The following is a 72089-nucleotide window of genomic DNA, read 5'->3' on the forward strand; positions in this document are numbered from 1 at the left end:
TCAACCTTATGATTGTACTATTGACCTGGAACCAGGAGCTGTATTGCCGTAGAATTTATGCACTAAGCGAAGCTGAAAATAACTATCTAAAAGAGTACTTAGATCACTATTCAGCAAATGGGTTCATCAGACCATTGTAGTCCCCGTCTCTTCCCCGTTATTTTTCATACCAAAGAAAGAAGGTTCCTTAAGAATGTGTCTTGATTACCGTGCCATCAATAAGGAGACAATAAAGAACCGTTATCTGTTGCCTTTGATTTCCGTACTCTTAGATCAGATTAAAGATGCTCAAATCTTCACTAAATTAGACCTTCGTGGGGCCTATCATCTTGTTCGAATGAAGGAAAGCTATGAATTGAAGATTGCTTTTAGGACAAAATATGGGCTGTTTGAATGTCAGGTTATGCCCTTCAGTTTGTGCAATGCCCCGGTGGCCTTTAAGCATTTTATCAATGACATCATGGGAGATTTGTTGGATAAGATTGCAGTGATCTACTTGGATGACATTTTGATCTTTTCGAAGAATCCACAAGAACATTCGGAGCATGTCAAGTCAGTTCTTGAAAGACTTTGCCAACATCAGCTTTACATAAAGCTGGAGAAATGTGCTTTCAGTGTACATACAGTAGAGTTTTTGGGTTTCGTCTTGTCCCCAGATGGAATCACGATGGATGCAAAGAAGGTGCAATCTGTGGTTGACTGGCCATCTCCCAATGACGTTAAAGAAGTTCAGAGATTCCTTGGCTTTGCCAATTTCTATCGGCGGTTTATCTTGGGATTCTCGCAAAAGATTGTTCCCATTACAAGATTCCTAAAGAAGGAAGTAAAATTCCATTGGACAGAAGAGGCAGAACAAGCCTTCAATTATCTAAAGAAAAGTTTCACCTCAGCTCCGATCCTCCTGCACGCTGATCCAGTAGAACCCTTCTTCGTGGAAGCTTACGCTTCGGACCAAGCGATCGGAGGAGTCCCATTGCAATGACACAAATCCACTGGACAATTACATCCTGTGGCTTACCGTTCAAGAAAATTGAATCTGGCTGAGGTAAATTATACAATAGCTGAGAAGGAATTGTTGGCAGTGAAAGATGCCTTCGAAGAATGGAGACACTACCTGCTTGGAGCTAGGTATACGGTAACAGTGTTTACTGATCACAAGAACCTTCAATTCCTAACATCTGCAAGGATGCTGACTTCTCATCAACTACGCTGGTCTCTCTATTTTGCAGTCTTCGATTTTTTGATCACCTATCGTCCAGGGAGCAAGAATGGCAAAGCTAACACCTTGTCTAGGATTCAGAGGGAAACTACAGAACAGTCAGTAGATCCACAACCAATCATTCCAGAATCTAAGATAGTCTGAGCTCTTACTTTATCCAAATACCAAGAAGAAGTTGGGAAACATATTTCTGCATCAGAAATGATGGAATGGGTGAATCACGAAGAAGGAAGGGAAATGCTGAACTCGCTGCCCTATAATCATGGTGCTTTGTATCTACCCACCAAAGAGTTTCAAGAGCGAGCGTTAAGAGATTGTCATGATGAATCTTTAGCTGGACATAAGGGAACACTGAAGACTGCTGATTTAGTTCAATGTTATTTTTGGTGGCCTGGCATGAATTCCCAAACTAAGCAATATGTAGAATCGTGTGAACTCTGCTCGTGGGAAATCTAGCAGACAAGCTCCTCAGGGACTTCTACAGCCTTTGCCCACCTCCATCCTTGGCATACTGTTACCTTGGATTTAATAGTTGATCTTCCACTGAGTCGAGGTTATAACACAGTCTTGGTAGTAGTTGACAACTTCACGAAAATGAGTCATTTTGTCCCAGTGAAAGGGATTCCTTCAGCCCAAGAATTAGCCAGACTCTTTAGCAAACATATAGTGAAAATCCATGGGGTCCCCAAGATTCTGATCTCTGACAGAGACCCCAGTTTGTGTCTCATTTTTGGAAGGCTTTTCTGGGGGTGGAGGTCAGACATTCTACCAGTTACCATCCCGAGACAGATGGTCAGACCGAGAGGATTGGGAGGGTGAATGGTCTGATCTACTTTGGATGGCAGAATTTACACACAACAACGCCAAGAACGTTTCAACTGGGTATTCCCCGTTCTTTCCGAACTTTGGACGACACCCAAACCCATTTAGTTATCAAGGAGATTTTGGGGTGCCTGCAGTCAGAGACCTCTTAAAAGATGTGTCCACTGTCCATAAGTCAGCTGAATCTAATCTATTAAAAGCTAAAGAGAATTACAAGAAGCAGGCAGACAGACACCGGAAGTTAGCGCCCAAGTATCAAGTAGGAGATTTGGTATGGTTGTCTTCCTGTCACCTTCGTTTAAAGGGTAATCGGAAGTTTCAACCTCCTTTTGTGAGCTCATACTCCATTGAACAAGTGTTAGGACCAGTTACAGTTAAACTCAAACTCCCTTCCAATTTGAGCATTCACCCTGTTTTCCATGTGTCCCTTCTCAAGAAAACTGCACCCAATCTTCGTTTAGGCAACCCACCACCTCCTTTAATGATTGATGGACATTCTGAATATGAGGTGAAAGGAATTCTTGACTTCAAAAGAATCAGAGGAAGACTGTTTTATTTAGTGGATTGGAAAGGTTATGGTCCAGAGGACAGATCTTGGGAACCAGCAAAAAATGTCCATGCCCCTCTGCTTATCAGAGGTTTTTACTTGCAGTATTCCCTCAAACCAAGACCGATAAATCAGTTATTGGGAGGGGGTACTGTCAGGAACCAAGTTAATGCTGTAATCAGTAGAGACAGAGAACGCAGGAGGCGCAGGGTCTTAGTAAAACCCTCTTGCCCTTAATGTGTGGGTGGATTTCTAGGTGACCCAGCATGACCCCGCTCTGGTGCTAGCTACGGAGGGGATTCGGAGGATAGTAGATGGAGGGGGCAGAGCGATCCTGATCCTATTGGATCTCTCGGCGGCTTTTGATACCGTGAACCATACAATGCTGGTACAGCGGCTGAGAGACGTAGGGATGGAGGATACTGCTCTGGCCCTCCTTTCCTCCTTCCTAGATAATAGGGAACAAAGCATTTACTGGGAGAACCTCCAGTCTGATACCTTTCAACACCCATGTGGTGATCCGCAAGGATCTGCCTTGTCGCCAACTCTTTTCAACATATACGTGTCCTCATTGGCCACACTAATCAGAAAGCATGGTTTTTCCTCAATTATGTATGCTGACGACTCGCAACTTACAATCTCGGTTTCTCAACCAGCAGAAGTAGTGGCCAACAGCTTCCATGTATGTCTGAAGGACATTTTGAGTTGGATGGGCTCAAACTTCCTAAAAATAAACACAGACAAAACTGAGGTAGTTGAATTTGGTAAGGGACCTCCATTATGGAACAATAACTGGTGGCCTACGGAGGCGGGAACCTGTCCTAGTCCAGGTACCAAGGTAAAGAACTTGGGGGGGATTCTAGATGAGCAGTTAAATCTGTCAGCCCAAGTTAATCAACTAACTTCCTCCTGTTTCTTTCTCCTAAAATCACTGAGAAAAATCTTCCCCTTTATCACACATAAACTCCAGAGAACCGTAGTAGTAGCAGTTTTTCTATCTAAAATTGACTACTGCAACGCGCTCTTTGTGGGAATTGATAAAGCACAGGAAAGGAAGCTGCAATCTCTTCAAAATGCTACTGCCAGACTACTCATGAACATCCCCAAGGAACGCCCAACATCAGAGGCTATTAGAGCCTTACATTGGCTGCCCGTCCAGCAAAGAGCTAATTTTAAGGCTCTTTGTGTAGTACATAAGGTCCTCTATGGAGGAATATATGGGGAGATGCGGAAGCTTTTCACAAGGTACTCCCCTGCTAGATCTCTCAGATCCTCAACAAAGGGCTTTGTATGTAACCCAAAAATACGTAAGGCAAGATGGGGTGGCCGCATGTTGTCATTCTGTGCGGCCAAACTCTGGAATCAGATGCCATCTACACTGCGACTCCAACCTAACCGGAAGATGGTTAGGAAGGAGTTGAAAACCTGGTTGTTCTCTCAAACCTAAGGCATCAGAATTTCACGCTAGTAACTCACGTATCACAGTCAGCGCCAAGACGCCACGGCATTTGTGCGCTTAACAAGTAATATTTCAAATCAAATGTTTCAAGATGGCCACCACATTTCCTGTAACTTGTAGATAGTTTGTGTTGAAAGACGAAATCTTGCGTGATTTGAGATTTCACGTTGCATAAAGGCGCTTACAACGACGCACTTCAATTTGTAGTTTGAGAAGTGAAGACCTGTTTTTGAAACGCGTTTCAAATTTAGACAAATTCCAGCCCGTTTATTCCCTCTGGAGTTGTGCAGAATTGGTTCCGGAGTTTCTTGTACTCAGGAAACTCTCTGTGCCCAACAGTTTGCCGAAATAATTCTCAGCGAGTGAGAATATAGCGGTGAGCTTAGACGAGGCTTTTGAGGGTCCTTACTCCTGGGTCTAGCCCTCATTGAGCCTTTATTTCTTGCCTAGTTCAAGACTACCGAAGTTCTGGCTTCCGGAATCCCACTCAGGGTAAATTGGCGAGTTCACACGTCTTTCAGGAAAAAAGAGAGAAGCTCCAGAGCCAGGTAGAAACTCTTCAAGTCACAAGTAAGCGAGTATCTACCATTTCCAGCAGCGCCTGATTGAGCTAGTTTGACTGTTGCAGCTAAGCTCTGCTCATTTGCGATTTGTTAGACGGACCGGGAGGGTCGGCCGAGGACAAGGGGAGAGGTCTCCGGGGAGAGCCGTCTCCAGCGATCGTACAGACGAGTAACTTCCCCCCCACAGATGTACACCACACAAAGATAAGGTTTTGACGTTCTTTATAAGCAATCTTTAGGTACGATAGAATGGTACAAGGAGGTCAGGACTCAGGGGTCCCCTCGATTCTAGTCTCTTGGTTGGGAAAGGGGGTAGCGGGACAGTCTTGTTACCAATCTGGTAGCTGAGATGGTATGATGGATAGCTCACAATCCTCGAGCTCGGCGTTCTAGATGGACGGGCCGCGGCGGCGCCAGCAGGTCCCGGTGAAGGTGGTAGTTACAACGGTCCGCGGCAGCGCCAGCAGGTCCCAGTGAAGGTGGTAGTTACAACGGTCCGCGGCAGCGCCAGCAGGTCCCAGTGAAGGTGGTAGTTACAACGGTCCGCGGCAGCGCCAGCAGGTCCCAGTGAAGGTGGTAGTTACAACGGTCCACGGCAGCGCCAGCAGGTCCCAGTGAAGGTGGTCGTTACAACGGCCCGCGGCAGCGCCAGCAGGTCCCGACGAGGATGGAGGATGCAGAAGGCCGCGGCAGCGCCAGCAGGAAGGACGATAGTTCGCAAGGCAGGGCTACGGCAGCGCCAGTAGTCCGTCAGGGATGAGTTCTTCACGGTGTCTCTCGACTCCAGGATACAACTCCTTCCTGCTCTGGAGCTGCCCCAGTTATAGGTCTGGCGCCCTTTGATGGCCGGACCCTCGCACTTGGAGGTCGGGAGGTCCGGGATGAGGGAGTCCAGACACCCAGCAGGGGGGTGGAGCCAGCGCCCGGGGGAGCTGGGGGGCGATCGGCACCTGGCGGGGGAGAGCCATCGACACTTCTTTCTCCCATCGACCTGCCAAGTGGTCCGTTCACCTCCTAGGTGGATGGTGGTGCCGGGATGTCGGGGCCTGGCCAGGCCCAGGGTTAGGGTCGAGCTGAGGCCACGCGGCCTCGTGGTGCAGTGTCCAAGATGGCGGCCGGGTCGGGCGAGGGAGCCGGTAGTGGTTCGGCCCCATGATACAGAGAGGTCCGGGGGCAGGAGTCCCGTCTGGGGACGGGGTGCGGGTTGTTTCTGTGGGTAACACCTGGAGGGCCGGGGCTCGGGCCCTGTCATGCGGGGAGGGAGCAAGCCCTTCACGTGGCCTGTCCAACATGCGTCCCCCCCAGCTGAAGGCGGGGAGAGTCACCCATCCTCTTGGGGACTCTCCTCGTCGAGGCGGAAAAAGCGTGACAGGCCATCTGCGTTGGCGTGGTCTTGGCCCGGTCGATGTTCCACAGTGAAGTCCATCCCCTGCAGGGAGATGGACCAACGCAATAGTTTGGGGTTTTCCCCCCCCATCTGCATTAGCCACTGCAGGGGTCGATGATCTGTTTGCACCCGGAAGTGGGTACCGAAGAGATAGGGCCGGAGCTTTTTGAGGGCCCACACCACTGCGAAGGCCTCCCTCTCGATGGTGCTCCAGCGCTGTTCTCGGGCCAGGAGGCGTCTGCTGATGAAGGCCACCGGTTGGTCAAGTCCCTCGGAGTTCAGCTGGGAGAGGACCGCCCCGATGCCATGGTCGGAGGCATCTGTTTGTACGATGAATTCCCGACTGTAGTCGGGGGCCTGGAGCACAGGGGCAGTGCACATGGCGGCTTTCAGCTTCTCGAAGGCCGCTTGACAGTCTGGGGTCCAGTTGACCTTCTTCGGGTGGTTTTTGGATGTGAGTCCCCTGAGGGGTCCCTCAATGCTGCCATAGTCCCTCACGAACCGCCGGTAGTAGCCGGTGAGCCCCAAGAAGGCTCGGACCTCGGTCTGCGTGACTGGAGGCTGCCAGGACTGGATGGCAGCGATTTTGAGTTGCAGAGGGGCCACCAGACCGCTTCCCACCTGGTGTCCGAGATAGGTCACGGACCCCTGACCAATTTGGCACTTGCTGGCCTTGATTGTGAGGCCGGGCCGTTGGAGGGCCTGCAGGACCTCTCGGAGGTGGTGGAGGTGGTCGGACCAGTGGCGGCTGTACACAGCGATATCGTCCAGGTAGGCGGCGCTGAACTCCTCGAGCCCCGCCAAGACCTGGTTCACCAGTCGATGAAAGGTAGCTGGGGCATTCTTCATGCCGAAGGGCATGACCTTGAAGTGGTAGTGGCCATCGGGGGTAGAAAAGGCGGATCGTTCTTGGGCCCGGGGTGTGAGACCGATCTGCCAGTAGCCCGCTGTCAGGTCGAAGATGCTGAGGTAGCGGGCAGCCCCCATGCGGTCGATCAGTTCATCCGCTCGGGGGATGGGATGAGCGTCGGTTCTGGTGACAGCATTCAAGCCCCGATAGTCGACGCAGAATCGGAGCTCAGGAGTGGTGCCGGGGGCAGCAGCTTTGGGGACCAGCACGACCGGGCTGGCCCAGGGGCTGTCCGAGGGCTCGATGACCCCGAGCGTGAGCATCTTTGATACCTCCTCTTGGATGCAGGCCCGTACCCGATCTGGTACGCGGTACGCCCGGTGTCTGATAGGGGGACTGTCCCCAGTGTCCACGTCGTGCAAGCACCAGGGGGTGACCCCTGGGGTGAGGGAAAACAAGGTAGCAAACTGCAGCAGGAGGTCCCGGCAGCCTTGGCGCTGTTCCGGGGTGAGGGCATCGGAGAGCCGGACCCCGTCCACGGAACCATCTTTCTCCCGAGTCTTCAGGAGATCAGGGAGAGGCTCGGAGTCTTCTTCCGCTCCACTGTCTGTAGCCATCAGGAGGCTGAGCTCCGAGCGCACAAAGTGGGGTTTGAGTCTGTTGGTGTGGAGGACCCGGAGGGGGTTCCGTGGAGATTACACATCGATGAGATAGGTGACGGGGCTCTTGCGTTCGACCACTTTGAAGGGCCCCGTCCACTTGTCCTGCAAGGCACATGGTTCGGTGGGGGACATCACCCACACTTGTTGGCCAGGTTCGAATTCGATGGAGGAGGCATTTTGATCGTACCATTTTTTCATGTCCTCCTGACTGGCCTCAAGGTTCGCTTTCGCCATTTCTCTGAATCGCCTGGTCTGATTGCGTAGGGTCAGGAGGTACTTGAAGACGTCTGGAGGGGTCTTTAGGGGGGCCATCTCCCAACCTTCTTTGACTAGGCTGAGGGGCCCTCGCACAGGGTGCCCGTACAAGAGTTCGAAAGGGCTAAAGCCGAGGGACTTCTGGGGAACTTCTCGATAGGCGAAGAGGAGGCACGGAAGTAGTACATCCCACTGGCGACGGAGGGGCTCTTCCAATCCCCCAATCATTCCCTTGAGCGTGCGGTTGAACCGCTCGACTAGTCCGTTTCCTTGAGGGTGATAGGGGGTCGTGAATTGGTAGGTGACCCCGCACTGTTGCCAGAGGGACTTCATATACTTCGAAATAAAGTTTGTGCCTCTGTCGCTGACGACTTCTCGGGGGAAGCCCACCCGGGAGAAGATCCCCATTAAGGCCCGACCGACCACCGGGGCTGTTACAGTTCGCAGGGGCACAGCCTCGGGGTAGCGGGTGGCGTGGTCCACCAGTACCAGGATGAACCGATGTCCTTGTGCTGTACGGGGGTCCAGGGGCCCCACAATGTCTATTCCCACCCTCTCGAACGGGGTGGTGACAACTGGGAAGGGTTGCAGAGGTGCTTTGAGTTTGCGGCCGCTCTTCCCGCTGGCCTGGCACGTGGGGCAGGACCGGCAGTGGTTGAGGACGTCGTTTCTCATCTTTGGCCAGAAAAAGTGGGTCACCAGGCGACTGTAGGTTTTGTCCTGGCCCAGGTGTCCAGCCAGAGGGACATCGTGGGCCAAATTTAACAGGAAGTCTCTAAAACGGAGGGGCACCACCAGCACTCGACTGGCCCCTAACTCCGCGATTCTCTGTTCACTGTACAATAGGTCGTTGTCCCAATAGATCCAATGGGCTCCGGTGGTGTCCCCTGCGCTCTGGGCGAGAGCTTGCTGGCGGAGTCCCTCGAGGGAGGGACAGGTCTTCTGTTCTTGACGGAACTGTTCCTGGGTGGGCCCCCCTTCTTGACGCCACTGAGCCAGGTTGGGAAGGTCCTGGGGCTGAGCGAGCCCTTCGGGGGTTTGCTCTGGGGGGTCGGTATGGTCGGTGTCCTCTACTGGAGCGATCGGGGGAGGAGGTGCTGGCCATTCTGGTTCTTCTGGTCGGGGGATGGCACGGGCGGCCATGGACCGGGTGGTTACGCACGCCCAGTCCGGGAGGCCCAACATCCCCAGGTGCTCTCTTCTTTCAACGGCGGCCCACGGGGAACTCTCAAGATCATTCCCCAGGAGACAGTCCACGGGGGCATCATCTCGGACCGTCACCTTCAACATGCCGGAGACTCCTCCCCATTCGAAGGGGACGCAGGCCATCCGACATAGACTCTCCGAATTGTCGGCTGAACGGACGGGGCAGAGAATGTTCGGCAGGATCTGCTCTGGTTTTACCAGGTGACAGCGGACGGCCGTCACACTGGCCCCCGTGTCACGTAGTGCTTCGGCCCGGCGTCCATTAATGTTCACCCACTGACTATATTTTCTGGTGTTGGCGGGTAGGGGAGCCCGCGGGACCATGTCTCTTCCCCCTAGGCACGCTAGAACCATGGCGGCCGGTTCCCACTCTTGTTGTTCCTGCTCGTATTCTTCCTGTTCTTCGGAGATTTGTTCTCCCCCCAGGGCGGCGGCAGCTACCTGGCGGGGTCTCGGAGTTTGGTTCTGTGGACAGTTCGGGTCATTGGCGTAGTGGCCGACTCGCTGGCATCGGTGACACGTGACATTGGCTCGGAACCCCGGGCGCATCGGGGGTTGCCCCGGCTGGCCGGGGGCGGGGTGCTGGCAGCGGGAGCGGCCGGGACGGTGTCTCTTTCTCGTCCCTGGCCTCCTCCTCCTCCTCGGGGACGGTGCTGACCTTGGTTGTTCCGGTTCTGTTCGTGCGGCCCTCTCCGGCCCACTCGGGTGCTTTCCCACCGGTCAGCTTCGGCGGCGAGTTGCCGTGGGTCAGTCAATTTACTGTCGAGGAGGTGCTGCCTGAGCTCGACGAAGCAGTTGTTAGAGAGGTGCTCCCACACCATGAGATTAAAAAGTTGCTCGTAGGTCGTTACGTGGCTTCCCTTGATCCAACCCTCGAAGGCTCGGCTGAAATAGTTGACATATTCCACCCAAGTTGTACCCGGGATCCGGGTGCAGTCTCGGAACCTCTGGCGGTACATTTCGGGTGTGAGCCCATATCGGGTGAGGAGGGCAGCCTTCATGTGGTCATAGGATGACATCAGATGGTCTGGGAGCTGTAACAGGGCATCGCGGCCTTCATTGACGAACCTCCCCCATAGACCGGCTCCCCAGTCACTTCGATTGATCCGGTGGGAGGTCATGGCGATCTCGTAGGCCTTGAACCACTGTTGTATGTCGTCCTCTCGGACATACTCTCGAACGACATCCTTGGGGATGTGGACTTTCTTTTCTGTCGCTCCCGGGGTGCGCGGTCGCTCGGGCACCTCCAGTTCTTTGTTCTGCTTCCGTAGGTCTATTTCTGCCAGTTTGCGCTCGTGTTCGTACGCTAATCTCTTTTCTTCGAGCTCTCTCTGCCTCTGTTTTTCTTCCCGTTCTTCTCGGAGCCGCAGATGTTCTAGGTTCAGTTTTTGTTCGGCTAATTTTAGTTCACCGTCCATTTTGAGCCGTGCCATTTCTAGCTCATGTAGTCTGCTTTTTTCTCTCTCTTGGATCTCTTCCTGCGAGAGACCCGTTCTTCGCTCCTCGGGAGCCGTGGTGTTCCTCTCTGATGCTGCAATGTTTTGGTCCGGGGATCTGGCGGCCCCGGTTTCTGCCCACGACTCAATGGCGTGCTTGAAATCGTCTTTGGTACTCAGGCCGGTGGTAGCAATGCCTAGTTCAATGCAGAATTGTTTCAATTCACGATGGCTGTACTCTTCCAATTTCTCCATCTGGAATTTCTCGGTGGATCCGCTCTCTTTGGTTGACATTGTGGTTTCGTCGTGGGGTGAGCTACTCTCTGTACGATTATGCGTTGATTCGGATCGCGCCGCTGGCCACCTATGTTAGACGGACCGGGAGGGTCGGCCGAGGACAAGGGGAGAGGTCTCCGGGGAGAGCCGTCTCCAGCGATCGTACAGACGAGTAACTTCCCCCCCACAGATGTACACCACACAAAGATAAGGTTTTGACGTTCTTTATAAGCAATCTTTAGGTACGATAGAATGGTACAAGGAGGTCAGGACTCAGGGGTCCCCTCGATTCTAGTCTCTTGGTTGGGAAAGGGGGTAGCGGGACAGTCTTGTTACCAATCTGGTAGCTGAGATGGTATGATGGATAGCTCTCAATCCTCGAGCTCGGCGTTCTAGATGGACGGGCTGCGGAGGCGCCAGCAGGTCCCGGTGAAGGTGGTAGTTACAACGGTCCGCGGCAGCGCCAGCAGGTCCCAGTGAAGGTGGTAGTTACAACGGTCCGCGGCAGCGCCAGCAGGTCCCAGTGAAGGTGGTAGTTACAACGGTCCGCGGCAGCACCAGCAGGTCCCAGTGAAGGTGGTAGTTACAACGGTCCGCGGCAGCGCCAGCAGGTCCCAGTGAAGGTGGTCGTTACAACGGCCCGCGGCAGCGCCAGCAGGTCCCGACGAGGATGGAGGATGCAGAAGGCCGCGGCAGCGCCAGCAGGCAGGACGATAGTTCGCAAGGCAGGGCTACGGCAGCGCCAGTAGTCCGTCAGGGATGAGTTCTTCACGGTGTCTCTCGACTCCAGGATACAACTCCTTCCTGCTCTGGAGCTGCCCCAGTTATAGGTCTGGCGCCCTTTGATGTCCGGACCCTCGCACTTGGAGGTCGGGAGGTCCGGGATGAGGGAGTCCAGACACCCAGCAGGTGGGTGGAGCCAGCGCCCGGGGGAGCTGGGGGGCGATCGGCACCTGGCGGGGGAGAGCCATCGACACTTCTTTCTCCCATCGACCTGCCAAGTGGTCCGTTCACCTCCTGGGTGGATGGTGGTGCCGGGATGTCGGGGCCTGGCCAGGCCCAGGGTTAGGGTCGAGCTGAGGCCACGCGGCCTCGTGGTGCAGTGTCCAAGATGGCGGCCGGGCCGGGCGAGGGAGCCGGTAGTGGTTCGGCCCCATGATACAGAGAGGTCCGGGGGCAGGAGTCCCGTCTGGGGACGGGGTGCGGGTTGTTTCTGTGGGTAACACCTGGAGGGCCGGGGCTCGGGCCCTGTCATGCGGGGAGGGAGCAAGCCCTTCACGTGGCCTGTCCAACACGATTCCTCGCATTACCTTGCCTTCTTGCGTTCCTTTCTTTACTTTCCTTGTTTTTGTTCCTCCCTTGATCCTTTTTTGCACGTTCTCCTTTGTGAAGCAGAGTTGCCGGGAACTTTACCTTATCTGCATGTGCTGGGACTACTAAGAACAATTTTCATGGAACAGTGACAGTACAGGAGAAGTTATTTCAAAACTCAATCGCTACTAACCATTACTGAGGTTACTCACTGAAACTGAATTATAGAAAAGTAAAGACAATTCAAAAGGTAGGAATTGAGAATACATTTGTTAGAGTATTGGAGGGTGGTGAGGTAGGAAGTGCTAACCTTAAAGTTATATTTCCCTGTGCATTGGGTACTTTCAGCACATAGAATCACTAAGGCTGACGTTACCACATAGAAATAGAAGAGGAGCGAAAACTTTTGCAGAATACGGTAGGGGGAGTAAAAGTGGTGTAGTTTAATTCAGAATTGTTTGGTGAAGGAAGGTATTTTGACATTCTGTTTCCATCTGTGCATTAGGAACTCTCCATCCCCTTCACGTAGAGTACGAAGAAGAAGACTCCAAAGGAAGAAGAGAGAGTCCAGAATCTGTCGGAGTGTCTCTTCTCTGTCCCTAATCCCTTTCCCCTTCCTAGAGCAGCTTCATTTATAGGCAGTGTGTTCTGGGGGGGTGGGCATTGGGATTCAGCCACATCCTGCCTCTGTGGTGAATCCGGCGCTTGACAGTCACTGGTAATGTCATAGCTCATGACGCATATCGCTTTCACCATGAGTCCATTCTAGTTTATCCACCTCAACTCCTCCCTGGAAAGTTTTGGTGTGATCCGTCAAGCAGAGGCAGAGAAAAAAGGGGGTGGTCCCAAAACAGAATTTCCCGATGTAATTTCCATGGATAAAATTAGACAACGATAAAGAAAAAAATGGCTGACCAGAATTACACAATTTTTAGCAGAAAACTAGGGGGCATATTTACAGGAAAATGATGCAGCGCGGTGCCGCAAGTATTTTTTTTGCGCCAAGCTGCGTTATTTTCTAAGTGCGAGAATGTGCCTTATTTACAATAATGTCACGCATTCCTGTACTCACCCCTGCGCCGGGGCAAAAGCTGCCTATTGCCAGCGCAGGCACCCTTGCACCTTGGTGCACAGTTGCTTTCGTTGCAGGGATGATTGTTTTTGTGCTGGAAGGGAGACCTTCCTGCACAAAAACAATCATCAATGGCGTTTTGCTCCTTCTATGTGCTTCAAAATGCAGCACACATAGAAAGAACAAAAAGAAGGAGAAATAAAAGTTTTTCTCCTCATTGTGCTACTCTTATGCCTCACCCAGGGATGCGTACGTTTTTGGCGCTTCCTCAGATTTACAGATCCTTGTAAATCTAAAGCGGCGTCAAAAAGCAATGGGTGTTGCTTGGGAATGTTCACAGCAACACCCATTGCACGACTCTTCACCACAGAATACTGTGTCGAGGAGGACCATATTTACAAGGCGGCGTAAGGACTTGCAAAGTGGCTTAGCGCTGCCTTGAAGGTATGGAGCAGGGCACAGCTCCACCGGAGCGTCACAAAAAGTGATACTCCGGTGGCACAATGTCCTTGTAAATATGCCCCTAGATATTTACGCAAAATGTATGTTTTTTGCAATTTGGTGTAAATCCATTCAGTAGTTCTAGAGAAATTAAGGCCTAGGTTTACTTCGATTTACGTCAGGGTTGTGTCACTTTTGTGGCACAAACTGAAAGTAAAATCCATGTTTGAATTGTACCAAGCCATGCAAATCAAAATCTGCATGGCAGGGATTCTCAGAGGTTACCATGGATGCCGTGAACATTAGATCAACAAGCATTTGCAATGCAAAAAGCCTCGCATTTGCGAGAGTTTAAGCTATTGGCATTGTAAATGACAACGCCTTTTAGTTATCTGTTTTGATAATTAACACATCAATAAAAGGCATTGTCATTTACAATGCCAATAGCTCAAACTCTTGTATATGCGAGACCTATTTCATTTCAAAGAAGCGTCGATCATTGTCCCGGGCTGCTTGCAAAGTGAAAGCGTGCATTGCGCGCTGAATGTTGTAGGAAAGCATGTCATGCCGGTAGTAGGAGAAACTCATTAAATAAAGTAAAACTTCCAGACTAAATAAGACATACAGTGTAGCAACAGAAGTAAAAGGGTCAGTCCTCATGGGAGGTTACAAATGAAGACAAGGCAGTACTAAGGAGGGACCAACAAGCTTATTAATGAATCAGAAGCCAGCATTTAGCAAGGACAATGACACAAGCCAATGAAAAATATGAGTGGAGAGTGGGCGGAGTTTCAAATCCATACTCAAATACAGTATGCCTTGCAGAGCAGCGCCTGCGCTGCCCAGGCTCAACCTAAAACGCATCCTTAAGTTGTGACCCTGAGAGAGGTCCGGTCAGCTCTTTTACTGCCCCGTACAACGCACTAAGGATAATTTAATTTGGCATCAGTGGTACTGCCACTCTGCCCGATAGTGAAGTGCAACTGATGGAGTTTGTGCTGATTGATAAATTGTTAATCAGGCTTGAAGGCACTTCGTTACAAAACCACCACGGATACTAATATGTTTCTTTTAAGCGATTTGTATAAATCCGCCCTGGAGAAGTGTCTTACATCAACATTAGATCATAGAGCTAAGACTGGAGACAGTGCAGTGGCACAAGGGCGAGTCAGGGAGAACAAAATGGCGGCTGCAAGGAGAACAATATAGCCACATGTGGATTGGTTCACCGGGATCAGGTCTCGAACTCTGAGCAGTGAGAATGCAGGTTCAGGAGTGCTGCTCCATCACCTCCCATCTTCGCTTTGTTGACGTCAGTGAGCAAAGAAGGGTGGGGATCAATAGAAGGCAAATAAAGGAATGGAATGGGGAGCAATGGATGAGCTGGGGGATGGGAGAGAAACACAGAAAATGATCAAAGGGGGAGTGAAGGGAAGGTAGCACAGAGAAGAGAGGAGGAGAAAGCGATACAACATGTGCACTCCCATAGAGTTAAGACGAAAACACAAAAAAAGAGTTCCCTGAATGCAGGTAGTGGAAGGATATGAGTCATCCATTCAAAAAGATGGTAAATAAGCTATTCTCTAACAAGGGATGAACACAAGAAGAGAAAGGAAACCCACTGAATAAGAAGCAAAGACATGAATTTGACATTGAAGCGAGCCAATGATAATTAACAGAGTCATTCGGAGCCCGCTGTAAGCATCGTTACTGACTCCAATTGGTGTTTTCAAAACACACGGATAAAAGCTGTCTGTAGGCAAGACCAAAAGACTCCCAAGGCCCAGAAGTACGTCACCACATCATATAACCTTTTCTCATCACTCTCTGTCCTGCAAAAGAGCGCTGCCCATGCTGTGCTTCAAGCTAGATTGGACACAGGTGTGGTGTGTTCGTGTGACCTGGTACCCTGACAGCTTCTGGGGTACCAAGTGAATGTTATGGCTTTTGGGTTTCGGTCTGTCAGTGTATAGGTATGTTCAGTTAGTTTGCTCTTGCTGCAGGGTCCTGAATGAACCATCCACGCCTGCTCACCGCCAGGTTCAGCAGTTCCATAATGTAATGCATGCGACCACCGCCCTTTGGTGATGTCAAATTACTGGAAAAAAAGGCAGAAATTGCCTTTTTTCAGTGTTTGAGGCGTGCTCAACCTGCCAAAGTCTATTTTTCCTGGAGTTCTGGAAATTGCGATTCTCCAATTACTATGACAAGAGAATCTGGATTTCATTAAAGACATGGAGGCTAACATTATGCATATTTCTTTTTAATGTAACTCCAAGCAGCCACTTGAAAGCATTACATCACAAAGTGAAAATGTTCTAGAACAGAATCTTCGGTCCATACAACAACCATGAGCACAGAACAGTCTTCCTCGTTTAAATGTGGTTAAAAAGAAATAGTTCCAATTTTTTTTTCTTTTCTTGCTCTTCTACTTTAAAACCAATAAGAACGTAAATAAAGGAAACTCGGTAAGTCCAAACTTCGGATGGTGAATCAATAATCAAGAGTTACCTGAAATAAAGAGAAGTATAAGTACTCCATTTTTGGGAATGACAGTAATAAAATACTATACGTCAAAATGTTATTGTAATAAACCACTTAAAGACACTATGTTATGAAAAAAATATACTGTCTATTAAACAGAATAAAAGTTAACCACCCATGGGAGGGGACGGGTGGGATAATGTCAGCCTCCGTGTCTTTAATGAAATCCAGATTCTCGGGTCATGGTAATAGAAGAATCGCAATTTCATTACAAGACCGGAGGCTGCCATTATGCATGTTGGTATCTTTGTAAGACTACATCAGACATATGTTCAATTGGTTTGCAGTAGTGTTGAGCAAAAGTGTTTGCATTAGACCAATCGGTCATCTAACTTACCTCCAGTCCAGAAAGATTTACTGGCCATAGCACCTCTGATGGAGTGTGGTTGGAATTTCTTTACGTCAATGCCTGCTAATTTCATTGCGGATTTAACCCATATGGCTATAGAAGCAGAAGTTATGGCTTTAAAAGGTTTGATGAAGGATATAAGTAATTGACTCACACCGTGAGCACGAAGATCTTTCATTCTACTTTCGTATTCTTTCATGCAATCTACAACACATACTGGCACATGCATCAAGCAAAAATCTCCTCGCAAAAATACCGAATCGCTAAAAACTTCCGTTAGCGAGTGGCAAACAACGAATTCCAATACATCAACACCAATTGCGAAAAAATAAAGAATCGCTAAAATATTCCCCGTTAAAATAAAGAATCGCTAAAAAAAACCCGTGAAGATAAAGAATCGCAAAATAAAGAATCGGCAATACCGAAAATACAAATAGCGCCTGGCATTAGCGATTAGCAAATAAAGAATCGCAAAAGAATGCATCAAAAATCACAAATACCGAAAATCTCCAAAATCGGTATTTAGCATGAGCAGATTAAGGGGAATCAGAACCAGGAGGTAAAGTTGCTGAAAAAAAAAAATAAGAAAAAAAAAGCACAAGTTTACCACAGATGTAATCAATCAGAAAGCCATAAAAATTGGGCCTGGAGACCCCGTTTCCTTTCACAAAATGGCAGCCCTCTATGTGCTTGCAAGGAGGATGAGAATAAATGCAGCAGCACAGCGCAGGAGAAGGATCCAGGAGAGGGTATTCAGAGTGCGCATTACATTGCTGGGCCAAAATGAGGATGAAGTATATGACAAGTACCGTCTCAATCGTTCAATGATAATGCGCCTAATTGCTGACCTGGAACCACTACTGCAGCACCAGACACGTAGGACCAATGCCATTCCTGCGCACATCCAGGTCCTATGCAGCCTGCACCTACTGGCTTCTGGAAGTTTCCAGGGGGTCATAGCGGTATCGGGAGGCGTATCACAAAGCGCACTTTCACGCTTCTTCCGTAAATTCATTGATGCCATGCTGACAATGATACATACCCACATCAGCTTCCCCACAACCCCACAGCAGATGGACCACACCAAACAGGAATTCTACCAGGTGGCCCAATTCCCCCATGTCATAAGGATGCATTGACTGCACGCATGTCCCCATCTGTCCCCCCTCAGCCAATGAGTACATCTTCCGTAACAGGAAGTCCTATCACTCCATCAACGTGCAGGTCGTGTACGATGCCAAGCACATCATCACGGACATAGTGGCACAATTTCCAGGGAGCACACACGACTCCTATATATTCAGACACAGTGGCATCCACAGGCGTCTGCTCAATGGAGAATTCGGAGAGGGACTCCTGCTTGGTACGTACTCATACCTATTCATAACATCTGTATCACACATGCATCATCATTACTGCCGCTAAGCCTTTGCTTCCCCCCTGTAGGTGACAGTGCATACACCCTGCGGGAATATATCCTCACCCCCTACATCAACTCAGCTACACCACAGGAGCAACGCTACAACGCGGCCCATATTAGCACAAGAAATGTGATTGAGAGGACATTCGGGATCCTGAAGAGTCGCTTCCGGATGTTACATAAGACTGGTGGTGCTTTGCAATATAAACCAGACACCTGCTGCAGGATTGTAGCAGTATGTGCCATGCTGCACAACATTGCAACCAGAATGGGGATACCCATAGAGGTGGACAGAAATGACAACTATCGGGATGATCAACCACCCGCACAACACCGCCAGTCACACGTTCCAAACACAGCTGAAGGTCAAAGGAGGCGGACATACATCACACAACATCATTTCAGAGCCAGGTAAGAATGAGCCATGACGATATATTTAGGAGTGCTACTGTTTACTTCACATGAGCACTTATGAAAGTATTGTTATATTACTATGCAAATTACAGTTCCCCCACACATTGTGGCAAAAAACATGACCGTTGGCATCACGGGAGTGCTAAGGCAAAATTAAAGTGGCCCATGGTTACCCCACCATGGTCAGGGATGCAGGACTGAATGTCTAGTGGCGCTTCCCACGAACCCCCAGCCTCCTATCGCGTGTCTCCTCCACCTCACCATGCTGTGTCTCTGTGGCTGTGGAGCAGCGCGAACTGCGCCTCCTGGTGCAGGTCTCCGGCACCGACACGCTGCTCACACTGGATGCGGCCTCACTGCCCTCCTCCCCTCCCAAGTTGCTGCCACTGAATGTCCCTGACTGCAAGTGTTCCACTGCTGTGGTCACCTGGCCTAAGGCCTTCGCCACATCCCCACAGTAATGGCCGAGGTCCACCTGCAGTGACACGGAGCGGCGGGACAAAACTGCAGTGCTGTTGCAGAGCTTTGTGATGGCCCTGGTCGATGCAGTGGTACGGAGCAAGTTCTGCCTATGCCTCCTGCGCTCGCTGTGTTCTCCTGCTCGGATGGCACGGGTGAGATCCTGGAGGTTCTGACTTATGTCCCGATTGCCCTCTGCCACAACTGTGGTCATGTGCCGCACAGCGTCTGTTAGAGTGCACATGTGTTTGGCGAGTTTTGAAATATTGAGGTTCATTGTCCCCATGTGTCTCCCCTGCAGGCGCTGAACACGCAGCATCTGGGCCGCGACACCACCATAGATGTTCCTTGGCTGGTCGCCTCCCTCGGCAGTACTGTGCATGGACCTGCACCGCTGTGTGACTCTGCCACGTGCTGGTGATGGGGCTGGCGGTGTGACACGTGTCTGACTGTGGCCACTTGTGGATGCTGGACTCGGGTCTGCATCCATCACCTGCAGGGAGGGGACATGTGCCCTGCGTCTTGGTGGTATTGTCGCTGGTGGTGGTGGTGGTATTGTCGCTGGTAGTGGTGGTGGTATTGCCGCTGGTGGTGGTGGGGATTGACCCTCCTGCGGAGTGTCGCCATCGCTATCGGCCGGTGTCTCGGAGATGATGAGGCGCTCACTGTCATCAAAATCCCCAGGAGATGCATCTGTGTATGAAATAGTGCATTGTTAGTTTATTTTCTGACTACATCTGTTTGTCATTCTGCATTTATTTCCTACAATGAATTACATGATTTGACACTCTGTTGGCCCTGGACTGCTGATCTAATTTATTGTACATTGGTGACTATACATGCACACTTGGCTGACATGACTACGACTCCCATGATGCAATACTAATGTGAGGGCATATGTGTTATGCACTTCTCCCAGCACACTGTGATTGACCTGGGGGGGATGGGGATGGGTATACAATACGCAGCGTATGGGCGCTGGCATGCATCTTACCTTGTTCTGTGGTAGCTGCGTCGGAGGTGTCCATCTGGGTTACTCCGACGACTGCCTCTGACTCTATGATCCCCTCAACGAGTTCCTCCAGGGCAGTGTTGGCAGGTACTGTGGATGGTCCCCCTCCTGTGCCAGCTGCCTCCTTGACCCTTTCGGCAATGCGTTCCTTTGCCCTCTTCCTGAGGTCATACCACTGCTTCTTTAGGTCGTCGATGCTGCGGTGCGTCACTCCTACAGCATTCACCCTCTCCCTGATGCGAAGCCAAATCTTCCACTTCTCAGCTTCGGGCACCTTGAGTGACAGCTTCCCAAACAGCTTGTCATGCTTGCTGCTCACCCCCTCGATCAAGTGCTCAAGTTCCCTGTCAGAGAACTTTCTCTTCCTCTTCCTGGGCGTGTCTGAAGTGGCAGGTGCATCCTTGTCCATCCTGGATGAAGGTAGGGTGGATGGGTTCAGAGGGTGAAGTCTCTTGCCTCAGCCTGTATGCTCTGCCTCCTCCTGTGAGCTCCTCAGGGCAGTGAATGAGGGATGGGCTGGTTGACTTCCTGGTTGTGATGTCATCAGCCCGCTTCTTGTGCGACCCGTTTTTTGCGAATTCGCTAATTCCGAACTCGCTAATACCGAATTCGGTAATACCGATTTCGGTAATTGCAAATCTTTATTTTAAGGAATCGCTATTGAGTTTTCGGTAAATATTAGCGATTTTTAAGGAAACGCTAAAATATACCGAATCTGTTCATGCATTCCGGAATGCGATTCCTTATTAGCGATTCTTTATTTCTCGCTATTACGGAATCGCTTTTCAGAATGTTGATGCATTTGCACCATAGTTTCTTGCATAAGTCAAAGCGAGGAAAAAAATTTAATCCAACATAGTTTTACTTCTTCTACTTATCTCACATTTAACACCAAACACATTGTAAGATCTGTTGGTAACTTCAAGGGCTTTGACATCCAAAACCCGTCGGCAAGATATTAGGCACAACAAGGTTGCGAGTTTATCGGAAAGACTTTTCCTATCTAGCTGTCTGGTATCCGGCCAATTTGTGAAAAGGTCTAAAATTGCTTTAACGTCCCAAAGTGTCTGGTATTTAGGTTTAGGGGGTTTTCTTAGTCTGATCATTTTTAAATCTCTACAAACTATAAGGTTCTTACCTACTGTTTTTCCATTGACTAGAGCGTGACCTGCAGAGATAGCAGATCTATAACAATTGAGCGTTCTATAAGTGAGACCCTTTCAAACTGTTCTACAAGGAAGTTTACTATGTGTAGGATAGGAGCCTCCACGGAATCCAGGTTCCTCTCCAGGCACCAACGTACCCATTTTCTCCAGATGGTGCTATACCTATTGTGCGTTCCTGGGGTCCATGAATTTCCGAGGAGAGTAGCAGCTGTTGACAAAAGTCCAGACACTTCATTGGATTTCCTGACACTTTCCAAGCAAGAAGGTTCAAACTCCCTGAAGTACTCCCGCGTATGGCAGCAGCAGCTGATCGAGAAGGCAGAGCAACTGTCAGTTTCCTTGCTCGTGCGATCTGATCAGCTGCTGCCAGTTGCCAGGGAACTGAGGCTTGCCTCATAGCAGCGATTGTGATTGAGGAGTGAACCTTGGCAACGGGACGACACGACGTCCTTGTTGCCAAGGTATTTTCCTTTAATGGCTTCCTTTACTCTGAGATCGGAGAAGGAGCTAAATCCCCTGATTGCGATTAGCGGGGGATATGTCCCCGGGCATGTCCGCGCTCTTGAGAGAGGGGAGAGAGACGCCCCCAGTCGGCGGTGCTTTCTCCATGTTCCCCACTCACTGAAGAGAAAGGCTTGGAAAAAACGGGGTAAGCGCTAACTCCCGAAAGCTTGAATAGAAAACCTCAAGAGGGAGCGGGTTCCGGGCTGAGCTCCGTTGAGGAGTTGGGAGGGAGGGGGGCGAAAACGGTGACAGAGGCTGATCTCTGTAAATTGGAGATGAGTAGTGAATAAAAGGTGGATAGAAAGGGGAGTAGTCCCTTGAAAGGTATATGAAAGCTGATTAGTAAGCAATTGATTATTAGTAACTTGATAAGGCAAGCAAGATTAGTAAAATAAAGAGAGTATAAAAAATTTAACTTATCTGCTTGGAGCCGCATTTAAAAGAGGCAGACTGTTCCGTGCTCGTGGTTATTGTATGGACTGAAGATTCTTTCCTAGAACTTTTTCACTTTGTGATGTAATGCTTTCAAGTGGCTGTTTGGATTTACATTAAAAGAAATACGCATAATGGAAGCCTCCGGTCTTTAATGAATTCACTGCATCTTTCCTGTTCATGACCTAGCGCCTAGTGAAGGGAAATAGGGATTTCCACCAAGGGTACCTAGAGTGAGAGAGTGGATGCGTCGAAGAAACATCTTCTGGGACGTCACTGTTGCACACACTCCAGGAGGACTCTGAGGAAGACGAGGTTGAGAATTTCTTGGTGGGGTCAGAAGGCCCCACAGCAAAGAGACCATCGCTGTCCATTTTTGTGGAGAGAAGGGACGCATGCAGACCCTACCGTAGATTATAAATGAAGGTGATGACACCTCAGGGACAGCGGTTTGACCCGCCTACTGCTGGCCACTGGTGAAAGCCAGCTTTGAACAGTTCAAAGGGGGCATCTGGTGAATGACGTCACAATACATCTCAAGCCCCAGCTGACATCATCAAAGAAAGCGGCATTCTAGAATGCCTGTCATTGGTGGTTGTTGGGGTTGCAGAAGTCAGCTAAGAGAACTGTGTGTTTCCCCTACATTGAATGGCCCCTTTATTATAGGACAGTGTCAAGGAGCTCAAACAAGACAAGCGATGTTCTTTTATAAACTCACTCTTTATTGGTGTAAAAATACGCAGCTGTGCTGTTTGCATTACATGTTCACCAGCACCATCTCCCCTTACAAGTGAGATACAGTAGGGCTGACAGTTTCAGTGGTCAGGAACACAATCATTGCTGAACAGTGCTTCCGTATTACCATTGTTCAGCCTGTTATTACAAAGAAATGATCATGTTAACATAAAAAATGTAAACCTTCTGTGTCTCATCCAGCTGTATGATCCAAGTCTTATGGGGTGCCTGGTATTCCCCCATAAAAGGTGGTGTACTACTTATGCATTCCTTGTTTAAGACTTGACATCCTTCGTCCAGGCTTCTCTCTTGTGGCCAGATGTGCGACCCTTTTTTGCACTCACAAACGGGAGATCGGCCCGTTTGCGACCGCAAAAAATGGGTCCTGGCATGTAAAAACGCTATTTTGCGAGTCACTGGCTCGCAAATTAGCGTTTGCGACTCTCGCTATTAAGAAGGGCCGTCCCTTCCTAATAGAGAGTCACCATGTCATGTACTATTGTTTTGCGACTGCAAAACACTCGCAGCTTACCACCTACTTCAAGTAGGTGGTAAACCACTCGCAAACAGGAAGGGGTCCCCAGGGGACCCCGTCCCCTTTGTGTGTGCGAAAATATATTTAAATATTTTTTAAGAGCAGTCAGTGGTCCCAGGGACCACTGCCTGCCCTTAAAAAATGATACTGAAAAGTTTCACTTTTCTTTTTTAAATGCATCCCGTTTTCCTTTAAGGAAAGAGGGCTGCATTTAAAAAAAATAATGTTTTATTGAAAAAGCAGTCAGAGACATGGTGGTCTGCAGACCCCAGCAGGCCACCATCCCTGGGAGTGCTAGCCATTCCCAATGGGGTCGCATACTGCGATTGCCTCATGAATATTAATGAGACATGCAATTTGCGACCCCATTAGGAATTGCAAAAGTGTCTGAGACACTGTTGTACATTCACTTTTGCGAGTCGCAGATTGAGGGTCGCAATTCGACGCAATTTGCGACTCGCAAAAGTCAATGGCCGTACATCTGACCATGTAGTGTGTGAATGTTCCCATGTCCTCCTAGTCCCATTCTCCTCTGCTCTCAAGGTGTACCTGGGGTCCTGTCTTCTGTCCTGGTGGAAGGGCCTAGAACAATCCTATCCCATGTTCTGGTCTTATGTCCCCTTGTTTACAACTGATGTGGTTTTCTTAGTGCCTCATATCTGCACTTCCCCACTTTTGGAGTTCATTCACAACTTCATAATGGCTGCTCCTGGTGCTTTCCATCCATAGCGCTTCTTTTCTTGGCTAGTGTCCCATAGCGCTTCTTTTCTTGGCTAGTATGTAGGTGAGATCCAACACATTTGTTTGTGACCTTATTTTGGATCTTGGAATTAGCTCAAGTAAACAATTCTAGGGTTTTTATTCAGTTGTCTGTCTACTATTTTCACTGCTGTCATCACCTCTGAGCTCCAATAATCCTAAATTCATGCACCACCCTCACCAGTGCATTCTATGCGATTAATTGGCCTGGTGCTAACCCACAAGTCTTCCTAGCTTCTTCCAAGGAGCTTAGCACCCCTCTGCTGGAAAAGCCAGCAACCGCCTCACACCCAGATTCAATCCATGGGTGCTTCTCGCATGATAAACGCCTCTTGGAAGGGTGGTAGGTACCCTATCTGTATCCCGGGAGGCTATACAGGCTCACTTCCTGTCCTCTGAATTCAGCTCCTCCAGCAGGGCACTCTCACCTTCACCAACCTGGGGACTTTCTTTGTGACAACCTCCCTAGCCAATACCACCTTTTGTAAGGTTAGTGTCTGTATGTCAGCTTCCACTTCTAGCCCTTTGATATTCCCTTTTGCACCTAACCTTTTCAAGGCCCTTTGCGTTTGATCCACTAGATAATGCTACTCATGGTTGGGTGACACTAGGCCTCCCCATCTATTAGAGACTGTATTTTACTTATCTAACTCCTCTTCTGTTTCTTACCCCATAATAAGTTTGACAGCAGAGCAGGTACTTCCAAGAAAATCTTTCTTTTAAACACTGCTGGTAGGGCTACAAAGAAGCACCGAAACCTGCCGGCCACCCTTCACCTCAGAACCCAAGATCATCGTTTGTGGTGTGCCCCAGGGATCGTCCCTCAGCCCCACCCTGATCATCACCTACATGACACCCCACGCAGACATTGTCAGAATCCACGGTATCTACGCAGACGACACACAACTCATCCTCTTGCTCACCGAAGATCGCTCCACCACCAGAACAATCTTCTGCAATGCCATGACCAGCGTCACTGACTGGACGAGGAACTGCCTGAAGCTCAACAAGGGCAAGGTTGGAAGTGCTGATCTTTTGGAAGAACACCTTTCCTTTTGGACAACAGCTGGTGGCCCCCTGAACTCGGAATCACCCCCACACCCACAGACCACACCCTCAGCCTCTGCATAATCCTCGACCACAAACTCACCATGAAGCGCCAAATCAACGTAGTCGCCTCCTCCTGCTTCAACACCCTCCACGTGCTCTGAAAGATCATCAATGGACCACCATCAACACCAGGAAAACTGTCACCCAGGCCCTCATTACCAACTAGCTCAACTACGGGAAAACTCTCCACTCTGGCATCACCAACCAACTCCTCAAGAGACTCTATACCATACAGAACGCAGCAGCCAGGCTCATCTTCAACCCCCCCCCCCCCTAATGCACCCCCACCTCAAGAACCTCCACTGGCTCCCCGTCCAGAAGAGATGCCAGTTCAAGCTTCTGACACATGCCTACAGAGCCCTACACAACCAGGGACCAGCATACATCAACCACTGTGTGAACTTCCATTAACCCACCAGACACTGTGCATCCACCACTCCGGAGGTCATGCCTTCTCCTACCTCGCTGGAAAGGCCTGGAATGACCCGTCCCTCCGTAATTTCTCTAGAAAGACTGATTCATTGATAGATTGAACAACCTAGGCAAAATCCGCATCTTGGATATTGGTACCCTACCCACCGGGGGCAAACGGAGGCTGCCCCAGAATGGGAAAGATTTATACATGGCCATTGTTATTTTTCCCCATGTTCCAAGCGCCCAACTGATCTTCCTTCCTGTATATTTGCACCCCGAGGTATGTAAACGTTTCCCAAGCCCAGAAGAGCTATCCTATCGGTAGGCTTTCACACCCCAATTTATTTAATAAAACAGCCAGCCAGCCAAAATCTAACAAGGTTATCATGACCACAGCTATCTCTCCACTTCCAACAGATAGAGCAGGGTGTCATTCGCATACAAAAATGTCACGTGGTACTTGTTGATATGTGAGATGTCCCTTTCTCGGCTTCTGGCTCTAAAATAAGATGCTGGTGGCTCATCGCAGTGACAAAGGCAAAAGAGAGAGGAGCAACCCTACCTGGTCCCCCGCCTATCCCCCACTGCTCGAGTATAGTTCAGCCCGTATGCCCTCTTGCCACTGGTTAGAATAAAGTAGGCTCATCCAGGCCAGTATCTCCCATCCCAGTACCATCTGTTTAAGAACTTCAAACTGGTATGACCATTGCAATGTGTTGAATGCCTTTCGAATGCCCGCTTTGCGCTGAAGCATCCATTATGCGGAATACCTCTGTAACTTTAGGAATGTGTTCCGCCCAGGGACGCATAGGTTCTGGTCATTATGTATTCAGCTTGTGATGAGTCTATTGGCCAATACATTATTAACCATTCTATAATCTAAATGTAGCATATATAAGGGGCGGTGTGACCCCATATTGAATGGATCACAGCCTGCCTTATGCAGAACCACAGCTCTTGCGCCCCATGTCATTGTTGGTAAGTGCCCTTTATCTCTTGCTGTGGTGTACGTCGCTAGTAGATGAGGCACTAGCTGTGTGGAAGGCGTTGCTTAGAATTCTACAGGTAATCCATCAGATCCAGATGTTTTCCCTCTGGCTCATTGATCAATGGCTGGTTTTATTTCAGCCTTGGATATCTTGGCCTCCAGTGCCTCTGTCTGCTGCTGAGGCACCTTAGAGAGGCCCACTGCATCCAGGTATGTTTGCAACTGCCCTCTCAGCTGTTCACCGCGATGTATGCCTGTCATAGTCTGCAAAGGCTCGGCTGATCCCCCCTTGTGTCTTTACCCCACATCCTCTGTTGAATTTATCACACATACTGGTTGTTAGAGATTTTCAGATTCCCGCAACCAGGCAAGGGGTGCACCTGCCCTGTTTTCCTCTGTGTGATGCCTTGCCACATAATGCCGGTGATCTGCACATCTCAACATGCCAACCACCAACCTCCACTTTTCCAACTCCCTTATCTGCTGCTCCAGCGGTGGCACCTTTTTCTTGAGCACATGCTTGATTCCATGGACCTTTGTAATGTAGGGGCCTCTGAGGACAACCTTGAAGCCTCCAGCTCCATCTCCGTGTCCTGGACCGAGTCTTCATTCTCACTGAAATAATTCTCTAATGCAAGCCTGATTGTGTTCCTAAATACTGTGTCCTGCAGTGAAGTTGGCTGTAGCCTCCATGAGGGAACCGTCGTTGTACATTTACTGCACCTCCAAGTCAACAGCAGATGGTTGTGGTCCAAGACAGCATGACCCAGATATTCAGTGCTTTGAACCACACAACTCACATGTAATGTATTCAGGAACACGCCCAGCCTAGTGTGTAACGGGTGTACCGTGTGAGCACCCCTGTGCTGTAGGATGCATTTCCCTCCGTACATCTACTAGGTGCCACTGACTCATCCACCCTGGGAGGTTTTCTGCATTTTTGGGCTCTGGGCTTCATGGAGCGGTATGATTGACCTGTCTACTCAAGTGTCATGGAGACAGTTATGTTCAATCCCTCCTTTAGGAACATCCGCCTGTGCCGATACTACTGGGGTTATGTGCTCAAAGATCTGCAAGCGGTTTGTGTTTGGTGCATATACGTTGGCCAACGACAATGTTTCGGTGTCCAGTTCACCCTCCACCCTCACCTCCACTGTGATAAACCTGCCTTCAGGGTCTACCCTCTGAGCCCTACACTGGTATGGAGCTCCTGGGGTATCCAAATCAGGGAGCCCCAGGAACATTTCGAATATGTGGTGCTGTATATTTGACCCCTCCAGTTTTTCTTCAGCCTCTCTTCTGTCCTTATGTGGTGGGTATCCTGTGAATATGCTCTTTGTATGTCTCTTCGCTTGTGGTAAGCATATATTTTGTAATGTCTTTCTGGATTAGCCATGCCCCTCACATTCCATGTAAGAAAGTTTTATACTATGTGCCTTGCCATGTGTTGTGTGTGTTGATTGTGTCCTTGAGCTCACCGTCCCTTGTTGGGTAGGTTTCATCATGGTGTTGTGGTCGTGCTTCTGCTAGATGCAAAGGTGATATTGCTCACCCTTTAATGGACTGGAATAAACACCTGCTACTTATTGCACCCTTTCGCTGTGAAGAGATGTCTGGTTCATTCAGCCGGCAACACGTGACTTTCCACAACCCCTTTTCCCAGCCTTAACCATGCTCTGTGCACCTCAGAACTCAAAACTGATTGTAAATTGCATTACTCTACGGGATGTCTATATGCTCGCTACACAGAGGGAGAGGCATCCCCAATAAAATAGAGGCCACTCCAGTCCCCCACCTGCCACTATCACTTAAATATTACAGTTGTGTCCTGTGTTAATGTTCAGGAAGACTCTAGTGACCCTCGGCAGACTCCTTACCAGTATTACGTAATCTGATGGGTGTGGCTGGGTGTGATTAATAAAGTTTGTGACTCAGGACATTCAGTTAGTGGTTTTATGCAGACAAATAAAGAAGCGCAAACCAGAGCTCTGTGCATGGCGTGGCCTGTTACTTGCTCCCGGGTGCAGGAGGACACTACAATTATGACCACCCTTATAAGTTCCCACTACATCAGTGTTCAGCTCGGGTTTATTTTTGCTTTTATGCGTCACTTGACTCAAGGTGACACTTCTGCCTTTTGTATATTTTTTATTTTTTTGGGGTGTATATGTTTATTGAGAAGTACATGTCAGTTTATAAACAATACATAAAAAAAGGAGTATAAACAAATCAAATTATAGCCACGCAATAAATTACTATGAAATGTTACCTTCTCAGATTTTTAAATATAAAAAGGATAATACAGATATCAAAAGATACAATAGTTGAGGTACTCATAAAACCTGGAAAGGAAGAAATAGGAAAGGTGGACTATGGAGGAGATGATAAAGATAGTATACAATATGTAGTAAACCATGTATTATAGATAGTTGGATGATAGTAGCGATAATATCATACAAATCTAATATTTCAAGTGAAGATATTCCCACTAATTCAACAGTTTCAAATAGGTGAACAGTAAGTCCTAATTCAAATAACAGTGTTACTGGCTAAAGCATCAACAGTCCTAATGAAAACATCAACAGCATGAATATAAATAATGATGGTAATGAATTAATAAGGAAATGAAAACAGAAGTAATTCCCTTATTGTAGTTCTTAACTAGAAGAAAAATCTGAAATATTACCAGAAATAGAACATTGATTAGCTAGAAAGGGGTTCCAAATTTGGATGAAAGTTCCAACATTGTCCTGCAATCTATAAATGAGTTTTTCATATGATGCTATTTTATACATTTCAATAAGCCATCCGTCATGTGTGGGGCATTGTGGTGTTCTCCAATGTCTTAGCCTTTTGTATATTAAACAATATCATCTGCTGTCATGGGGATTAGTCCTTTCCGCTGCTTGAATCTTCTCTGAGTCTAAATCAGGGTTGTCTGATAATGCTGCGTGGCTCCTGTCCGTTCCCACTTCTCAAGGAGTCCTCCTGTTTGTGACCTCAGCCTCCAGTTGTGATTTTTCTGCTTCTGCCTACGGCCTCCTTGGTCTCTTCTTAAATGTTGTGCACCTGCTCCTGTGCCTATGCTGTTGCCTACTTGCATTTGGGAGGCTGACCCTCTCCAACACCGAGGTGCTCCGTGTGCCTGTGTTCTCTGCCATCCTGGTCCAGGCTTCTGCTGCCCCTAAGGAGAAATGTGATCGTCCCTTGTCCATTATCGTGTATCTCGCAGGGGACATTAGAGCGGAGGATAGATCCAGTTCACATTTATCTCTTTATCTCCATACACAAACTACATCTCTGCTCCACTGCTAGAGTGTAGTCTGGGAATATTAGGACTTTGTCATTTTCCTATATCCATGCGCCCTACTTCCTTGATGTATGAAGGCTCTCAGCGCATGGCCAGGAGGGGGTGCTTTTAACTATAAAAAAGATCTTGATAGTCCTCTAGGGGCTACTGCAGGCGTTAATACTTCATCCAGGAAACGTTCTTTGCTGGCCCCTCTATATTCTCGGGCATTCACACTATTCAAATGTTAGTGCACCTTTTTTTTTTCTCCCTCATATGACCTCCGTAGCTACAGCCGCCTCTCGACCTGGTCCGCCTCTGGCACATATAACTTTGGTGGTACTTAATCTCAGCTGGTATTTTCTTTACGGGGAATGCCCGTTTATACACAACTTGAGCTGACCCAGGGGTTTTAATCATAGAAACATATCCTGTACCTCAAATAAATATAAAGTAAAAGTGAGATAATATAAAATGTTAGTGCACCTTGATCTTCGTTCCATGTCTCCAGCTCTAGTCTTTGTGGTCTCTGTTGTGGCCAATCTCTCCATCAGCTTCTTCTGTCCCACCCTTAGTAGACAAAATTCAATCACCACTGTGTCCATTTGAGGTTGAGTGCATCTCTCGATTCCTGTAACACCTGTAGACTCAAGCCAAACCTGTCACTGGACTAGTCTGCACTCACCTCAGAGTCCCTTGTCAAATCTTTTTTGCCCACTTCTACCTTGCCTGGTTCCAACTGTGCCATCTCCTTGATTTGTTTAGTTTTCCCCATCTTGTTTTCTTTCGGATCCTTTCAGAAACCACATTCTCGTGCACATTTGCTGCCTCCATACAAATGACCCGACCCCGTGCGGGGGCCAGCATGATTGTCAACTTGCCCTTTTCACTCACCGTACAGTGTCTTCTCTGGGGCTAACTCCTCCTTCTTCCTCAGCCTATGGCCAGTGGTGACAGCTCCTGCCATCCAAGTCCAGAAGAGGCGAACTCCTCAGAGTCCATCTTTGTGGCCAGGGTGTTCCACTGCCTCAGCCCTCAGTCTTCACCAGAGAACTCACAGAGATCTGACCACGCGTTATTGTAGTGCTCCTCTATGCCTGGAGGACGGCAGAAGGGGAGGTATACTTCCTCTTCTCAGGGCCGAGGGGGCTCACTCCCCAGGGACCACTTGCTCCTCTGTCCAGCTTCCCTGGTCAAATAATCTCTCCCCCCTCCCTGCTTCCCCTCAGTAACACCCCTTTCAATTTGGCCCTCATCTTGGGCATGGAGGGACACTGTTGTCGGGATCCCCCTCTTGTTTCTTCTTCTCAAGCAGGTGTCAGGGGGGACCTTTGACTCAGGATGCTCAGAGTGATGAGGTGGGTTGCCAGAGCTCCCCAGATTTGCATCCTCTGCCATCTTGACCATTGCCATGCTCCTCAGACAAATGCTTATTGCACATGGACAGCACATGCACGTACCTGATGCGGCTACCGAGATCAGCGATCTGGTCATTCAGGAGTATCACTTAGCAACATTTTGTTGTCTTTTTTCCTGAGAAACAAGGTCAGTGCTAGTGGAGAATTCTGCATTTGGTTAGTGCGAGTGAACTTGTGCATGGTGCATAGAGTGCAACCTTGATCCCCAAAGCATGGGTCCATGGGTGAACGTGGCACATTGACGTGGCATGTCCTGGTCCCGGGGACCACCGAGGCAGGTGACCCCATCACTCATGAGGAGATGCCACAAATGAAGAGATGACGCACTGTGCCATTATCGGGTGCCCAGTAAAGCACCTATGTTGCCTTCAAAGTGACGAGCTCAGCCATTTTGTGGGAGTTCTGGTCAGGAGGGGAGTCTGGGGGCTTGAGGCTGGAGACATGCAAGACGTATGTAGCCTCACAAGTACTGGCAGAACAATGTGCCAGAGGTGGCAGCAATAAGACATTGACTCATTCTACTTGATGCGGTCATGACAGCCTCATGATGTCTCCTGAAGTCACCTGAAATGTGTCCTCCAGGTTGGAATGCTGCGTTTGGGAGCTGTCATTAATACCTACATCTCCAGCCAGCCACATACCTCAATATCTGCTAAAATGTCACCCCCAACTCAAGCCTACGGCAGATAAGACTCGCACCTATGTCAGTGCCTCACCACTTCCATTACAAGGGATGTGCAGAGTGATAGCGGGTGACTGAATGATGACAGTGGTGTTCTGCGTCAGCACGGATGGCCAGGAAGTACTCCTAGGCTCTGCCTCAGCAATGGAACTGGACCCTTGCACGTAAACATATTCAGGGAGTATTTCTATGTTGTGTACTTAGTAATGGAACTGGAGATTTACTATGATTTTGTTTTGGGGATGTGTCATTTTTGTGGTGCAGTCTGACGCAAAATTATTTTAGTGATTTACTTAGCCACGCAAAGCCAGCCACGCAAAGCCACTCTGCGAAGCTTTGTGTAGTTTAGAAACAACAAAGTACTGCAATGCCGCGCATAGCACTGCCTTGCATTACTTCTGTGTCGATAGGCATTACATGGGTGGAACACGGGCATTTCCGTACATCCACCCTTGTATTTTGATGCAAACCTGGATTTACAAAGACTTGTAAATCTGGGTTTGCGCCAAAACAGTGCACCTACCTGAGAGAAGCATACTAAGAAGAAATATCTTTATTTGTCCTTGTTAACTCCTCTTTCCACAACTGCTGACTTCTGCAGCACACAGTGAAGGAGGAAAATGCCTTTTTGGATTGTTTTTGTGCAGGAAGGTGCACCGTGGTGCAGGGGTGCCTGCGCTGGTGCTAGGCAGCCCACAGTGCACCAGGGCAGAAATGCTCCAGATCTTTGTAAATATGGAACATTTCCACTCTCTCACCTTCACGCAGTGCAGCCAGTTCCCTTGCTGTGCTGCGTTGCGCGAAATAATAAAAAATCTACCAAACCCCACCTCCTCGGTTTAGGCTTTAATTAAGTGCTGATTACTAAAATGAACAATTTTGTCAGGGTTGTTAAAGGGCTCCATTTTCTTGAAATTTTGGGAGGATATGTGCTTGTATATTTTGAGGAATATTCTCCATTCCCCATTGTTCCCACATCACTCAACACATTTTTGCTGCGTACCCTATGGATGGGTAATAAAGTGCAGAGTACAGTGCAACTCCAGCCACGTGAGCACGTGGCTCTGTTCAACCAGTGTGCAAACCACTACCGCAGCCACTGCGTGAACCTCACTCCGAACAATGAGACCCTTCATTTGGAGATTGCTGGGTGGAATACACAACTGTGCTGAATGTGTGGAAAGTTGGTTTCTCACATTGAGTGTGTATTGTGTGTAGTGTGCATGTAGCACGTGAGCAGTAGTTGAACTACGTGAGGGAGTCTGTGCACTGAAGCCAGGGTCCCTGGTTTGGCAAATCACAAAAGAGAGGACAACGACAGCTTCCCCAGACAGGGGCTGGAGGGTAGAGATTCAGACACTGAAGAGGGGAGGGTGGGGTCAGTGCTACCGGTAGAGATTCCGTGACATCTTGCTAGCCAGGAGCTGCCGGTTAGCTCTTCATGAGCACTGCCATTAGGAAGATGGGAGGGGTGAGTGGTGGGAGGGCAGTTTCTGTCGTACAAGTTCATTGGTCAGCCCTGCTCTCCTGTCTATCTCTAATCACCACTTGAGAGCGACTGAAGACAGTCAGGTGCAGAAACCTCACATTCCATGGAATCCATATGCGGGTGCTCCAGTTTGCAGACAGCCATGGTGCTACCTGCTGTGAGAAGCATCACTCGACATAAAGGCTGTGTCTGGAGAGCAGCATAACAAGGATACTTGAAAAGGGAACCACCCCAAAATGGATCTAACGGCCGAGACAGTGGATCACATCCCCAGCTAGAAAAGTGGGACCCAAAGAATGCCTCTTTTTCCAGTTCCGAGTCCTTCATGATCAAGGAAGGGAGCGTTCTGCGGAGCATTTGAAGGTATACTGTGTGGCCAGGGATGGCTTCTGCCTGACAGTCAGTCTCCCAGTGGTGAAGGCCGTCACCTAAAGGCTGCACTTTCTGCTGGAGAAACTGAGGGCCTGCCTACTGCCTAAAAGCCTGCTTGCCGAGAGAGTGTAGGTGCAATCCTGGCCCTGCAAGAGGAAGGACTGCACAGGAGAAGCCCAGCATATCTCTCGATGGAGAGACCTCCAGAGAAAACTGATTGCCTGTGACCAACGCCAAGAGTGACCAAAGCTGCAGATGATCTCCTGGTCACTCAGAAGGTTCCTGGTGGGAACCCCGAAAAGCCTACAGAAACGCAAAGGCCGGGTTGGAGCTGCAACTGCCCTTGTGGTGGTGTCAGCTTGGTCAGTCCTAACCTGCTTCAGCGTTGGTCAACAGCCCAAGTAGGGCTGCATCCATCTCACCAGTTAGATGAAGCTGCAACAACTGGGCACACAACAGCGTGGGATTGCCAGGGCCACTAACCAATGCGACCACATGGAAAGAGATGAGGGCCATGCCCGGCCTCCTCAACGACTTCCAAGACTGCCTCCAACTGCTGCCGGCTTCCATCTGCCGAGCTGCTGCTACTCGTCGAGCCCAAGAACCGCGGAGACTAACTTCCTGCCCAATACACCACCAGGAGGAAGATCACACTTTACGCATTAATTCATTTAAGTATTTGTCTTTTGGACTGATGGAATCTGTACCTGAGACTGATGTCTGTGATTTATTTTTAAATAAAACAATTTTTGTTGTAATACAGCCCGTTTTCCTTAAAGGAAAACAGGATGCATTTCAAAAATGTAAATGAAAAGTTACCTTTTCATTTTGTAAGAGTAGGCAGTGGTCCGTGGCACCACTGCCAGCTCTTAAAACATGTTGGTGCCCACATTCACAAAGGGTGGACCCCTTCTTGTTTGCGAATGGGTTATCAACAACTTGAAATTAGTGATAACTGCGAATGTTTTGCGACCACATTTTTGGTCGCCAAACATTGCTACATACCAGTGCGGCTTGCGGTTAGGAAGGGACGCCCTTAACACGCCTCTTCCTGATTGCAAATCGCAAACCCTATTTTGCGAGCCAGTAATAGGTAACAGACTCGCAAAATAGGGTTGGTACAAACAGCATTTTACGAGTCGCAAACGGCCCAATGGGCGTTTGCGACCGGTAAAAGGCTTCGTTCATCTGTCTCTTTGTACACAGGGCCTTATATGAGCTGCTGCCACTGTACACGAGCTACATTGTCCACATCAGACTTACAAAATCTACGCTCTCCAAGGAAAGGCACCAACGCTAGCGCTTTTCAAATGCAAACATTAATATAATGATAGCGACGTGTTTCTCAGAAGACGCGCTCTCCCCTCCCGCCCTGGCAGCGGCGGCCATCTTGTCGGAGGTGATGCAGGGATGCAGGTCGCAGGGAATGTGCAGTAATCCGCCACGGCTTTGCGCCAGCACGTACCAGGACCCCGCCGCTGATGAAACAAACTCACCAGACACGAAAAGAGCAAAGGCATCTCTAACAGTTTCCTTCGGAGCAGAGAGAGCCGCTCGGAGACGTGTTGGCAGAGTAGCGCATCACACCTGACGGGGACTGCGGCAGCCGCGCAGGTGTTGTGGTATTTCACAGCCACTGCGCATCACACCCTCCCCGCATCTCACCTAATCACGGAATGCCATTTCTAGCACGTGTAAACAGTTCCCATACAAGAAATAGCTCCGTGAAGTACCGACACCTTCAAGCGCTGGGCGCTGGGCCTGTGCGCGCGTCATCGCCCCGCGCGCCCGAGGTCCAGGGAGCTGTGGGTGCAGCTCTCTGCTCACACAGCTCCCAGCCATGCCTTTCAACAACTCTTGGAACACAGGAACTCCACCAGCGGCAGAAAGACAGCGACTTTTCAGGAAATAATAGCACTCAAGACAGGTGCATTAAATAAATCTAATGAGACTCACGATTGGGTGGGGGAGGGGGTCATAACACAGGAGGCCGGATCACTGTGGTCTATTCAAGCGTGATCCCTGCGCCAAGACCTGTTTGCACAGGGATCACAATTGCAAGTGGTTGTCTGTTGGCAGGTCAGACCTCCGGCTTGGAGTGGTCAGCACCGATATCCGCATTATGGGCCAGAGGCACCAACATCAGTACTAGCCACTACGAAAGCACGCTTTTGGGAATCGCTATGTGCTAAGTTATATCTGGCGCTTATTCCTCAATTTGCGATTTGTAGTGTGTCACAAATAGACCGACCTCATGAATATTAATAAGGTAAATATAATTTGTGACCCACTTGGAATCCCAGCAGTCTGAGGGATGGTGGCCTGCTTGGGTCAGCAGACACCACCATGCCTGTAACTGCTTTTTAATAAGGTAAACTCTTTTTTTAAAACGCAGCCCATTTTCCTTAAAGGAAAATGGGATGCATTTTTAAAAAAATGAAACTTTTAGGTTTCATTTCTTAAGAGTATGCAGTGGTCAGTGGGCCACTTATCTGCTCTTAAAAAATGTAAACATTCTAAAAGGGGAAAGGGTCCCTTGCGGACCCCCCTTCCAACTGTGAATGGGTTACCACCCACTTTGAGGAGGTGGTAGATGTGAGAAGTTGGCCTGATATATGCTGTCCACTAATTATAGTGGGCACCTTGTATCAGTCCAAACAACCCTTATTGATGATAGGTTTAAAGACAACCTTTATTGAAAGCTATCCTAGTGGTAGCTGTGGAGAGCAGCCTTCTGGCTAAGTCTTGAAGGAGTGTAAAGTAGCTTGGTTTACCTTGAATTACTAAATGAAAGGAGACCCACACAAGCTATATATAAAATATATGTATTTATTTCTAAGCACTCACTACTAATCTCTTTATGAGATTGAGTCCAAGGTACACAATAATAAAGTTCTAAAACGACAGTAAATAGCACAATATACAATGGGACCCAGGGGCGGACCAAACCATAAATTAAGAAAGTGGTATAAGAACCACGACTTGACTAGACACAGTGCCTAGAGCATGTAGAATCACTGGGACCCCAAGGAACCACCCAAGGTAGTGACACAGGAGACCCACAGGGGACGTGCGTACGCAACCTACGGGTCATGCTCGATTCGACCCTCTCCATGACGAAGCAGGTCAACGCCGTCTTTTCCTCCTTCTTCAACACCCTCCGCATGTTCCGCAGGATCTACAAGTGGATCCCCACCGAAACGAGAAGGACGGTCACCCAGGCCCTTTTCAGCAGCAAACTGGACTACGGAAACGCCCTCTACGCAGGAGCCTCGGCCAAACTCCTGAAACGGCACCAACGCATCCAGAACGCCTCCGCACGCCTGATCCTCGACATCCCTCGCCGCAGCCACATCACACCCCACCTGAGAGACCTGCACTGGCTCCCCGTCAACAAGAGGATAACCTTCAAGCTCCTCACCCACGCACACAAAGCACTCCACTCCACAACACCGGACCAGCGTACCTCAACAGCCGACTCAGCTTCTACACCCCCACCCGCCGACCTCGCCCTCGCCACTGTCCTCCATATCCGAAGAGTAACCGCCGGCGGCAGATCATTCTCCCACCTCGCCTCCAAGACATGGAACACCCTCCCCATCCGCCTACGGCAGACCCAGGACCTACTGACCTTCAGAAGACTCCTCAAGACCTGGCTTTTTTAACAGTAGCAGCGTCTCCCCCCCCCCCCAGCACCTTGAGACCCTCACAGGTATGTAGTTCGCTTTACAAATACTTGATTGATTGATTGATTGTGAGAACACAGCCACGAGCCCTGTACTATTCTATGGGAAAGTCACGGTTGGAATTTTAGAAGTTAAGGACACTTAGGAGAGGACTTTGAGCAAACGCCTTTAGACTTAGGGGATTCTAGGGACAGCACCCACGGGAGCACCGGAGTACTTGAGTTACCTCACCCCGGGAAGCCGGGTGGATAGGTGTCAAATGGTGTCAGGAATCGTCATTGATTTCAATGGCGATCTGTTTCAAAGTGCTGCTTCCAGGAAGGAGAGAAGTTTCTGGTGTGATCCAAGCCTGGATCGAAGATCAGAAGAACCTGAAAGCAGAGGGGACAGAGTCTGGGTCACTTGCCAGTGACCAGGGGCACGATAGACGAATGCCCACCGATGTCCGGTGTTTCAGGTGCGTAGAGGTGAAGCTTGACTCTGCAGCCATGAAGACCAGGAGGCGTCGAGGACAACCAGGAGCTAGATTCGAACTGTATTACGAAGGATGTCGAGTGCTGCGGTGTCGGTGCCCGGATTGAACCCAACAAGCCTCGGCAACAGCAACCCATGCAGGAAGAGAAAAGATGCTGCGGTGCGAACCAGCAAGGTCCTGGGGACTCCCCAAGCAATGGAGAGTCAGGGCACATCTGTAGCAACCAGGTAAGCCCAATTACAGTTAAAGGTGCCTTCACAGGGACCCACCAGTTGACGGACCAGGGATCGCAAAGGGACCTCGAGAGAAAACACAAAGGGCCAGCTCACGGAACTCTCGTGGTGTGTAAGCGGGCAATCTTTGGTGCAAATGCTGCTCGGGGTCAGGGCTACAAGTAACCCAAAGCTCAGCTGTAGAAGTTGTTGGAAAGCTGATGCTTCTGCAAATGGTTGCAGTGTCCAGGGGTTCAGGTTGCACGGTCTTCCACGAGGGATACAGGCCTCAGAATTGCTGAGTGCACAGATCGACCACAGAGACCACAGAAACCCCCCTCCTGTGTTGCAAAATTCTTCGGAGTCCAGTGGGAGTTTCGGAGATTCAAACCAGACAGATGCGTCTTTGGTGTCTGCCTTGCAGGGGAGTAACGCCTTTACTCCAAGGGAGATTCTTCAGTCAACTAGTTCAATGTAGATCGTTGAAGTTCCAGGATTCAGTATCAGAGTTTCTTCCAGGTGTAATCTAAAGTCCTGTAGCCAGGGGTTCCTTTGTTATACCCAAGGAAGGGATTGGACAAACTCTAGGGACCCACCTATGGAAGGGTCAGGAAAGAGGGGTGGCTACACCCATTTCCTTTGTCCAGTTTCGTGCCAGAGCAGGGGCTGGTAGCCCCTGCAACCGGTTTGAGCTGGACTATGCACAGGGACACCAAATGTGCCCCCAGTGCTGACTTCAAAGCACTCTTGGAGTGCACCCATCCAGCCCCAATACACTAAAGCCTGTCTGGGAGGTGTTGACAACTCCCTGTGACAGGAAACCTATTGTCCGGGCCTCCCCTGCCAGAGTTTCATCCAGCAGCAGGAGGGCAGACTCGTGTCTGTGCCTGGCAGCATCCATTTTGTGATGCTCGGGCTCTGTTAGCTGGTACCGGGTATACCGGTGCTGTCATGTCTCTCCCTCTAGAAGGGTGGGATCATACTCCCACAACAGTTACTGGTGTGGGGGTATAATACCAAGGTGTTTGACTCCAAACATGACATGTTTCCGTGCAGCCTTCCCAAAGTTAGCATTTACCGTTGTGTTATAATGAACTTAAGAGTATATGGTTTGGCAGCATCACAAACAACCCCGAAATAAAGGTTCCGAAGGCTGCAGAGGGGCTCTGCTCATGCATTGGCACCCTCTCACATAAAACCCAGCACCCTGCCTTTAGGATTGGTAAGGCCTGCCATAGGTGTGACTGATAGGTTTATATGTGCAGGGATATGGAGAGATTTAGTGAACCTATATCTCAGTAAGGGGTGCATGCACCACCTTACCCAGGCTGCAGTAGCAGTCCTGTGGTGTCATTTTGGAAGGCTTCCCAGGGGTGGCATAATACATGCTGCAGCCCCTGGTAGGCCTCTGTGGTACCTATGCCCTGGGTACATAGTATACCATATACTAGGGACTTATAAAGGTACCCCAGAATCCAATCTGGAGTGTACCTAAAGTACTGAGAATCCATTTAGAGAGGAAGCAGCTAGACTGGGGTCCTGGTTAGCAGGGCCCCAGCCAGACTAAAGTCGAAATACAGTGAAACATCAGCAAAAAGTGGGGGTAACTATAAGAATCAGATCCTACTCTCCTACAGTAGATATTATTTTGAGAACGGAATTCGGCTTCACAACATTAATACAAAGCACTACCATTCGGTATTTGGAGCAAAGACCTAAAAACGCCCCTTCCAAATACTAAATTAGTATTGGATTGCAAACTCAAATTGTGATTCAGTAATTTGTTACTGAATTGCAATTTGAGATTTGTACATTAAAAAAAGCATTTTTGAGGTCGCAGATTGACTGATTCTGTGAATAGGGCTATTTGCGACCTCAAAAATACTTGGGGGCATATTTACAAGCTCCTTGCGCCACTTTTGCGTCACTTTTCCCATGTTAAAAATGACACAAAAGTGGCACAAGGGGCTTGTAAATAAGTCCCTTGGTACATCTGGCCCTTTATTCTCCAAACACTTGCAATAATGATTACATCTAATAAATGCCGAACACCTTGTTTTTTTTATTTTTGTCACACGCATTCATTATCGGAGCTTATTTATAATCACACCCAAACCAGGCAAATTCAACAAACTTTACACATTAGGAAGCTGGGCGAGGTTTCCCAATTTAGCTGCATCTGAAGTTTTGTTGTTACCCAGCCTCTGACTCCCCAATGCCAGAAGTCCTCCCCAAAAAGGACAGGAAATCTAGCTTCAGGGAATCAGAGAGATTTGTTACATCTGGTTGGAGGGTTCCCGGGTGTCACTTGGAGTGCCCCTAGCAATAAAAGACAGCGTGGAAACATAGTAACAGCTGCCGGATGGAAGCCATGCCATCTCTGTTTCCCACCACCTGAAGATCCATCCTTTAGGGACTTCTGGATATGTGGAATGGATGGTGTCCTGCAGATCCACCCTTTTGGGCAGAGCGGGACTGGGAACGCAAACTGGCCTTGACAATTAGGTTGGACCGGTCGCTGGGGGCAGGATGCTGGTGGGAAACACTGCTGCAGCTTTTGGTACAGAGGGCCGATGTTGCAGCACTGCCCCCACCCTTCTGGTCCACTGGGAAAACACCCAGTGTCCGCTACAGCCAGTCCGGCCCTGCTTTTGGGACTTCTGGATATTTGGAATGAATGGTGTGCAAATACTGTTCAGTGCCATCACACTCAAGGCCTGGAGTGTCAGAAATAACATTTTCCCACTGTTACTGGGAGATCGCGCAAGGCAGGAGGCAGGGATCGGTGGTTGTGATGAGCCCTGCCCGTGACCTGTATGATGTCAGTTTCAGTGCTGCAGTCTAATCTCATGCCAGAATGATAGTTGTACAAGAGATGAGTGGTTGGTCCCGAAGAGAGATGCCACCATGGTGCTGTAAGCCAGCCACCCTCATACCTGCACGAGGTTCTAGAGGTGGAGCTTGGAAGAGCCGATGAACAGTAGGACTTTTCTGACCAGCCGAGAATGGAGGTAGGTGAAGCCAGTGACGAGCCAGTTGCTGAGGTAACAATTCACTGAGAAATAAGCATCAGTCTGACCTTAAATGTGCGTAAGGGGAAGTGTGGAAGATTCTGTGCACAACATCCAGGTGTGGTATGCAGAAAGAGCCCTAAGGCTGCCGACAGCTGGAGCAGAAGAACGGATTTGAGTGGGAAAAGATAGATGATGGGACGGCTGCATGAGTAGAGGATGAGGGGAGTGGATGGTGTTGGTCTTGGCAAAGTTGAGCGTGAAGCAGCCTGATGCTGTCTAGCATCCCATGGAAATGAGACTGATAGTCCCACGAGTTGGCAGTTAGTGTGTACGGAAGTAAAAGAGATGATTGAAGAATCGTCAGCAAGTGCATTGTAGAAGAAACTAAACCACAACAAGATGATGTCACTGAGAGAGAGTGTAGAAGGGGAGAAGAGAGGGGCTACAACTGGGCTTTGGAGGGAAATCGCTTGTGGTCAGTTGAACATGCACATGCAGGAGTCATCAAACACAAATTAAGAAGGCTGTGCAGTGATGGAGGAGGGGAAGTCGTAAGCTACTGCTTTGGGCTATATGGCTAGTACAGACGCAGAATAGCCTGCTTTTGAAGCTCACAGGCATTATGTGTCTAATGAGATTTTGTCCCAATGGGGAAAAAGTTCAGAAGACTCACAACGTATGCACAGGGCACCCCTTAGAGAATAAGTGTTCTGCTCTGTGGGTTGCTTGGGGACTTTCTTGTATCACAGCCTTGGTAAAGGATGTGCACTTCAGTCAATCTTATTGGCTGACCTTGAACCAATAAGGTTGCACCTAAACTCCGTGAGAGCAATCACATTGGCTCAAGGTTATTTAGGTCTTGTCTACTAGACCGAACATGTACTGCCTGTTGCGAGACATACTGTGGACTCATCCAGAGCATACAGGGGTTTGCAGCCTGCCCACTGCTTATAATTGGTTAGCTTTCCTGTAATTCTCATTTGCATGATTGCTCCTGTTGCTTTCTCGTTTGTGTTCTTCTCCTCCCATCTACATTGTTCTCTTGCCCATTGCTTCTCCTCCCTACCCGCGCGCTCCTATCTCGCCTGTTGCTTTTCCTTCCACTCCGTCCTCCCTGTTGCACGTTCGCGCGTGTGCTCCCTGTTGCTCCTTCCCTGGCCGCTTCACGCTGCTCTATTACTCTTTGCTTCTCCCCCCCCCACCTGTGCACTGCATGTTGCTTTTGCTGCCCTGACCACTGTGTTGCCCCCCCCCCCATTACTTCAGCCTTTTCATTACTTCCCCCAGTGCTTAATTTGTAAAAAAACATTAGTGCCTGGGCCTTTGTCAGGCGGTCACTACAGCTTGCACCACCCATTGTACCTGCTAGCGCTGCCAATGTCAGTACCAACACAACCACTAACCTTAACACTCCTACAAGTGTGTTAATTCAGACAATTCCAGGCCACCAAAAACTATAAAAATGGCTTGGATGGCAGGTATTAGTGTTTTTTAATGTACATAGAATTATTAAACAACTATTATTGTGTTTGTTCCAAAATTAGATAGACAGTGCTGCCATGTGGCAGACTGTCATACATGCTGGTGCTGACGCAAGCACCAGAAACCAGCGGCTCAAATTAAGCACTTCTTCCACTGCCCTCTTTAACAAAAAAAAAACTCTTTCTCACATTTTTTTTAGAACAATGTGGATGGGAGGAGAAGAGCAAAAGCGAGAAAGCAACAGGGGCGCCCTTGTCCTCCTCGACTTGTCGGCCGCGTTTGATACCGTGGACCACAATCTTCTGCAGCAGCGGCTGGAAATGTTGGGGGTCAAGGGTACAGCGCTGGCCCTTCTTTCCTCCTTTCTGAAGGAAAGGAGACAAAGAGTGACACTGGACAAGTATAAATCGGATCCCTACGTCCTCCCATGCGGAGTTCCACAGGGCTCATCACTTAGTCCAGGCGCGCAACACCCATTGGACTCAAAGGGCTTCAGCCACCCCCCCCCCCCCGTCGTGTGTGGCAGCCCGGGATGAGACAGCTTCCCGGCGCACACACAGCCGCACCCGAGCACTTCACAGGTCTTTAAAAGACCATTTGCATGTTAATGAGGCCTCGCTGTTGTTTCACCCCTTCCAAGAGCCCCTGCAGTTCCACTTTGCCTATGGCTTAAAAGATTCAGCCCCCCCCCCCCGAAATTTTTTCTTAGCCCCGCCCTCGAAATTTGGCTCTAGTTGCGCCTCTGACTTAGTCCATCTCTTTTTAACGTGTAGGTATCTGAACTTGCCCCTCTGATCCGAGAGTTTGGTTTCAGTCTCACATTTTACGCCGGTGACACCCAGATAGTAGTGGCAGCGTATAATGACCAGGCCTCCCCTACGTCACAGTTCCAGAACTGTATGAGGGAAATACATAGATGGATGGGGAAGCCCTGCCTCAAGCTTGATTCTGAGAAGACCGAGGTAGCGATCTTTGGCAACCCCGGTGGCGCAACAAATTAAATGTAAGTCGTTACGTCTAGCATACAAGGCACTGAGCAACACCAGACCATGATTTCTTAGAAATCTCTTTTCCTGGTATGAACCGGCCAGACAACTAGGTTCCACAGGCACCAGACTTATGAAAGTTCAGGAACTACGGAACATGCTTCCAATCGAGCTCAGAAGCGCAAGATCACTCATCATCTTTAGAAAAGGGCGAAAAACGTGGCTCTTTCAGAACTAGAAGTTCCTTCTAGGCTAACCGCAGCCCTAGCGCCAAGACACCTCCGGGTATTCGTGCGCTTAATACATTTTATTAACATAACATTAACATTAGTTACAGATCCAACTTGGATCGGTTACTAAACAGAAAAAAAAGCGGCTGAGTTATTTTGTAGGCGCGTGCATGCACGGTATACATGGTGGGCGTGTCTACAAAATGGTGCGGGCACCCACGTCAAAGATTTTTTTTAAAGTTCTTTACAAATGCTGCACAACATTGGGGATTTTGTGCAGCATGTCTAAAAACCATTGGCAGAGCTAATAGGTTCCAACGGCGAGACCGACCGATTTTACCAATGCTTGTTTTGATCTACCTTTCAAGGTCCTGGAAAGAAGCGCATATTCACGATTGTGGCTAGTGAGAAACATGAGGGAATCGGTGTGTCTGTGGTGATTCCCACACGTTTTTCATCGTGTAATGCAGTTTTCGTGGGCATGTTGCCTGCTTTCATCTGGCGAAGTTTCTGGAAAGCTCGGCCGGTGCGGTGCCCCCTCATTACCGTGACAACAGGGGGGCCGGGAGCTCCCGTGAACTGGGGTGACCGGAGCACTGGAAATGAGGCCCTGCTGGGGACAGGCAGCATGCCTGCCTGGAACACCGCCGATGCCCTTATATACTGGCCATAGTATGTGCCAAACGCCCATGGGCACAGCGGGAGGGCAGGGCACAGGAGCCTGGCATGTGAATTAATCTGCTTCCTGCGTGTGTCTGACTCTGAGCCAGCCCCGCTGACCTGACCTGACTGACTCTGTCCCCGCATGTGACTTACGGCCTGACATGTGACTGTGGTGCGTCAGTGAGGAGACATTCATGAGCCCAGCACGCGGCCCTCCACCCCAGCATGTGCTTCGAGGGGCAGGCGCTGCTCTGGGCTGGGGGTCACCTGCCCTCGAAGCAGCAAGGGTGAAGGGTGAGGGGTGAAGGCTGAGGCTGACATGACAGGGCAAGCTCAGGGTAAGCCAGATTTCATCTAGATGCCAGCGCACCGCAAACATTCCTTCTGGGCTGTTTTGTTCTGGGGGATTACACTGCAGGGGCTGCTGTCCCTCCGAGAGAGGACGCTTTCTCAAGCTGGTGACCCCCCCCCCCATCCCCCTCCCCTAACCCCTCCCGACCAGAAGCCCACAAAAGGAGACCCGAAATTAGCCCCTGTCATTTATGCTGCAAAGTTTACCTAACCTTTAAACAACTCTGCTCCGGTGATCACAGCAGTGGGGCAGTGGAGGGCAGTGGGGGGCAGTGAGAGGCTTAGAGGGGAGCGGAGCAGGCCAAATGCGACTGCTTAAAGCCCTAACAGGAACATATCAATTAATCTCTTTCTATGGAGCTAAAGCCCGGGTAATCCTCTCATTAAAGGGCTTGGACCCAGCTCGGGGTAAACAAAGGGGCTAATGAGCCCGTGGCTGGAGCTGTGCGCTGGGAGCATCTTCAAAAGGGGGGCGGGGCCTCCCGCGCCGGGCCTTCCCCGTCACTGGACACTAATCGCCCCTTTCAAGGCAATTATGTCAGAGAGGAGCAAGGGGGGGAGAGTGGTTAGTGGGGGCAGTGGAGATCAGAGCCGAGTCCGCATCTGAACACTTCACACCGACACTCAGGTGTGGGGCGGGGCAAAGAGTCGGGGTGGGGGGGGGGGGGATGGATGCATGCATGCATGTATAGATAGAAGGGTGGATGGATGGATGGATAGATAGAAGGATGGATAGATAGAAGGGTGGATGGATGGATAGAAGGATGGTTATATAGAAGGATGGATAGATTGAAGGATGGATGGATGGATAGAAGGATGGATATATAGAAGGATGGATAGATTGAAGGGTGGATGGATGGATAGAAGGATGGATAGATAGAAGTGTGGTAAATAATTTAATTACCGGGACTTAATTTGATACAGAAAAATAATAAAGATAGCTCAGTAAAATAAGAGGCAAAATCCGTGATATTAGAGGTTCGGAATGGGCTTTATTCCAATGGACGATTCGAATCGTTGACTCCAGGTTCCATCACCACGGAGGTTCAGGAAGTGAAGTACATACTTTAGTGATAAGTAATCACTTTTATACAATAGGCATTACAGTGAAGCAAATGCAGGAGGCGTAACAATTGATAGTAGAGATAGAACATACATGCGTAGCAAAAGTGGGCGTAACTGGGTGTAACTAAAGAACGTCATCAGGTATGATGTCATAATGGGGTGGTTCCATGAAAGAATTTCGCAATGTCAGCAGAAATACTTGGTAGAAATGCGCGCGCAGCAGCATGACGTATGATTGACGTGCGACTAGGGGGTGAAGGGGATTTGACATTTAACTCTACATATGGCGACAGATGTCTGGAGGGTCAAGTCAACCTTATCCCAAATCATATCTAACATCCTATGTTTAAAGAACTATGTTATCCAAAAGAGAGGTCTCTTAGAGTAGAATCTTATTCTATACTGACTATACTGACTGTTAGTGCGTGTACAAGCGTCTAAGTGTCTACACTAGATGCGAGGGCAGAAGTCTTCCATAATAATAGGGCTATGAATTACTTGCATAAAGACAGAGAAGCCGGGCCTTTGCTCGGTAGCTGGAAGAATGTTTACTTAAACTACTAGACAGGAATGCATTGGGCAGGGAGCGGAGCAGATAATTTCGAAGGTGAAATACAGTTTTTTGGCAGGCAACAAGCTGATGTCAGGCACCGTTAGCCGCGCAGGGAATGAGGACAAAGTTCATGGATACAGATGCAGGCTCAGACTGGAGCTCTCAGAGGCAGAAGGCAGGAAAAGCTTGATGGCAGAATCAGGGCCTACTCGCCTGGACTGTGAAATGGCATAAGTGAACCATATAAAGCCGGTGGCCTTTCGTACTTAGGAATGGAATATCCGGCCCATTCATGGCGGATCTGAAAGAGGACATGTTAACGGTGGACGCACATGTATTTGCGTCTTCATAACTGGAACTGGAGGGAACATACATGTACTTGTGATTTATACATGAAACCGTTGGGGTCCAAGATAGGGGACATAACTGATCATAAAAATCCATATTTCCACATTCCCTCCTTGTCCCCTACTTGCCCGTCAAGAGATATCAATCTTCATCAATCCATTGATCTGTTCATATAGCATCATTTGTTCTTCTTTTTTCTTCTGGGACGAATGAAATCTTGATGGTGGAATACACGATGTGGCACACAGACCACAAATCGCTGGTCCACATTGTAGGCATAAGCAGCAACTGAATAGTATGAGAAAGCCAATACCTAGGAAGGATAGGACCTTCCATCCAAAGGTAGATAATACACTCCAAAACCAACCGGACCAAGTCCAGGTGCCTGGATTCTGGTGTATCTGGCTTACAATCTTATGAAGGCGAGTTATGGCTTTATATACAGATGGCGAATTTTCTGGTATGAAAATGCAACAACTTGATCCGATGACCCTACAAGCTCCGCCCCTATCGGCCAGGATGACGTCAAGGACAAGACAATTTTGAAGCACAACAATCCGCATAGCAGACTGCTCTTCTGTTAAATTGCCTAAGGCGGAAATAGTTTCGTTCACTACTGCTTCAAGGGTTCTAGTTAATCTACGTATCAGCTTACTATTAGTAACGGTACCTATATAGGGAAAGAGACCTTTATTGAAATCTGTGTATTTTTCCCATGCTGTTTCAGTGTAATCGACTATTGGGAGATCTCTCCTTTCTCTATTGTGTACTAAATGAGTATTTCTGTGATAATCAGGAGGAGCTAGGAAAACAGGTGGCAAAAGGAATCCGATGTAGCAGGTACCATCCCAATCTAGAGGCAGACGTATATATGCCGTCTGACCACATATAAAATAGGAATGGCGGGAAGCTCTAAATGTCGACTTGCCTTGATCACTAAATTCTATTACAGTGGTGCATCTACTATGGCCCATATGTATGGAACCATTCTTTCTTACACATAATTCACCTTTTACTGGAAATACTGACATGGCGGGCAAAATTGGAGTAGCTTCGGATTCGACATTTAGGATCATAAGATTAAGCGTAAAATTACCTAATCCATATACTTCATTTTCTAGATCAGTTCCTGTTCTTTTGGGAAGTCCCTCCTTGTTGGGGTGGCAGACTTTAAGTAAAACTAAGTTCAGATTTCCCCATACCCCGTTGTCTTGATAAACTGCGGAGTTCGAATCTTGGGAATTAATTAAACTAAACCATGCTCCACAGGAGCCGTTGTGTGTGAACGGGTATGGAAAGAGAGGTAGAATTCCTTTATAATTCTGATAGGGAGGGAGTCGGCCACATATCCAACAATTTGTAGCATTGCTAACCTGATGGGAATGATGTAACATACTAATAAAAGTGTTATTGCGCAGCGCAAATCTATATGACAATTCATGCGGAGGTAATTCACTAAAAGAATGTTCAGCAGTAACATTATAAACATGTCTAGAAATAGGATAACATATGTGCAACAATATACTTGCAGTAATTATTAAAAGACTTAGGAAAAACAGAATTAATAACGTCACTGTGCAATGACTACGCAGTGATTTACAGTACGCATGTCGTTTCAGCTTTATCCTTTTGTTTCTTTCTCTGTACAGGTCTAAGGGATACATGTCAGAGACAAATTCGACCGCTTCACCTTGGAGAGGACTTAAACAATCAAATTGCCTGACTGGTTAGACCTGAGTTTTAGTTTATATAGTTCACGACTATTCAATTCAACCAAAGGAAGTTTAGAGTCACTCGGGGAAGACACGCAAGGTGTGTCGTTTACATCTGATGGTAGTCCATGAAATTTCTTGATATGACTTGAATGTATCCAGCCTTTTCGACCCTCGATCTTCACGGCTGTCCTCGTCGTTAGTAATACGAGCTGAGGCGACCTCCACCTAGGATCCAGCTGAGACTTCCGATCAAAGTTCCTCACTAAGACCAAATCTCCTGGAATTACGTCATGGGGTTTCACCTCAGTGTTGTCGGGAAAAGCTGCAGCTACCTGTGAACGACAAGATTGTAGTGCAGACATCAAGGAAGCCAAGTAATCTGTCAGCATATTACAGTCAATATCAGTTATTTTGCGTGGTATAGGCGTCCCCCACATATTTGGTGGTCTACCGAAGATCACCTCATAAGGGGATAGCCCTGTTCGAGAGTGTGCTACCATTCTCATGTAAAAGAGTGCAACGGGTAAAGCTACTACCCAGTCGACACCTTTCTCTCTACAAATTTTGGACAATCTAATTTTCAAGGTCTGATTATGTCTTTCCACGAGGCCTGCTGCCTCGGGGTGTCGGACACAGTGAAACTTCCACTGATAACCTAACAAAAGTGAAACGTGTTTCATTAGTTCGGATGAGAACGGCTGGCCGTTATCTGAGTAGACAACACGTGGTAAACCATACCGTGGGAAGAATTCTCGAACTAACTGTTTGGCAGTAGTCGGGGCAGTGTAATCTGAAACCGGGTATGCCTCTGTCCAACGGGAAAGAGCACAGACAACTACGAGAACATATTTGAATCCTCGACATCGTTCCATCTGGATATAATCCATCTGGAGGATTTCAAAAGGGTGATCAGGAGGCTGAAATCCACCCTGTTCTACGGGAATGCTTTTTCCTGGGTTAAACTGACAACAGATCATACAGGTACGGACTTTTTGTTTAGCTGCTGCTCGTAAATGTTTGTTGAACCAAATGTGTTGGATGCTGTCTAGCATAGCTTTTTCTCCTAGATGTGCTGGACTATGTACAGTGTTAATAATGACTTGGACCATTGAATCAGGAAGGAACCACACAGATTTTTCCTTCGTCATCCATCCTTGATCCGTTTGGATCCCTCCTAATTCAGTCCATTTCTTTATTTCGTCTGGAGTAGCATGTGTCTGTATGTCAATTACGTCAAGAGCGGGATCCTTAACCATCATGCAATGTGTTGGTGTCGGGACTATTGTCTTTGTCATGTCGGATGTTTGAGTTTGAGCAGTCTGTTTATCTGTTCTGTCAGCTAGATCATTGCCTTGAGAAATGATATCAGTAACTTTCGTATGAGCTTTACATTTCATAATTGATATTGCAGTGGGTAGATGTATTGCATCTAATAAGGCATGAATGAGGGGTCCGTGCTGAATGTGGGCACCGTGAGAAGTTAAATAACCTCTCTCTCGCCACAGTACGCCGAAGTCATGTACAACTCCGAATGCATAACGTGAATCAGTGTATATGTTGACTTTTTTATTTGTGGCTTGAATACAGGCTTGTGTCAGAGCGATGAGCTCTGCTGCTTGAGCGGACAAGGTATTTATACAATTTGTTTCAATGATTTCAGCGTCTGTTGTGACTGCATAAGCGGCCACTAACTCTCCTGTACCTGTTCTCATACATGAACCATCTACATACAACGTCAGGTCTGGGTCTGATAATGGAACGTCTGTTAAATCTTGTCTGGGTTTCGTCGTGATAGTGATAACTTCAATACAATCATGTGCAAGTGGGTCTGTTCCGTTTACTGGTAACAGTGTGGCAGGATTCAATGTACTACAACGTCTGATTTCTATATGTGGCTGAAACAATGTTAATTCGTAACCGGTGAGTCGTGCTATAGTCAAGTGTTGTGTTTGTGTGCGGTTCAAAAGAACCTCTACTGCATGTGGTACTTGTACTGTCAATGGATGTCCTAATACTATGGCATCGCTTTGTCGGATTGCTAAAGCTGTCGCTGCCACTGATTTCAGGCACGCAGGCAAAGCCTGAGCTACGGGATCTAGTGTACTACAAAAATAAGCACATGGTTTGTGTGATCCTGCTTGTTCCTGTGTGAGTACAGACAAGGCAGTACCTTCGCGTTCTGTAACAAAGAGTGTAAACTGTTTATTGTAACATGGTGTTGCTAGGACAGGTGCTTGACATAAAGCTTTCTTTAAACTTTCAAAAACGTGTGTATGTTCCTGAGTCCAAGGGAGGACAGTCGATGTGGCTGCCTCCTGTGTTGTCAATTGAATGAGTGGTTTTGCTAGAAATGCATACTGAGGGATCCACTGCCTACAATATGAAGTGAGGCCTATGAAAGCCCGCACCTCCTTTTGTGTCTTGGGTATCGGCATATTTGCAATTAGTTGGATGCGATCTGGTGTAAGCTGCCTTCCCTCCTTGGACAGCGAGTGACCAAGGTAAACAACTCGCTGGACACAGAATTGCAGCTTAGAAGGGGACACCTTGTGCCCCTTTTCGGCCAAAAATTGTAATACCGTCAGTGATGCTTTCTCACATTCAGGTTCGTTTCTAGCGGTGATCAGCAGATCATCGACATATTGAAGCAGGGCAGTGTTGACTGGCATGTGGATACTGTCAAGTTCTCGTTTCAGTGCTTGGCTATAGATGCTGGGGCTTTCTGTAAATCCTTGAGGTGCGCGTGTGAATTTAAAGCTACGTCCATTTAAACTAAATCCGAACAAGTATTGGCTTTCCGGATCTATTGGGACGCTGAAAAAGGCATTCTTGAGATCAATTACAGTAAAGAATGTTGCTTCGGAATCAATAGCTGTCAGTAATGACGAGATATCTGGGACCACAGGGAATTGTGGCACAATGCATTTGTTCAATTCGCGCAGATCAATAACCAATCGATATACTGGCGGGGCCTTTGGATCTGTTCGTTTAAGAATCGGAATTATCGGGGAATTACATACATTGGAGTCTGTTTCCACAACCACTCCTTGGACAATGAGCTCGTCAATAATTTGCAGTAAAGCCACTACAGCATCTGGTGGTAACTTGTATTGTCGCATTCGTGGTAGTACCACTCCTGCCTTTAGTGTAACTCGATATGGTGTAATATTCATGCAACCCACATCAGTAGGGCCTTGTGCCCATAAATGTGTAGGTAAAGTCTGCAGTCGGGGATCCATGTCTCGAGACACATAGTGACCTTTGAAATCACGTAAAAACAATCTTACTCCTTCCGGAGAACAACATATTATAGCTCCTAGAGCTTTCAGTGTTTTTATACCTAACAGGTTTTCTGGACATGATTTAGTAAGCAATAAATCTGTAGTTCGGGTTAAGGGTCCTATCGTAAGTGGAAGAGGCTGTGATACTTCATTAACAATAGGTTTTCCTGAAAAACCAAGGGAAATATTCTGTGAGCCTGAGAGGGGTGCCCCTGGAACTTCACTACGTTTTATAGTTGTTCGACTTGCCCCTGTATCAAGTAAAAATTTTCTATCTTGGCCTAATAGTTCACTATGTACATAAGGTCCTTCTTGGTCTACAGGGACCTCGATAAGGGGTAAGTCAACTTCCCTCTCTAGGCTGGTTCATGCGTATCGTTGATAATCAGGATAGTCATACTGTGCGGTCTGGTACAGCTGTCGTGTCGTGGTTTGTGTGGCAGCAACAGGCAGCGCTGGTGCAGCTGGCACAAACTGTATAGACTGTTGTGGAGCTGGCATGGCCTGTGCATGCTGCGGAGCTCCTTGTTCATTCTGATCCTGTCTAGGTGGCCGTGGTCTTTCTTGTGTTTTACCTGTGGCGATATTACGCTTCAAGACTGGGCAATCGTGTATGTAATGACCTGGTTGTTTACAATAGTTGCATGTCCCTTTTACAGGTCCTGCTGAATCACCGGACTGTGTCGTACCCTTTTTATGACCTTCAGCTGGAACTGTCTGGGAGACTAGCATTTTCATTTTTGTGTCTTTCATGCGTTTCTGTTCATGTTCTTGTTCCTCTCTAATTCTATTGTAATGATACTGTAACATTTGTAACATTTGTGATGGGGTATTACCTTGCCAGGTACTCTCGAATTTTAATACTCTATTCTTCACCTGGGGCAAGGAATTTTCAACTAATTTTGTCACAAACAGATGTGGGTATGACTCGCTACTTGCTTTTATACCACTATTTATACCAAAACATTTTTCGAATCGGGCATAGAAATCACTAGTGTCTTCATCTTGCTTTTGTTTACAGGCTGAGATTGCACCCCAGTCTTCCTTTTTCGTGGTTAATAAACGTGGCAGTACCTGTACTAGTAAACCTGGTAGTGCTTTAGTTTTATCCCCAAGCCCCGAACCTGGACCTCGGGCCCTTTCTTCATTTTCTAATGCTGTCCAGTCTATCTTTTGGTCTCCCACCTCCCACTCTTTTTCCTTGAGTTTTTCATAAATGCCAGCAGGCATTAATACCTTTAATATTGTCATAATGTCGGGATAGGTATACTCTCCCATGAGTAACATGTCTTTAATTTCTCGGTGAAAACCCGCTGGGTCTTTGTCATGACTGGGTACCACTTTCTTCATTTCTAACAATTCTATTTTCGATATGGGCGTATATACATATACACGTTTAAACTGATTGTCCTCGCCCTTTATTGGGTGTACTTCTCGTAAGGGATTCTGTCTGTCCATGTAATACGTCGTTCTTTCCTTGATGGGCAGTGAGACATGTTCTGGGCATACGAAAAGAATGTACTGCTTTCTTGATTCTAGTATTTCTCTAATTAACTTAGTACCTGAACCTCTCCATCTATTCGTGAGTAATTCAGTCAATATATCAGGTAACGGACCAGGATCGGAATGTTGACTTTGATAAAGTATAAGAAGTTGTTGAATCATATAAATCCCAGCTAAACGCTGTTCATCTGGGGTGAGGTTCAAAAATGTGTGTGCTACTGTATCATCACCATATTTTCCGGGACTGTCAACCCAATGAACGGCTGACCTGGCTAATTCTTGTTCATCCATAGAATCGAGTAAATGATAACCCCTTCGTTCTCCGAGTAATTTGTCAGCGGCTTGGAACGAATGCTCGGGGGACCTTATATTTATTATAGGTGTTTGGAAATTCCTGTTATTATCTGGACATATCGGACGTATCGGGTCAGTGAAACATCTAGTACTATTACAAGATCTTCCTCTACCTACATAGGCTATGGTTTCTGACTGTCCTGTGGGCAGTCCTGATCCTTCCTCCTCCTCATTTTGTTCAAACTGGTCTACCGCTAATCTCTCTTCGTGTAGGCGTTCTATTTCTTTACGGATCTTTCGGCACATGGCTATTATACATTTTTGCCTATCATGTCTCCCTTCTGATATATTCTGGCTCCATCTGGTAAGGGTTTGCATTATTTCCGGATCTACCCCCGGTCGGTCTTGATTTCTGATTACACAATTTATGAGGAAACGCAACAGTTCCCCCTGTATCTCCACTTTCTGGTATTCCATAGCTCTGTTAATACATTCAGAATCTCGCCCTGTTTGGACAAAATGATATATATTATCTAGATGCATAGTCATTCCTGGTAGCTTTCCTAAATACACCGCAGCTCGTCTGATACGTAATGATGCCAGGATCATTTCGTCCTCTTTTCCGGGCACAGGGTCATATCTACAATCTACAAGAAGTTCCTTAAGCGTGCGGGAATTTATGAGTTTGGGGGTACGTGGATGTGCTGATTCTTGAAAAGTAAGTTTATTTATTCTGGGTGGCGTAGAAAAAATGTTGGTAGCACCTCCGGTAGCCCCGTCTGGGGTATCGGGCGTGAAAGGATTCGTTGAACGTGATACAGCAACTATAGGTGTGGACACAGCTGTAGAAGCAGCTGTAGGAACAGATGTGGAAACAGATGTGCTTGCCGGAACTTGTGTCAGGATTTGATGCTGTAGGGATACAGATACAGGATCTTGGCGTTGAACCTCCCCGGCAGACGGTCTATGTGAGGCGGGGTTAGCATACTCGGGAGCTGCTTCATCTAAATATGAGGAAAGAAAAACATCTTCTGCTGTTCTAGGATGCCCCTTAGGATGCATTTTTATTGGGAACAATGGGGGTGGCAAGTCTTTTGGTATCTCCGGAGTAGCCTTAGGTAATCCCTCGGCCAGAAGGGGATACATACCATTCATAAGGGCATTTCTTTGTCTGTCTACTTGTTCTGATTTCACTCGTGTACCTTCTTCAATTAATAGATTTTCTCTGACTTTATTTGAATTTTCCTTACTCTTCTCTTCCTGTCTACGTGCTTTTTCTGTACGTCTATACGATTCTTTACGCCATAATTCAATGGCGTCTTTCTGTGATTGTCTAGCTTTCCTTTTCCATAATTCTTCCTCTACTTTCACGATGCAATCTGCATCCCAGGTCCCAGCTGCGGGCCACCTCTGACTTTCTGGTAATTCCTTAGTGTAGTCTACCCATAGATCAAGAAATAATATGGCGTCTAGGCCATGTTTATGATACATGAAGTACCCTGGAGTGTCCCTAGGAGGAATGGGAACAGCTTCTTCGAGTACCCCTTTTCTAGTTGTGATCTGTCTTAGTTTCGAAAAGAGCGGCATATTGAGAACTGATCTGATACTTGGTCTTGAACAAATTTAATACAATAAACACAATAATGAACAGTCATTCACACCACACTATGCAGGACGTATTAACACATTTAACATTTAACGTTTTAAATGAGCAACAATGATGATGACGATCTAAGAAAACTTAATCACAAGACATAATCCTCGGCATTAACTGAATTATTCTGAATTTATATACTTGATATACTAGATATACTGCTAAACAGTACAGATACACTGCTAAAACAGTGCAGACCGGATTTGTGTACCCAAACCCGTCTGGACCGGCACAACTTATGTGCACGCCAGAACGCCTCCCCAGTAATGGTACTCACCGGGTAGCTCGGAACGGAAGGCCTCGGAACGGAACTGAACTGAACTGGACTGGACTCGACTCGAAAACTTCGGAAACTTCGGAACATCGGAAACCTCGGAACTTCGGAACTTCGGAACTTGGTGGGCCTCTGTATACCTCGGATCTTGCTCTCTCAGCTAGGCTCTGGTCGGGATACTTCGCACTTCTCACCGCCTCGTCTGGGTGTTGATCGCAGCCTCAGTCGCCCCCGCTTGACCGGAGGGAGATACAGGAAATCCTGCTGGTACGCGTTGTTGTCCGTCCAGCTGTGGCAGGAGACCGGGCCTGCAACGCACCGCCGGCGCGTGAGATGAGAAAGTGTCCCTGTTCGGGCGCCATTCATGTGGTAAATAATTTAATTACCGGGACTTAATTTGATACAGAAAAATAATAAAGATAGCTCAGTAAAATAAGAGGCAAAATCCGTGATATTAGAGGTTCGGAATGGGCTTTATTCCAATGGACGATTCGAATCGTTGACTCCAGGTTCCATCACCACGGAGGTTCAGGAAGTGAAGTACATACTTTATTGATAAGTAATCACTTTTATACAATAGGCATTACAGTGAAGCAAATGCAGGAGGCGTAACAATTGATAGTAGAGATAGAACATACATGCGTAGCAAAAGTGGGCGTAACTGGGTGTAACTAAAGAACGTCATCAGGTATGATGTCATAATGGGGTGGTTCCATGAAAGAATTTCGCAATGTCAGCAGAAATACTTGGTAGAAATGCGCGCGCAGCAGCATGACGTATGATTGACGTGCGACTAGGGGGTGAAGGGGATTTGACATTTAACTCTACATATGGCGACAGATGTCTGGAGGGTCAAGTCAACCTTATCCCAAATCATATCTAACATCCTATGTTTAAAGAACTATGTTATCCAAAAGAGAGGTCTCTTAGAGTAGAATCTTATTCTATACTGACTATACTGACTGTTAGTGCGTGTACAAGCGTCTAAGTGTCTACACTAGATGCGAGGGCAGAAGTCTTCCATAATAATAGGGCTATGAATTACTTGCATAAAGACAGAGAAGCCGGGCCTTTGCTCGGTAGCTGGAAGAATGTTTACTTAAACTACTAGACAGGAATGCATTGGGCAGGGAGCGGAGCAGATAATTTCGAAGGTGAAATACAGTTTTTTGGCAGGCAACAAGCTGATGTCAGGCACCGTTAGCCGCGCAGGGAATGAGGACAAAGTTCATGGATACAGATGCAGGCTCAGACTGGAGCTCTCAGAGGCAGAAGGCAGGAAAAGCTTGATGGCAGAATCAGGGCCTACTCGCCTGGACTGTGAAATGGCATAAGTGAACCATATAAAGCCGGTGGCCTTTCGTACTTAGGAATGGAATATCCGGCCCATTCATGGCGGATCTGAAAGAGGACATGTTAACGGTGGACGCACATGTATTTGCGTCTTCATAACTGGAACTGGAGGGAACATACATGTACTTGTGATTTATACATGAAACCGTTGGGGTCCAAGATAGGGGACATAACTGATCATAAAAATCTATATTTTCACAGAAGGATGGATAGATTGAAGGATGGATGGATAGGCTTGTGGACACACATGTATACATCGATGGATAATTGGTGGGACACGTGATGGGTGGATGGATAAATGGACTGGATATATGATGGGTGGGTGTTTAAGTGGATGGATGGGTTAATGGATGGATGTTTTAACCTATGGGTGGTCCATGGGTGGGTAAGTGGTTGGATGGAGGGGTGATGGAGCAACAAACGATTGGCTAAGTGGCGGTGTAGCAACAGACGATTGGCTAAGGGGCAGTGTGAATGGATGGATGTTTTGATGGGTTGCTTTATGTGTGGGTGGGTAGACAGATGGATGGTGGGGTGCTGGATCAATGGCCCATTGGCTGGATGGCTCTTTAGATGGATGAATGGCTATGTTGGCATGGAGAGGAGTAGGAGGATGGAGAGAATGAGTGAATGAAATGATGGATAGAGGATGAAGGATATGTGCATGGCAGGTGGACAATCGGGTGTATGATTAAGACTGGTGGATGTTTGAGTGGGCTACTGGATGAATGGATGACTTGACTTAGTTATGGCCCATATCTGGATGAGCGGACTAGTCAACAAATGGATGGATGGATATATGTTTGGAGGGTTGGATGGGTGGATAGTTAGTTGGAAGGAAGGATAGATGGATGGTCTGATATACAGTTGGTGTTGAATGGAGAGACTAGCAGGTGAAGTAAAAGAAGGACAAATGGATGGATGGGTGGATGGATGGATGGAAGGATGGATATAAGGATGTATGGATAGATGAATGGATTGGAGAGAGGATGGATGGGGATGGATGAATGGATGAAAGGATGGATAGTTGGAAGGATGGATGGAAAAATGGATGGGTAGATGGATGGATAGATTGATAGATAGATGGTCTGATAATTATGTGAGGTTGAATGGAGAGACCAGCAGGTGAAGTGACAGAAGCACCGATGGATGGATGGATGGAAGGATGGATGGATGGAAGGATGGATGAATGGATGGATGGATGGTTAGAAGGGTGGATGGATGGATGGTCTGATGAATAGGTGGGTTTGAATGGAGAGACTAGCAGGTGAAGTGACAGAAGGACCAATGGATAGATGGATGGATGGAGGACGGATGGATGGATGGATCAATGGATGGTTGGTTGTAAGGATGGATGTAAGGATGGCTGGATAGATGGATGGTCTGATAATTAGGTGGGGTTGAATGGAGAGACTAGCAGGTGAAGTGACAGAAGGACCAATGGATAGATGGATGGATGGATGGATAAATGAATGGATGTAAGGATGGATGAATGGATAGATGGATGGATGGATGTTAGAAGGGACAATGGATGGATGGATAGCTGGATAGTCTGATAAATATGTGGTTTTGAACGGAGAGACTATCAGATGAAGTGACAGAAGGATCAATGGATCTAAGGGTTGATATATGGATAGTTCACCTGCTTCCTTCTTTGTTGCTTAGGTTGGCTACCTTTTTCTGGTTTGCACGCAAATATTTTTTGAGTATAATGCATTGAGTTTTGATTCTAACATTCAAATTACAGTTTCTTAAAATCAAGATTGAGTGCGCTGACTATCTCAACTTTTATTGTTCTGTGATACAGCCATACCATATACTCTTATGTGCATTATAACCTCGCGGTAAATGCTAACTTTGGAATGGCTGCATCAAAACATGTCGTGTTTGGTGTCAAATGCTTTGGAATACTACCTCCCCCGCCAGTCCTGGTGGCGGGGGTAGCATTCCACCCTTCTAGAGGGAGAGACATGTTCACACTGGCTAAACCCGGTTAAATCTTTCCAAAGCCCTGGCATCACAAAACGGATGCCACTGCCACAGACACGGGTCTGGCCTCCTGCTGCTGGAATCTCCGGCAGGGGAGGCCTGGACAATAGGTTTCCTGTCACAGGGAGGTGTAACCACCTCCCCAGACAGGCAGATGTGTATTGGGGCAGGGTGGGTGCATTCAGAGAATGCTTTTGAGACACTGCCTGGGGCACACAAGGTGTCCTTGTGCATAGCCCAGTTCAAACCAGTTGCAGGGGCACTCAGCCCCTGCTCTGGTGTGAAACTGGACAAAGGGGAAGGGGTGTAACCACCCCCACCCCAGGTCCACCCATAGGTGGGGCCTTAGAGTTAGTCTATCCCATAAACTTAGTATAAGTATAGGAATCCAGTCCCTAGGACTTTAGATTACCCTGGACGAAACTCTGCAACATATATCCTGGACCTTCGACTTTCTATCACGACTAGAAGATGGAAGAAATCTCCCTTGGGGTCAAGGAGTGACTCCCCTGCTTGGCAGCCACCAAAGAAGCAACTGACCGGTCTGCAATTCTGAAGCTCCCACCGGACGCCGAAGTCTCTGCATCCCCAGAGGTGGATTTCCAGACTTCCCCGAGGCTACCCTAAGTCCACAGCAAAGCTGAGGCCCGTGGCTATCGTGGGTGATGTGGAACGGTGACCCCTGGACACCTTGAACTTTTGCAGCAACACTATCTTCCTGGTCATTCTTGAAGTTGTGCTTTGGGCTCAGAGTAGCCCCAGCCTTAAGCACCTCCTGCTCCAAAGATTGTTGGCCTCCACTCCACGAGTGACCCGTGGGCCAGCTTCAAGTGTGACCGCTTGAGACTCCTTCGCGATCACTAGCCCGTTGGCTAGCAGGTCCCCACGAAGGCAACTCCTTTTCTAATTGGGCATTCCTGGTTGCGCCAGACGTGCCCTGACTTACCCTTGCTGGGTGAGTCCCTCAGACCTTGCTGGTCTGCACCGCAGTCCTTTCTCTGCATTCCTGTGACTTGCCATTGCCAAGGCTTGTTGGGTCCTTTCTGGTCGCCGACACCGTAGCGTCGACGCCTCCTGGACCTCGTGGCTGAAGAGTCAAGACACCCATCAACTCACCTGAAGCACCCGACATCCGTGGGCATTGGTCCATCCGGCCCTCGGTCACTGGCAAGTGACCCAGACTCTGCCCCCTCTGCTTTCAGGTTCCTTCCATCCTAGAGCCAGGCTTGGATCTCTCTGGACACTTCTCCTCTTCACGACAGTAGCAGTTCTTTGCAGGTTCCCATTAAAATCGACGACGCGATCCGACACCAAAAGACACCTATGCACCCGGCTTCCCTGGGTGAGGTAACTCGAGTACTCCAGTGCTCACGTGGGTGCTAGCCCTAGAACTTCTTAAGTGCAAAAGGGTTTGGTCCTGACTCGATTAGAAGTGTCCCTAATCTTTACATTTTCAACCGCGACATTGCCCATAGAAGATAACGGGAACCCGCGGTTGTGTTTACACACTGCATACAGCTCCCGTGGGTCCCCTGTGTCACTACCTTGGGTGGTTCCTTGGGGTCCCAGCGATTCTAGAGGCAATAGGCCTAGTGCCTATTCCAGTTGTGGTTCTTATACCACTTTTTTAGTATATGGTTTGGTACGCCCCTAGGGCCCAAACGTATATTTGTGCTTTTACTGATGCTTGATCACTTGTAACTTTAGTACTTTGAACTCCAGTCTCATAAAGAGACTAGAGGGGTGTGTTTAACCTTAAATACATATATTTTGAATATATACCTGGTGTGGTTGTCTTTTCATTTGATCATTCAAGAGATTATAGACTGGTAAAACAGGCTGCTTTACATTCCTTCAAGACTTAGCCTGAAGGCTGCTCTCCAGAGCTACCACTAGGATAGCTTTCAAATATGGTTGTCTTTAACCATTCACCATAAGGGGTTGTTTGGACTGATACAAGGCGCCCACTAGAACTAGTGGACAGCATATATCAGGCCACCTTCTCACAAGGGCAAGGAGAAATTGTAGTGAAGACTCAGAGTTCCAGAGATGCATCACTGACATGAAGTGCAGATTCAAGAAAAGAGGTTACAAACCACACACTATTCAAAAAGCTGAAAATGGAATTAGTCAGATGCCAAGGGAAGACACACTACGCGACAGGACACGCATTCAGAAACAGAATCAACCAGTGAGGATGATCTCAGACTTCAATGACATGAGCCATACAGTGAGGAAAAGCCTCACTAAACATCGGGGGATCTTGCGAGCTGGTAGATCACTCAACAACCACATCACCGCTCAACCACAGATCACCTTTAGACGAGGGAGGACAGTCAAGAACAGACTCAGTCCCACAGTCCCACATATGAGGGGGGACTCTTCATGCACAGCCTTTACCCTGTCCTCTGACAGTTCAGTCTCCTGCACAGCCTTTACCCTGTCTTCTGACAGTTCAGTCTCATGCACAGCCTTTACCCTGTCTTCTGACAGTTCAGTCTCATGCACAGCCTTTACTCTGTCCTCTGAGAGCTCCGTCCCCTGCACAGCCTTTACCTCCATAAAAAAATTGTTGTTCAGAGATTCTTATTTGTGATTTGTGTTTTTGGATAATTAGAGAAGAAATTTAGCTTGGGTAGACATTGTTGATCTGGGCCGAATTTTTCTGGTTGACATTTTTTAAATTCGCGGATTATTGCAGTAATATTTCAGGAACCATGAGACCTATATACTTCATTTTGGTGTCAAAACATAGGTTTTGGGGTCACGTTGTCTTATAGAGAAATAAAAAAACTCCGCAGAGCAACTTTTCCACCATTTTCCAAAATGGCGTCCATAATAGAGGAAGAAGAGACATACATAGAAATGAAACAATTAATAATGGTTTTTACTCCTTTTATGTATATACCAAGCAATGTTTATGACCTGAATATGAAAAAATAATGTTTATTGCTCCTGTTTTAGACATTTTCATAGTTCACTTTATTTTTTTGTTTCGGCAATCGCTCATGGTACATTTGCCGAATGTTGATCATTTGAGAAGAGCATGTTGACAGGGACATCTTTTTGTAGCACAGGTTTTGCAAATTCATTTACGTGTAAGTTCTGTGGGTAGAGGCTTTTGGAATTTCATAGGGTTTAGCACCTCATCAATATCTTCCCAACCAAATTCACACAGATCTTTCTCTACGTATGCATGATCCAAAACATTCACAGATCTTCTGATCTAGTGGAAGGCTCTTTTAATGTGTCCACGCACAGAATCTGACGCTGGTGGAAGGTCACTTAGCAGGACTGATCTCTTGAACTCACTTTACAGAAGATCGTCAAATGTGTGACAGTCAGAACTCATTTTCCACACGGCTCATGGTATTTTTCTACATCTTTAAAGTCACATTCTTCTTCTGTTTCAGCAAATCCTTTTCGAAACTTCACAGGTTCAGCAGTTAAAGCTCCAAGCTTCGTTCCAATTTTGCTCAGAGTGTCATCACCCGTAACAATATGTGCCTTGATAAGAATGCTGGGCATCTCTGGGTCAAGGTTCTTGTACAGAATATGATGGGGGATCAAGTGTCTTTTCTCACCTGTTCCATAACATATCCATAACTCTGACAATCATTGACTTATGAACATTGCAACAAATCTAATTAGCACAATAATAACATCTGTGTCATTTGACAGCACAACGACTCGATTGCAACAAGTTTGAACAGCCCACTCAACACGAAGGTCAGCTTCCTCCAATTTGCTGTTAAGTTCTTGAACAATATGGCCTATACCTTTTGAACAGATCTCTGCAGGCACCAACACTTCCTTAACAATCATTCCACTTGCAATAATTGGAAATTCAGTGTTCTCGGAAGCATCAGCAGTGTTTTGGCGAGTTAACATCTCCAAGTCAACCTTGTTCGATGTTGATGACCATCGTTTATCAAGTTTTACAGGTACAGGTGTCAGAATTTTGATGCAGGCAAAGCCAGTTGTTCCACTTGTAAACATTTGTCTGATTCTCTCACATTCTATGACAGATGGTTCAAGACAATGTGCAGCTCTTGCAAGGTGCACGCGGACTTTGATATCTGTAAAACAGTCCGAATGAGCTCTCCGAAGTCTGGCGTGGATGAAATCTTGTTCATTCGCAATTCTGACATATAGTCCACAACAACAGCTGCTTTCAATGAGGACATCTTTTTTCCGAGCTCTTGCACGAGTTTGTGCTTCACTGGTTTGGTTGCAGCATCTCCATCAAATAATGCGTTCATTGGAAGAAGATCATGCGATGCGACAGAATGTCCTTGATAAACTCACATCTTTCTTTTGCTGCATCCATCTCCCTATGTGCTTGCGAAAGTTGTTTTTGGTCACCTGTTTTGCAGTGATTCGTTGGACGAATCTCTTACTATCGCACTTAAAGCGTGGAAGTTTAGCTTTAGTGATTATGTCAAACAGCTTTTTCTCTTTCAATACAAATCTCTCCTGCTTCACTTCTGTGTATAGTTTTGATCCATGTTCCAGGACATCTAATAGATATGTCTTAAGGCACCAGGACTTGACACGATCCCCGGGGACCTCTTCCGTTCTGAGCCCTCTGTCTAGGCCCCCTATTTGTGGCCCTTGTTTAATGCCATCCTACAGGCTATGCCAATTCCTACCACCTGGGCCGGGGCTGAAATTATTCCAATTTTCAAAAAGGGCTTCCCGCTCATCCCCAAAATCTATCGCCCCATCAGCCTCATAGACGTAAGCCAGAAAATATTCGACCGTGCACTCTTGGGGGGACTGCAGACCTGGATAGAGGAGCACAATGTTCTCACCCCCCCTCCAAGCTGGGTTTCTGGCCAAAATCTCCATAATCGATCACATTTTCAGAGTGCAACTTCTATTCTGGAAATCTGTGACCATAGAGGGTGGCAGCCTCTATCTAATATTTGTCGACCTTTAAATCTGCACTCGATCTGGTCCCGAGGGATAAACTTTGGGCAATATTATTGATTATTGGAGTCCCTGAGTACCTTTGCTACCAGTTGAAATCAAGGTAACTTTGCACAAATTATGTATGGCAAAAATGCAGAACTCTCAGCCCCTTTCCCAGTAGAGAGGGGTGTACGCCAAAGCTGTGTCTTGGCTCCAACCCTTTTCTCCCTTTTTATTAATGGCCTAATTGAGTCACTGACTACCTGTAAGGATATTGATGCCCCCAGGCTAGCGAAGCCAAAATACCAGCCATGATGTTCGCAGACGACACCCTCTTGCTCTCGAAATCCCCTATGGGAATTCAGAGGGCACTCAATATTTTTAGTGTCTTCTGTAGAAACAGGGGCTTGGAGATTCATCTCCAAAAAGCAAAGTATATGGTATTCAATGCAAATAACAGGACACGCCCAAATCCCCATCTAGAAGGAAGGGCACTAGAGAGGGTATCTATCTTTGAGTACCTGGGGATTACGCTCACTAAGAAAATGGACTGGGGGGCACAAACAAAGAAAGCAAGTCTGAAGTTGGCCCAGACAGCGGGGGGTATCTCTAAGGTATATAAGAGCTGCACTCATAAATTAGTTGGCCCGACAGTAGAACCCTATAAGGTACAGGCTAGGAGTGCCGTGCTGTATGGAGCCGAAATTTGGAGTCACTGTTCATCAGGCTCTCTAACAATCACTGAGAATTCCTTCACCAGGCAACTCATGGGCCTTCCCTCTAGCTCCCCACTAATACCTCTTAGAATTGATCTCGGGATCAGACCTATTGCAGATGAAGTAGCTCTCAGACCTCTCTTATTTTAGCGACGTCTGTGGAGCACTCCCGAACTGATCCCATATAGGGGCGAGCTGGGGGAAGTTATGGGCCTCCAAGGTGTGGGAAAACTCCTATGGCTGGCATACATTAGGAACAACTGCGAGGCTATGGGGAGGGGCAACCTGTGGAACACTGCAGAAGAAGCTTGGCTCGTGATCCCTAGAAAGGTACTTATAGAGAGTTATAGAGAATACAAACTGACCCAGAGACTGGTTCTGGACAGTATTCAGCCACTCCTTGCGAAGAAGCTATTCCTCCAATTCAGACGCGGGGTGCTCCTGCTTCGTTCATTTACCAATAAGTGGGTGGGCGCCCCCAGTCCGGCCTGCCCAGTGGGTGAAAACGCAGACAAGACTGAAATACATGTGTTATTTTTCTGCCAAGGCTAAAGGAGGGCAAGGACCTGTTGGCAGCTACAGATTTGAAGGAACTTGGGGCCCAGGCATTATCGCAAGGTTTTTAGGCTACTTAAATATGATACTGATATGCCTATTGTGTATTCTATTTTGCGCTTTTTATTCTCCATGTGGTGTACCCGCAGAGCTATTTTAAATAAGAGCACATAGGCCTGCCCAGTCTATTACCACTTATTACGTTAACTGGGCCCCGCTCTCCCTCTTTTAAAATGAATGAAATCAATTGTTGACCCTTATGTCTAGTACTATTTTAATCTATAAGTGCTCCACAAATTGTCGCCTCTTTTAAATTGCCTCATTTTAAACTTGTTGCATGTAAATAGCTTGTTTTTTTCCCCCTGTAAATGCACCAGCCCCTGTATTACCTGTGCCCTGCCTATGCACGTGAGTATGTATGGATCCAATTCTAAGCAACAATCCTATTGTAGCTGAAGCTTTGCAAGCGCACTTTTTCCCTTTCAGGAACTGGAAGCCAAGTCGGCAGCTCTTCTGATTTATATGGATTCCTTTTTAACTTTTAATGTTTACACTTTTATCCTGACTTTACTAATGCATTTTTAACGAAACTGCTCTTTTAAACATCATAAACTGACACCTTCCTGTTCAAGGCATTGTTTTTGTACCCTTTACTGAGACCATATCTCAGTGAAGAGGATCCTTTCCCTAAAATTATCCCCTTGAATATGCACATGCACTTTATCGATCTCTATTTTTCGGTTAATGTAAAGGCCATATGTTGTGTGTATACTGTACAACCATCTTAAGGCGGACGAGAAGAGGAGCTGATCTCGCCAACCTAAAAACTCAAATTGGAAATCTATATTTTTGTCAAAGTATCATCCGGTCCTACATAGCCCCAGGGACAATATCTGCAAGTTGTATGCAATGTATTGTATTTATTTTATTCTTGCTTTTATGGCCCCACAAGCCGAAATAAAGATTCACGATACTGATACTGATATGTCTTTAAATCGTTGTCCACATTGTTTGGTCACAAAGTTATGTAGTCGCACAGACTCAGTAATTTCAAAGGGGTTTCCTTGCTGCTGCATCAAACGAAGAAGGCTGTCAACATGTTTATTTAAATGTTCCCCTCTTTTTCCCACAAGTTCATGATGTGGAACAGTTTTTTGACAATCTTTAAATTTTTGAATTTGTCATCTGTCTGAAAACATTGCAAATAGAAAGGACTTGATGGTAAGCTAGCTGCCGTTAAGCAACATATTCACTTTTACATGTCTGAGCAATAATTCCCTTGGAGCTTTTCTGTAATCTCCGGATCGTTTGTTCCAGTTTCATGTCTGGAGCCACAGCATTGAACCTTCCCTCTGTCTTTCACCACAAAATGTCTTTGGATGAATTTTCTGTGGAGGTATGAGTTTTCCACCTCTAGCTTCTTAAGTCTTTCAAAATACCAGGACCTATATCTCAGGTAGTTTATTCAATCGAATTCACGAAACACAGTAATCAGTGACTCCACAGTCTTCAAGTGCATCTCCTAATCACCTTCCCGAACAGCATGTACCAAGTTTTTCACTAGAGCTATCATGTGTAAAACATTTACACAGTCCTTGCAAAGTTCAGATTTTTCTTTACATTCTTTGATAAACTCTACAAAGTTGGTTTTCTGATTTTGAACGGAGTGTATTAAAAATTGCCTGGCTTTGCATTATGTCTTTTGAATGAAGTGAACCCTGTTCTTTCTTCACTTTTGAGATAAGATATGCCAAACCTAATTTGTCATTCTTGTTCCAGAAACCAATTCAATGCAATGTTTCTACAGCCTCAGGCATGATGAGCATACCTTGTAACGAGCAAACATAATGATTTCGGCTCAATACTGGCTGGACAGTTTTGCTTCCAAAGATTTCAGCCTCAATAAGTGCATCATTTATGCCACATCCACTGAGATAACTTCCTGTAGACTGCAACACAACTTGTGTCATGTAGAAAATACCCATCATTGGATAAAGATCATCAAATTCTACTGGATTGCTCATAAAAATGTCAGCTCCAATACTGAAAACACCTTGATCGCAGAAAATAGGCAGTATAGGCTGGTCTTCAAGTTGAGCACGCACATTTTGGAACATTTTTATAGCTGTGTATACTGTTGCGTAGTTTGTGACTGGAGATGGTATTACTGGTAAAAACCCAACCTTCTTCAGTGGGATGGTATTCTGGGAGATCAGAGCAGGAATTCCAGCCCACGGAGGAACTGACTTTTCCTCATCCTGACTTATCTTCATCTCTCAGTCCGCACTGAATAAGCGATATGATAAATCAGCTTTGCAGACCGAACATCAGGTAGAATAGGATCCATGTCCTCGGCCACTTTTAAACTTTCTGGTAGACTGGGACGTGTTGATGGCTTGTAGTGATATTTCACACGTTGGCAAGGCAGTTGGGTTATAAGTTTGAAGCTCCATTTGTTTATGGCTACAGCTGGCACAGCTTGTTTTCCAGCAGCTACTTCGTAGGCACAGTCTTGAAAAAGCACCATGGCAGTATCATGTGTGCTCGATGTCCCAGACAAAGAAGAGCTGCCTTCAAAATCAAAATTATCAAGAACAGCAATTGTAAATCCTTTCTTGGTAAAGAGACTTGGAAGTGGTGTGCTGTCGGAGTCACAAGATCTTACAGCATGAGCTGCTAACAAGTTCCATCTCCATACTATGTCATTATTTATTTATTTTCAGAGTTTTATATAGCGTGAACATGCCCCATCTGGGTATCAGAGCGCTGTACAAATAGCAAGATAAATCAAGACGTAGAGAACATAGGCAATAAACTTAGAAAGTTAGAAAAGCAGTTAGCAATATGTTGTATACATAGCACATTGTAATATCAAAAACAAAAAAGAAACAAAAAAGAAACAGGTGAGATACAGAGTATATATAGTGAAAACAAGCTAATTTGAATACTCGGGGCTCAGGAAAGTACATAGGGAATATAATTCAAACTTTAGGAAATAAGGAACTGCTGCTGATGGTATCTGTTCAGCCACAACAATTACAATTTGTTTTTGAAGGAGGCAATCGAATGATTAGATCTAGTTTCAGGAGGAATTGCTTTCGATATTCCAGGAGCAAGACCCGAAAAGTAATGTTTATACGTTTTCTTTATGTTGAACTTCTGTGGATTCAACAGTAGAGAATTGGAACTTCTTAGAGAGTGACTCCCACTCGATAGTTCACGTTTTCTTGCCAAGTAGACGGGTGTGTTGAGATGAAGAGCCTTATGGGTCATGCACGCGATCTTAAACTGAACTCTCGCTTCAAACAGGAGCCATTTGAGATATTTCATGTCCGGTGTCATATGATCGCGTTTCCTGGATCCCGTGATCTGCCTAGCCGCTGAGTTTGGAGTGACCCTTAACTGTGCCAGCCTGGATTTGGGTAGACCTGCAAGAATGGCTCTCTCGTAGTCTTTATAACTTTTTGATACACCAATCCTATTAATTGGAGTGATTAGCTCTCTACTTATGCACGTGTCATAAATTCCGTGGGCAGTCATCATGTGTAGCGTAGTTTTCTTTTTGTCATGATGTAATTCACAAAACATGATTTGAAAAAGACAGTACATTAGCCCAGCATAAGCCTGTCTGTTCATGGGATTCTCTTCCACTTCTTCTTCGCTTGTCTCATCTAAGCCAACATCAATGTTATCGGCTTCTGTTCCGAATTCAAGAACTTTATTTTGTAACAGTTTTGCTTTGCTGATATTAAACAATGATGTAAAAAATGCTAAGAAAACATCAGGCACTCTTGTTCACTCCCATGATTTGCGAAGATCTGGGGCGTCACAAAATTTGTCATTAAGTAAAAAATCTGAATCTTTCAGGACATTTCTTAAAATGGAACCTGCTAATTTTACTGCAACCTATGAACTTATTTTGGCAGCAAAAATGTAGTAGTCAAATCAGCTGAAAACACCATAAGTGGCTCATTCTTTTTGTTAGACTGACAAAAACGAATTCTGTCATGGTACATTCTCACCAGAAAAATCTTAATTGCATTATTATGAATCAATACATTTTCATCAATGTTAACCATTATTTCTCTGATCTCACTGAGTGCGAACCCCTAGCCAGCACTCAACAGTGGCTTTAAAAGTTAATTTGCTTTTTCAAAGAGTACAAGCTTAACTGAAGGTTGCTGCTAAGAGCTCATTGTAAATTCATATTTCCAAATGTATGCACGCATGCAGTTCAGGTGGGCAAGCAAATCCACTGCAAATGCATTCACCTCGCTGTTTAGATCAGCGTCTCGGCTGAAAACGTCATGTTGGAAGAAACTAGCTACAGATAAAAACATGTTAGCCCTTTGAGACTCACATACTCTGTACTTTGTTCTTCCATCGATCCCTTTGGCCCTTGTTCTGGTTAAACCACAGATAACACATTGAAGAGCCTCTGCTTTCTGACCAGATGTTGGAGGTGGACGAGGGATAGCCGTCGATCATATAAGTGGATGGGCATTGGAGTTGGTTGTCGTCGCTTTCTTAGAAGACTCAGATTCTTGTCCTGATTCACTGGTTTCTGCTATTGTTTAAAACAAAGAATTTCCAGGCTTTTTTCCATTGTATACGAGTTGCAGCACTGGTGGTCACAATTTTAAAATATTTGATCCTCTTCACCCATCAGTTTCAATCTTTTCTGAACTTGGTCAAACTCACTTCTGTCCAACTGCAGTTGATGTTAGATTTTCTTCGGATTAGTTTGGCATATGACACATTTTCCTTTGTTGAAGGAGTCCTCAGATTTTGTAGTTACCGTCACTCTGTCATGAGGTAAAGATCCTCTGCTACCACCTGCTTCGCTCATGTTTACAAATCTGAATCAACACAAAACCTGAAACAAAAACAATATTAAAATAAATGACCAATATGATGGCTAAAACACATCATTATAGAGCTGCCATTTTGGAAAATAGCGGAAAGGTTTCTCTGAGGAGTTATTTTCTGTCTCTATAAGACCATTTGAACCCCAAAACCTATGTTTCGACACCAAAATGAAGTATATAGGTCTCATGGTTCCTGAAATATTACATCATCACTGCAATAATCTGCCATTTTAACAATGTTGTCCATAGAAAGTCAGCCCAGATCAACAATGTCTACCCAAGCTAAATTACTTTTCTAATGATCCAAAAACACAAACCAAAAATGAAAATCTCTGGACAACAATTGTTTATGTAGAGATATGAGGAGCCGGGAATAATCCTCTGACAGTGCTGTCCCCTGCACAGCCTTTACCCTGTCCTCTGACAGTTCTATCTCCTGCACAGTCTTTTCCCTGTCCTCTGACAATTCAGTCTCATGCACAGCCTTTACCCTATCCTCTGACAGTTCAGTCTCATGCACAGCCTTTACCCTGTCCTCTGACAGGTCCGTCTCCTGCACATCCTTTACCCTGTCCTCTGACAATTCAGTCTCATGCACAGCCTTTACCCTATCCTCTGACAGTTCAGTCTCATGCACAGCCTTTACCCTGTCCCTGACAGTTCAGTCTCCTGCACAGCCTTTACCCTATCCCCTGACAGTTCAGTCTCCTGCACAGCCTTTACCCTATCCCCTGACAGTTCTGTCTCCTGCACAGCCTTTACCCTATCCTCTGACAGTTCAGTCTCATGCACAGCCTTTACCCTATCCTCTGACAGTTCAGTCTCATGCACAGCCTTTACCCTGTCCTCTGACAGTTCAGTCTCATGCACAGCCTTTACCCTGTCCCCTGACAGTTCTGTCTCCTGCACAGCCTTTACCCTATCCTCTGACAGTTCAGTCTCATGCACAGCCTTTACCCTATCCTCTGATAGTTCAGTCTCATGCACAGCCTTTACCCTATCCTCTGACAGTTCAGTCTCATGCACAGCCTTTACCCTGTCCTCTGACAGTTCAGTCTCATGCACAGCCTTTACCCTGTCCTCTGACAGTTCAGTCTCATGCACAGCCTTTACCCTGTCCTCTGACAGTTCTGTCTCCTGTGCAGCCTTTACCCTGTCCTCTGACAGTTCAGTCTCATGCACAGCCTTTACCCTATCCTCTGACAGTTCAGTCTCATGCACAGCCTTTACCCTGTCCTCTGACAGTTCAGTCTCATGCACAGCCTTTACCCTATCCCCTGACAGTTCTGTCTCCTGTGCAGCCTTTACCCTGTCCTCTGACAGATCCGTCTCCTGCACAGCCTTTACCCTGACCTCTGACAGTTCCATTTCCTGCGCAGCTTTTACCCTGTGCTCTGACAGCTCTGTCTCCTGCACAGCTTTTCTTCTGTCCTCTGAGAGTTGTCTCTGGTGCAGCCGCACCATCTGCGACTTACTGGCATTGTCTGAGGTCTTCTCAAACTTCTTCTAGGTGTCTAAGAACACACCTGCTTTGATTCTGAGTCCATTTCTTTTGCTGCCTCCTGCTCACTTTCAACCTACCCTAACTCGGTTCGACCTCTCCTATCAGCTATGTCTGCTGCATAGCCTAATTCTGACCTTTCTCTCCACATAGTTCCTTAGCTCCTTCCTTCTTCATGCATATCCCTCTGTATTCTCTTTTTACTGACCTCCTGCTTATGATCTCTGTTGGAACTGGCCCTTTCTTGTTGGATGAGGCAGTACCCCAGCCAGGCAGAACCTACCACTCCCATCGGGGGTGGGTGATTACACACATGGTATAACCTGCGCTCAGTGCTTATTTTGTAAAAAAGTGCTAGGGTTCTCGTTTGGAGGTCACTGCAGCTTGCACCAGACATTGCCCCTGCCATGCTGCCAATGATAGTAATAACGCAACTACTAACCATCACACTCCTACAAGTAGACAATTCGGACTATTTCAGACCCTCGAAGCTATGAGAATGGCTTGGGTAACAAGCAATAGTTATTTTTAATGTACATTGAATGAATAATTGTTGTTATGGTCATCTCTACATTAGCCAGACAGTGCCACCTTGTGGCAGACTGCCACAAGCCCTGGTGTTGACAATTCAGTGCCTGTGCCTAGCACCGGAAACTACCGGCTCAAATTAGGCACTGTCTGCCCTCACGCTTGGGTTACTTGGCACTGAGCAGTCAGGCTTACCACAAAGGCAATGTGTAAAGCACTGACACAGCACTCACTCATGATAAATACCTTGACCGTCACAAAAGAGACTTCACATGTGATGTA

The sequence above is a fragment of the Triturus cristatus genome, chromosome 9 (genome assembly GCF_964204655.1).
Source record: "Triturus cristatus chromosome 9, aTriCri1.1, whole genome shotgun sequence".
NCBI lineage: Eukaryota > Metazoa > Chordata > Amphibia > Caudata > Salamandridae > Triturus > Triturus cristatus.